The 71,115-nt window shown below is 35.7% G+C and overlaps 10 protein-coding genes, 3 long non-coding RNA genes, 1 other non-coding gene and 1 pseudogene across 15 annotated transcripts in view; 7 read left to right on the plus strand and 8 right to left on the minus strand.

The window, feature by feature from the left end:
• The first annotated feature begins 12,818 nt into the window (after nt 1-12,818).
• Nucleotides 12,819-14,551, plus strand: LOC116029854 (auxin-induced protein 15A-like). The gene is made up of 2 exons (XM_031271893.1): nt 12,819-12,919; nt 14,245-14,551. Exons 1-2 carry the CDS (start codon nt 12,819-12,821, stop codon nt 14,549-14,551), a joined length of 408 nt encoding a protein of 135 aa, XP_031127753.1.
• Nucleotides 14,552-15,275: 724 nt separating this feature from the next.
• LOC116029276 (auxin-responsive protein SAUR68-like) lies at nt 15,276-15,916 on the minus strand. The gene has a single exon (XM_031271198.1). It carries the CDS (start codon nt 15,810-15,812, stop codon nt 15,378-15,380), a length of 435 nt encoding a protein of 144 aa, XP_031127058.1. The 5' UTR covers nt 15,813-15,916; the 3' UTR covers nt 15,276-15,377.
• Nucleotides 15,917-17,639: 1,723 nt separating this feature from the next.
• On the minus strand, nt 17,640-18,684 carry LOC116029274 (auxin-responsive protein SAUR68-like). The gene has a single exon (XM_031271196.1). The coding sequence runs from the start codon at nt 18,221-18,223 to the stop codon at nt 17,789-17,791; it is 435 nt and encodes a 144-aa protein (XP_031127056.1). The 5' UTR covers nt 18,224-18,684; the 3' UTR covers nt 17,640-17,788.
• Nucleotides 18,685-18,877: 193 nt separating this feature from the next.
• Nucleotides 18,878-22,059, plus strand: LOC116029279. The gene is made up of 2 exons (XR_004100298.1): nt 18,878-18,951; nt 19,257-22,059. It is a non-coding gene; the product is annotated as an uncharacterized LOC116029279 (long non-coding RNA).
• Nucleotides 22,060-22,654: 595 nt separating this feature from the next.
• LOC116029275 (auxin-responsive protein SAUR68-like) lies at nt 22,655-23,310 on the minus strand. The gene has a single exon (XM_031271197.1). It carries the CDS (start codon nt 23,230-23,232, stop codon nt 22,798-22,800), a length of 435 nt encoding a protein of 144 aa, XP_031127057.1. The 5' UTR covers nt 23,233-23,310; the 3' UTR covers nt 22,655-22,797.
• Nucleotides 23,311-25,113: 1,803 nt separating this feature from the next.
• LOC116030705 (auxin-responsive protein SAUR68-like) lies at nt 25,114-25,764 on the minus strand. The gene has a single exon (XM_031273021.1). The coding sequence runs from the start codon at nt 25,693-25,695 to the stop codon at nt 25,261-25,263; it is 435 nt and encodes a 144-aa protein (XP_031128881.1). The 5' UTR covers nt 25,696-25,764; the 3' UTR covers nt 25,114-25,260.
• Nucleotides 25,765-27,425: 1,661 nt separating this feature from the next.
• LOC116029337 (auxin-responsive protein SAUR68-like) lies at nt 27,426-28,132 on the minus strand. Its single transcript, XM_031271290.1, has one exon. The coding sequence runs from the start codon at nt 27,995-27,997 to the stop codon at nt 27,563-27,565; it is 435 nt and encodes a 144-aa protein (XP_031127150.1). The 5' UTR covers nt 27,998-28,132; the 3' UTR covers nt 27,426-27,562.
• A 3,425-nt stretch (nt 28,133-31,557) lies between these two features.
• Nucleotides 31,558-33,256, minus strand: LOC116029336. Its single transcript, XM_031271289.1, has 2 exons — nt 32,260-33,256; nt 31,558-31,975 (listed from the first exon to the last, which is right to left on the minus strand). Exons 1-2 carry the CDS (start codon nt 33,206-33,208, stop codon nt 31,938-31,940), a joined length of 987 nt encoding a protein of 328 aa, XP_031127149.1. The 5' UTR covers nt 33,209-33,256; the 3' UTR covers nt 31,558-31,937.
• Nucleotides 33,257-35,269: 2,013 nt separating this feature from the next.
• On the minus strand, nt 35,270-35,703 carry LOC116030931 (annotated as a pseudogene).
• A 3,968-nt stretch (nt 35,704-39,671) lies between these two features.
• Nucleotides 39,672-40,753, plus strand: LOC116028409. Its single transcript, XR_004100141.1, has 2 exons — nt 39,672-39,880; nt 39,973-40,753. It is a non-coding gene; the product is annotated as an uncharacterized LOC116028409 (long non-coding RNA).
• A 4,088-nt stretch (nt 40,754-44,841) lies between these two features.
• On the plus strand, nt 44,842-45,856 carry LOC116028404 (auxin-responsive protein SAUR68-like). Its single transcript, XM_031270121.1, has one exon. The coding sequence runs from the start codon at nt 45,263-45,265 to the stop codon at nt 45,695-45,697; it is 435 nt and encodes a 144-aa protein (XP_031125981.1). The 5' UTR covers nt 44,842-45,262; the 3' UTR covers nt 45,698-45,856.
• Nucleotides 45,857-47,487: 1,631 nt separating this feature from the next.
• On the plus strand, nt 47,488-48,313 carry LOC116028408 (auxin-responsive protein SAUR68-like). Its single transcript, XM_031270124.1, has one exon. The coding sequence runs from the start codon at nt 47,784-47,786 to the stop codon at nt 48,216-48,218; it is 435 nt and encodes a 144-aa protein (XP_031125984.1). The 5' UTR covers nt 47,488-47,783; the 3' UTR covers nt 48,219-48,313.
• A 1,029-nt stretch (nt 48,314-49,342) lies between these two features.
• LOC116028402 (inosine-5'-monophosphate dehydrogenase-like) lies at nt 49,343-52,066 on the minus strand. The gene is made up of 4 exons (XM_031270119.1): nt 51,003-52,066; nt 50,421-50,603; nt 49,789-50,046; nt 49,343-49,670 (listed from the first exon to the last, which is right to left on the minus strand). Exons 1-4 carry the CDS (start codon nt 52,002-52,004, stop codon nt 49,581-49,583), a joined length of 1,533 nt encoding a protein of 510 aa, XP_031125979.1. The 5' UTR covers nt 52,005-52,066; the 3' UTR covers nt 49,343-49,580.
• Nucleotides 52,067-63,697: 11,631 nt separating this feature from the next.
• On the plus strand, nt 63,698-63,770 carry TRNAK-CUU. Its single transcript has one exon. It is a non-coding gene; the product is annotated as a tRNA-Lys (tRNA).
• Nucleotides 63,771-70,944: 7,174 nt separating this feature from the next.
• LOC116028410 overlaps nt 70,945-71,115 on the plus strand; it is a 2,455-nt gene continuing 2,284 nt past the window's right edge. For both annotated transcript variants that reach the window (XR_004100142.1, XR_004100143.1), the window contains exon 1: nt 70,945-71,115. This exon is cut by the window's right edge. This is a non-coding gene — a long non-coding RNA (uncharacterized LOC116028410).

The raw sequence follows: 71,115 nt of genomic DNA on the forward strand, positions 1-71,115 counted from the left end.
AGCATGCATGGAGAGTAGATCTATGCATCATAGCTAAGGTGCAGTCACTCCCATCAGTAAAGGGATTGGCAGTATTTTCTCTCAATCCAATTTGGGAAGACAATTATTGGCAGGTAAGTGAAAGTAATTCAATCAATTTCTCAACTAATCCATATATATGCACACACTTATGTCACATAGAAACATTTAACTATGAAAGTTATAAACACACAAATATAGGTATGCTTACGCTATGACAATTGATTTGCAAATGCAAGCACAGAGCATCCAATATTCAAACTGCAATTAAGAACAGTAATTAAGATAACACTTAGCAAGTGGAATTTGTAGAGAGGGAATTCCAATGCAAAGAGCTCAAACAATTTATCAGTTCCTCAAGATGCAACGATTAAAAAAAATACATTTTCATTCCCAAAGTTGTATCTGTAGCAGAATCTCAAACATTTGTCCATAGACATTTCATAAACTCCCCAAAATTCTCTAATTTGTATTCTGAAAAGGCCAAACATAACTCTTCAATTTCAAAATTCATCATAGCTTGGCATAGATTAATTTGAAAATGCTACATAGAGACCACCAAATATCTGATTTGAAACCATAAGGAGTTCTGAGGTTCAGGGCACATATGTAATTGGGGGTTTCAATAACATGGGGATGTAAACAACAAACATGTTGGTTCCTAAATAAGACTTTACTGTGCAAGTATTTGAAAGTTTCCTACATTTCATTTCTATTTCCTACTTTTCCTCAAGTATGGTATATGACCTAGTTTCATATTTTAGGTTTTAGTTGTAGATGTGAACTCAAAAAGAATGAAGCACACAGAGCCTATAGATCCAAACGAAACTGAGTTAAACCTCTCCGTTAATACAAACTGCAAGTGATTGAAACACAACCAATCCAACATAGAAAGAGTTATACAGCTTTTAATTTATGCATGTGATCCATTTTTCTTTTTGAAATTATTCCCATGTTGTATATGGATGGTCACGAGGTACAGAATATGTAGAGGGCATAATCTTTGTTCCTGTTAGAGATATAAGGGTTAGTTGAGATATTTACTCTTAGCCCTAGGTTTTAGAGTTAGTAACATGTGTCTAGGGTTAGTTCTACACTAGTATATATAGCTCTACTCTCCTGTATATTTACACACAGAACATATATACGAATACTTAGTTTTGTTATTCTATTGTTTAACATGGTATCAAAGCTCCGGCGACGGTTAGGGGTTAGGTAGCACTCGGAAGAAGACGGCAACCCTTCGCCGAGGTGTCGCGACGCCACCAGAGCCGCCACGCGCCACCGCCGCATCCTGCTCCCCGACTCACGCGCCGGCGCGTTAGTGTGTTTCCGGCGACCATTTGCGACGGCGAATCCACCGGCGATCTCGCCGTGAAGAAGGGATTCTACCTGGGTAGAGAGTGAGAGGTTTTGTTCAAGAGTTCTCCGGTGATCTCCCAGGTCTGTCGCTATCTGCGTAGTTCTGTCGATGGATCTGCTTAGGAGGTGTTTGGTTTTCCAGCGTAGCAGAATGGTTCTGGCAGCGGCAGTAGTGGTAGCTAGCGAAGGTTTCCAGCGGTGTAGAATTGGACATGGCTGGCGGTGTGGAATTGGTCGTAGCCGGCAGTTTATGATGAAGGCAATGGAAGGGATGGTGCAGGCGGTCTGATGGTGTCTGATGGAGCTAATAAATAATGAGACAGTAGGTTGCAGTAGGTTGTTTGTTTTGAGTGGTTTGGTTTATCGTGTCAATAAGTCTTGAAAGTTTATGTTTGGTTTATCGTATTTTTTCTGGATTATTTGAGTTAATTGAATATGAGGTTAGTATCATATTTGGAGTGGTGCCAAGGTGTGAGAGTTGGGGGCAGTCCAGGGGTGTTGCAGTGATGGGCAGCACAGGTGCCTGGGGTGGTGTGGACCTGGCATATGTCGCGGCTATTATGGAAGGTCGGCGGCTGAAGGATGGTTCAGGAGGAACCGGTTTGTGTGCACGCAACAAGAAAACGGGAAAACACTGGTGGTAGGCAGCGGTTATAAGGGTTTGTGGAGTGAGAGGCTGGTGTGCTGCGGTGTTAAGCAGCGGTGATAAGGGTGTGGGGTGTGAGAGGCAGGTGCGCTGCGGTGGTTTGTAGCTTTGTGGAAGCTTTGTTGGTGCGGACAAGGTGCATTGTGGACTGACTTGGCACAGCATGGTTCGAAGGTTCAAGACTTATAGTTCTAGGTTTTGAGTCTTATGGTTCATGTGACACATATGTAACAAGTTGGGCATGTTGAAATCTATGCTGCAACTTGAGGGGGGTGTTAGAGATATAAGGGTTAGTTGAGATATTTACTCTTAGCCCTAGGTTTTAGTGTTAGTAACATGTGGCTAGGGTTAGTTCTACACTAGTATATATAGCTATACTCTCTTGTACATTTACACACAGAACATATATACGAATACTTAGTTTTGTTATTCTATTGTTTAACAGTTCCCATCTCTGTTCCCCGATCCCCATCCCCATTCTCTTTCCCATGGGGATGGGGAATGAGGTTCCTCATTGGGATGGATAATGGCCATCCCTACACCACTGTACCAAAATGGCTGGAACTACATGTTCAACATATCAGTCTAAGAATCCATATAAACCAACTAATAATAAATAACAGCATAACAAAACTGACCAATATTATATTAGACCTTAAAAAAAAGAAAGTTATAATTTTAATCATTGATTATTGTGGCATTGCCACATTTAGTCCTACTCTTTTAATTTTGCATAATTACATTCTTGACTTTTATTTGCTTACCACAATTAGTTCTCCATTGATTTTTTTTTTCACTCAATCGTTAAATAAAAAGGGCTAATGTGTAATTTCATCATTCAAGCATTTTGCTCAACATTTGATTTTTCTCCATTTCTTGTAAACTCTTATATAATTGAATGATGAAATTACATATTACTCCACTTTATTAATGGTGGAATTTAAATAGAGGATTAATCGTTGCCAAACAAATGAAAGTTATTGATGTAATAAGACAAAATTAAAAGAGTATGACTAAATATGATAATGTCACAATAGTCGTGACTATAAATAAAAATTTTGTCACCCAAAAACATATAAGCTAATAACATTAGTAGTACTTTTTATCTTCCCAATAGCAGAAGACTTACCAAATTATAGCATTTATGGTTCTGCATATTGATTTCTATATATAGGTGACATAAATGCTAATGGAGCACAAGATGAGAAAATCTAATCATTTTCAAGATAATGAAGAGTTTTGCGGCTTGGCAGCTCATGAAGACCAAATTTTAATATTTCTCAATATCTAGAATACCTTTTAACTTCCCGTTGTAAATCTTGTAATGCATTAAATATTTTCGTTTTCCAAATCCTCTCAAACTCCTATTTAAGTTAGATCATTTTCCTTTGGTGGGTAAGTAATTTTGTATTCTGAATCATATTTGAAGTTGTCAACTTCGTTCCAAACTATTTTTCCGGCTCCTCTCGTTTATTGTTCTACGCCAAATGCATTCTGGAATTTGTAAGCATTAGAACCCACAAAGAAGGAAGTTGAAATAAACTCAACCTATTCAGGCAATATGCAGTGATCTAAACAACCTATCAAGCTGAAAGTTTAAATAATCATAACAAATCTTCCAATATCAATTATTCTCAATTAAAATTCCAGTTGAAGAATAAACTTTCTCATATGGTGGAACAGTATTGTGCTATCTCACTGTTCGTTGCATTGATGATTTCTTTTTTTTTTTTCCATTAATTGTTTCTTGTGAAAATTAAAAGGTTACCTTTGAAAATTATCACCGTAAGGAGCCTGAGGTGATATAATACTCATGATTTCACATATACATGCCAGACCATCTTGTTTTCCTGCAGTTGAGGGAGAACAAAATTTAAACAAAAGCAAGTGAGCATAAGAATTATCTAAAATCATCAATATTTAGAGTGACAGGAAACTAAGAATCTCATACACTTTGAAACCTTAGACTATAGTAGTAAAGAGCAGTTAGCTTTTTATAGTATTTCCATTAGTTCAACAACTTTTTATTGCATAAAGATATATTTTTACTTTCTTGATAAAATTTTAATAAGCCTCCAAATTGTCTCCCTAATTTGAACTTTAAACTAATGAATTTTTATTATAAACCTCATATTAAACTTAATCTAGAGGGTGTGGTTGAGTCGTAGGGACTCATCCATCCTTAACCAAACGTCAATAGATCGATCTTTGGCTTTGGGTATGGAGCAACCTTAAATCTCTAAGCCAGTCGTCCCATCCTTAGACGTGCCTACATTCAGTGGCTTTGGGTATGGAGTAGCCTTAAATCTCAAATCCTAAGTTACACCCAAAAATCATATTAACATAACTTCATTAACAAGTATTGAAGATTTGAAGCTCAACTGTTGACAGTATATACCAGAAGAACAAAAAAACTTATTCAGAGCATTCAACTTCCATCACAAGAATGGAGTACTTGACGAAATAGAAATGAATTAAACTCTAAAATTCTTCAATTTTATTTACTGGCATATGGCATCACAACTGGCTGAAGGGATTGGCACTAAAGCATGCATGGAGAGTAGATCTATGCATCATAGCTAAGGTGCAGTCACTCCCATCATTGGCAGTATTTTCCCTAAATGCAATTTGGGAAGACAATTAATTGGCAGGTAAGTGAAAATAATTCAATCAATTTCTCAACTAATCCATACGTATGCACACACTTATGCCACATACATTTAACTATGAAAGTTATAAACACACAAAATTGATGTGTGAATGTAGGCACAGAGCATCCAACATTGAAATTGCAATTAAGAACAATAATTCAAGATAACAAACACTTAGCAAGTGGAATTTGTAGAGAGGGAATCTCAATGCGAAGAGCTCAAACAATTTATCATTCCTCAAGATGCAAGGATCAAAAGAAAAATACATTTTTATTCACAAAATTGTATTTTGTAGCAGAACCTCAAACATTTGTCCATAAGCTCCCCAAAAGTTTCTAATCTGTATTTTGAAAGAATCAAATATAACTCTTCAGTTTCACATATCATCATGGCTTGACATAGATTAGTTTGAAAATGCAACCCAGACACCAAATATCTTATTTTAAACCATAAGGAGTACGTTTTGAAGATAAACTATAAAGTTACTAGGTAGGTATGTCACTAAATTTGAAGTAAAAGGCTAAAGATATTTCTAGGTAAAACTATAAGCCTTTTTCTTCAGCGGTAAAGAAAATCCCAAATTCAGTGTAATTCTTCTTTTAGATAATCATGAGGATTTGGCATCTGCGGAGTAAAACATTTATACATTTAATAATGACAGTAATCCATTATAAATCCCAAACTGATCTAAAGCATTCTTGTAAATCCTTAATATTTTCTGATTGAAAAAAGACAATAAAAAATAAAAATCGAACTTAATATTATAAATAAATAAATAAAACTAACAAAAACAAGAATGGGAACCCCTGTTCATTCAAGATACATTAAGATGATCGCATTTAGTGATTAATAAATTATTGTAATAATTATATCACTGTTATATAATCTTGCAAATACAGGGGAAAAAATACTAAAATCTGTTTTGGGATTGTGAAAACGAATGAAAACCAAGGAAAATTTCGACTTTCATCTACAAAAGAGATGGATTACAAAATTCAAACTCAACTCCATTGAAACTACAACATATTTATTTATTTATAATCAAACTATCGTAATTTCCTAAGAAGAAAAACTTGGATTCGAGTTTGCAAAACAAAAACACATTAAAGATTTAAAGCATTAAGCGATATTTTTTTCCTCGTAGCTCTGACCACAAACGATCTTGATAATCCTGGAGAAGAAGAGAGCCTGGTCTCTAGGCAATTTTATCTCGAAAGCTCTGAAATGATCAAAACCCAAAGGGAGTCGGATGGTGAACAATAAGCAGCCACCACATTCTTCAGGTTAGCCGAAACAATGGTTTCCTGAGAGAGGGCGAGAGAGAGAGCAGAGCAGAGAGACTGGAAGAGGTTGGAATTGCATATTTGAATGGGGGTTTGTTTTAAATACATTCAGAAAAATGAGCCGTTAGTCTTAGGGCTATGATAATTTGAAAAAAAAATCAAATTTTAAAAATTAAAAGGTTTTTTCCATGACTAAAAATTAGAAAAATGATTAGCAAATACGGAGTATCTAAAAGAATTGATGCTATATCACAATATCAGATTTAAAATGAAAACAATACAATTATGATCTATTAAGTCTATGTGATGGTTCTCTTTTCTTTCTCTTGGAACCCCTTTTGCTTTCTTTTTTAAAAAATATTTCTTTTTATTGTTTTTTGGTTTCTCCTTTTTTTCATTTCTGTTCTTTTTTTTCTAAAATTTTCTAAGAATAACTATTATTATGGATGTGCAATCCTGAATCTACTATACTTTTTGTTTATTTCAAGTATAATATAATTTTAGATTTAATTAAAAATATTTAATTTTGTGTGCAGAATGAAAGGTGTCATTGTTACCTTTTCAACTTGGGTTAGAGATATTCGTTGTTTCCCTTATAATTTGTGATAGCTTCTATTTACAAATATATGGTTGAGGTCACACGATTCATGTACTTGTTTTCTTATCACATGTATTAAGAATAATATTCAAAACATTTTTCTAAATTTAAGGGTGACATTTGATAATAATGTAGACAATTTGTGAAAGTAAATAACCAAATTTGTAAAAATAAAAAATTATAAACTAAATTTAAAGTTACTATTACAATTGAAGGATCAATAGTAAAATTAATTATATGGGATAAGGGTCAAATATGTCATATTATCGGCGAAAGTGCAATTAGCCCCTAAACTAAGAAAAGCTTCAATTAGACACTTCATTTCTTCACTTTTATGCAATTTAAACCAATAACTTCTTAAATTTGTGCAATTAGGTCATTTTTTTTTTAGGTAAACTCAAGGTAATATGAGGTATAATTGCAACTTTTTTGAAAAATAATTAAAAAAATAAATTTAACATTAAAAAAAAAACAAAAAAAAATAGATATTGCCAGAGCCATGGCTTGCTTTTCATACTTCTTACTATTGGTTGTGAAGCCATTGGCACAACCACAAGGTACAAAGTCAACCAGAGAAACATCACAACTTCTTCCTGTACCGCTTTTGCATATCATCCTAGTAGCGGATGCTATGTTGTTGCCTGGGAGGATCCTCCTCCTGTATATTCTAGTTCTACATTGTTGGAGTTGGAGCATTGCTTGGTTGACCCTCGAGATAGTGAGTCTAGGGTTTGAATCATTCAAGTCCTCCGCTTATTACGTGGTGATGATTCCAAGTGGTTGCTGGAATTGCAGACTGTTAAGGTGTTCCGTGAGCAATTGTATGACCCATTGTATAATGGGGACTAGTTGGGTGGTTACTCCCTTAGACTCCACATTTGCATCTACTCCGCCTTTAGACGCTTCCTAGGTCATGGGAAGGCCCCATAGCCACTGCCACCTTCCTTAATTCTCCTCATCCTCTTCCTAAGGTCAATCTCAATCAACCACAACAAATGATATAATTTTCTCTATTACACTGCAACATTACAATTTACATTACAGTATATACCTCTGGATAATAAATCCCTTTTACATATTATTCCATAATGTTATTCAAGAAGTCGTCCACGATAACCTCCAACCATGGTTGCAGTAGGCGCTAGGCGCTAGTCGAGCGGTAGACTAGCGTCTAGCGCCTAAGCGGTCTAGAACTTGTTCTTGACAATTGCCTGATAAATGTATTTTTGACGTGTAGGCTAGCAGTCAATTGTTCACTTTCCCAATAGGATTGTGCATAACATTATATATTTTAATTTAACTTGTATATGTATATGCGTCATGTCCTTATATCTCCTAATTCGTTTTATAAATTAATCATTTTGCTAATTATATTTACATCTTAACCCGACCTTGGTCCTGGCTAGAACATTGAAGTAATGGGTTTATTTAGTTGAACCACTATAAATAGATGAATGGTGAAAGATTTGCATAAAACTTTTATTCCATATAGCATTACCTCAATCTGGTTCATGATATAACTAGTGAAATCCAAGTCCAAATCACACACAAAGATCATCCCCAAGGTAACCTATTAAGGATCTACATTTCTACAATGCTTTCAATTTTTAAATTTCTTCTTCCTATTCTTGTTTGTATGAACTTACATTGCCAAATATGTTTCTTTTAAGGTTTATGTCGATTGTGAATAGCATATATGTTGTGAGTAGGCTTTCATTGATGCTACATTGCATGATGTTGGAATTATTTGAGCTTATTTTGCTAGAATGAATAACCCTAGGTTAGAATTTAGGGTTTTCTTCTATGAATATGCTTAGATGTGAAATTTGGTACATTTGAAGATGAAATTGAGGTCTTAATGCTCTATTTGGTGTACATTGTTGTTTACCCATGGATATTGTTTGTTGTAGTAACTCACATGATCACTTCTTTCTTCAACCTCAAGTGGGTCTTGAGTAAGAAGATGAAGTTGACTTTTTCTGTTGACTTTTTAGCTTAAAGTGTTTAATTGTGTGATTGAATTGCTTTGCATTTGATGAGTGCTGAATATGGGAATTCAATGAGAAATATGTTGAAAAGATGTGAAAATGAAAAGAAATGAGATTGTGAGGAGCTTGAACATTTGTTTGTGGTGAAATCATGATAATGAGCCTTTTTGACATAAATTGTGAAACGCTCCCTTGTGTTATGCTGCAAATTTTGTTGTTTTATAGGAGATGGCTTCACAAGAATCATCCTCGCAACAAAGCGAAAGGACGGCTAGGAAAGGAAAAGCTCCAATGGAGGGGCCTAGTGCTTGCATAGCTAAAGAGGAGGATGAGGAGGTCAAGGTTTCACACCGGAAGATAATCATGAGCAAGGAAATAAAGGACCGTTTTCACTACGTGTCACAACGACCTGTCACCCGGTGGAATTTCATAGATTTGTCCACCTTGAACTCCTTCAAGTGCAGACAAGGGGACCGTATTGGAGCACTATTTTTGGATGGCGTCAGGCCCCGTACGCTCCAGTGGTCCACGAGTTCGTTGCAAGTCTTGAAGTAAATATACACAAATATATAAGCAAACGTCTCAGAAATGAAGGAAGAAGAAGGAGGAATAACCATATGTTCTTATGCTATTAAGGATGATGAAGGAATCCCTTTAATTGGTACTCAGATCTTAAGCGATTACCAAATGCCAGCCACAATTCTTAATTGGCATTAATGATAAACAATTAATAATTAACAGAATATGCTTGGGCGTTTAACAGAAACAGAATATGCTGAGACAATTTTGTCATAAAAATAAATATGTACAATATTGAGAACATAATGTACAAACAACTCAACAATAACAATACAGACATAAATCCAAGGACATAACCTGTATTAATACTTATATTATGTTTTTAGATATATATATGTGTGTATATATATATATATATATATATATATATATATATATATATAGTTACATACATATATCATGGTTGCAAAAATCGCGCCTAGGCGCTAGGCGGCGCCCGGCCGCGTCGAGGAATGCCGAAATCGGCCTCCTCCACAGCCGGGCGCCTAGGTCTCCGGCCGACTAGGCGGCGCCTAGGCCGCCTAGCCTGCCTGGGCAGGCGCTTGGGCCGCCTAGGCGCCCGGCAGGCTGGCATTTTTTTTTTAATTGCAAATCTTAAACATTTAAACTATTAATGTTATAATGTATTAACTAATACTCTAATAGTCTAATAAGTAATAATTAATAATTAATAACTTAATAAAATAAAAAGTACTACGTAATAACTAAATTAAACTAATAAGTAATGCACTAATAATTAATAAATAATAACTAATAACTTAATGAGTGTTAACTATTTAACTATTAAAGTGTAAAGACTTACAATATTAAACACTTTACAATTATTAACACTTAAAATATTTTTTTTTAAAAAATTCAAAATGTAAAAAAAAAAAAAAAAAAAACAGGCGAGCTAGGCGCTAAGCGCCCCCCAGGCGCCTAGCGATTTTTTCAACCTTGATATATATATATATATATATATATATATATATATATATATGGTCATAATCAGGTGCGGCCGCCCCTTAACGTGCGGTCAGTGCGGCCGCACCACTATGTATACAAATATATACAACTCAATGTTAGAAAGTGCATCACACAAATATGCATCATTAAGTACGCATCACCAAAAAATACATCACTAGGTATGTAAATATACACCACACAGTATTAGCAAATGCACCATTAGGGGCAGGAGAGTTATGGTGCATGATTTTGGGGGTGTGATGTGTTTTTTGGTGTTTTTGTGTATTTTCATTGTGGTGCGTTTTCTAACATTGAGTGGTGCATTTTCTAATATTGAGTGGTGCGAACCGCACCGACCACACTAGAAGGCGCGGCCACATTTGAACAGATTTCTATATATTTATAAATAAATAAATAAATATAAATATATATATATATATATATATATATATATAACTTTAATAATATAAAAACAATTTTGTCTGATAAAAAAAATAATAGTACAATATTTGTAAAGTGGTGTACTATACAATTGTACTATTATAGAAATACAGACAACAAATATTAATATCATAATGACCTAAATCATTCCCAATAATGCAAAAACATAATTAAAATATTGAGGAGTTAATTCCATTTTTGGTCCTAGATTTATATGTGGCAGTCCAGTTTTAGTCCATTTTTATTAGAACGTCCACATTTGGTCCTAGTATTATTGTGATATAACCATCTTTGGTCATCTGTCAACAAAATATTTCTAATGCCATTAAATAAAAACTCATTTCAGTCTTCAATTACAAATTTTTTCAAAAAAATAAACATAAAAATATAGCGGGGTCAACTCATTTTGTATAAAAATGATTGAAATGTCATTGTATTTAACGATATTTCAACGATTTTGTTGACAAAGGACCAAAAATAATCATGCCATAATAATACTAGGACTAGATGTGGATGTTCTGATAAAAAAAAAAGACTAAAAGTGGACTGACACCTATAAATCTAGGACCAAAAATGGAATTAACTCAAATATTGAGTCATGTACTAAATAATCAAAAGAAGATTAATTAAGCCAAATATTGAATGTTATGTATATAGTCTGTCTAATTAATTGACTAGTTCATTTTAAATTTCATATTGTATTTTTTAATACACTTTAACATATCCATAGTATATCTTCAACAATTATATCAACTCTGATTGGATGGGGTTCAAACCGAAGAAATGCTTATGAAAACAATTTGCTATCTTTTCACATGCATATTAATGTGCTTCTTGAAGCTGATCATGGCATGAACTTAGAAAATAGAGAGAACTTTAACAGAAGAGAACAAGATCAGTAAAATCCTAGATCTTGGTTGGAATGAATTGTGGTGCTTGAATTGATGATCAAAATCCATATTGGAGTGTCCTAATTAAAGTTCTGAGGAGACTAAGACAAGAGGAAATCAGGGAAGGCAAAACCTTGTGCCATATATATATATAATTGAAAGGGGCCATTTAGTTCCAGTTAGAAATATATATCCCCAATTGTGGCGACACGCAGTTGAGGAATCACATGTTTATGTTTCTCAATCAAAGAACTGATTCAAACAATTAAGAAGGTTAAGATAACCCATAGGCGAACGGCATCAATTTATTGCACTTTATCCTTATCTAACATTTCTTGGAATAGCAGTAGTTAGGCCATCCTATCTATTCAATTTCATTGAAGCATGTGGGGAATGATGTTCAAAGAAGTTCTTTATCTGCAAAGTTGATAGTAGAAATTGATGATGATTATTGGAAGACAAAACCATGTGCTAATGTGTCTCAACAAGCTAGGTGGCTGGCATCCCATCAAATTTTGTGTTAGACACTAAATCAACCTCCTAAGGGATGTGTATATATAAACACATTTGATTTGGAATTAACCCTCTAAAATACATCCTTAGTTTCTGTAGCCTAAATTTCTTATCCATTCAACAGTTTGCCAACCAGGAGGATGAAGAAGCTGAAAACTCCTGCATGCCATGTCAACTTGGAAACACCCTTTTTCCTCTTCAAAGAAGAAAACAGGCTATAATGAAGAACCTGCCATGGAAGATCGAGGTGGATGCAGATCATAGAGAACGCAAAAACTTGCACACAACACCTTAAAGCTGGATCAGTCAGGTAGTGCACCAAGCCAGTGAACCTTTTAAAGATATTTCTCACTTGTAGTAAGTACATTTGCAATTATCTGGGCTTTTCAAAGGAAGCTTCTTTTTCAAGAAGCAAAATATGGGATTTTCAGAATGCTGAGTTGGTTGGTCAAGTCACTAGAGACTCTGAAAGATGATGAGTTCATTCAAATTGCAGATAGTATTGATACTAATACTCCTTGGGAGATTGGGAAGTATTGTTAATTTCTTAGTACTCATTTATCGTTCGGAGTGAATCCCATTTGTTACATGACTTCTTCTTCCTCATATAGATAGATATATGATCTATGAGGCAGGCAGTTATAAGTACATTTTGTGGATTATTGTACAGAAAAGTTTGGAAGACCGCCATATATATAGCATGCGTGCAGAAGAACTTGGCTTTCCTGCAGTGTGTCAATGCTTGTGGATATTCCTTTCTAATTCCATTTGGAAAAGGCTTGACAGAATGGTTGTTAACTTGTGTTAGATCAAAGGGGAATTCCCCTAAATCATTTCAATGTATAAATGCTTGGGCTGAAAGATTCAAGGAAACACTATGCTTGTCTTCTTGTTCAAACTGAATATGTTATTGGATGAGTTTAGTGAATGGAATAAAACAGTTTCTGGGAACATTTTCCTCAATCTGGAGGAGCTGGAATATACGGTCCAAGCACTTGAGATCAAGTAAGAGAAGTTCCCTTAACTCAAAACAACTCCAGATTGAAGAGGATAAGGCAACAGGCATCATACAATAAGTGGATTTTTGAGGGGGACAGAAATATAAAGTTCTTCCATTCCAATGTGAAGGAGGTGAAATGCCTATTCATGAAATCAAGGATTTTGGGGATCAATGGAATACAAGTAGACAAGATATTGCTGCTAATCATATTTGTTTGCAGATGATCACAATCTGAGGCTCTCAATGAAATTCCATCAGCATATGAAATCAAAGGCAGTGTATTATCTATGGACTCTACTGTTCCACCTAATATTTTGCCAAGAACTATAACTCCATTTCATAGTGGTTTTGTGGCCCAAAGATGAATGCTGGAGAATGTTTTGGTATTCAGTCATGATTTGTGGTTCCAGAGAAGATTATTTCCATGCTTTGAGGGGTTTAAGGCAAGGGAATCCCCCTGACTTCTTTTGGGGAGAAAAATCATTGGTGTTCTTCGACAAACATGTGGTTCCCCACTAATGAAGTAGGAATTTCATTCACCTTTTTGTATGACATAGCCTAAGCATACAGGGCAGGTCTAAATTTGAAAGCAAAACATTGCCAAAGAGTTGACCTTACCTGTAGCAACAGCATTGCAATATATATTGAGCTAAGAAACTCATCTACAGCAACAGTGGTTATTGAAGAATTCCCTCGATGAATTCATATCTATTTTTTGTGGGAGGTTAAATTTCAGTATGCTGCAGTACATTTAACCTCAAAGCTTGATATCCAAAATCAAAGGGGACTTTTTGCTATTAGGCTTACAATTTGTGTGAAACCATGTGCACTTGAACTGTATGGGACCACTCAGTTTCGATCAGAAATAAATGGGATGTTGAGTGTGCCCTTATATAGAGACATCAAATTAAGGAACTCACCTGTTTGTGTTTCTCATTCATAGCATTGATTCAAACAAAAAGATTGAGCTATTCTGTAGGTGAACATCATTAATTTACTGCATTATATCCCCATCTCTCATTTGGTAGGCTTTCTTGGAGCCTGTGGGGACTGTGTTGTTATACAAGTCTTTATAAATGAAGTTACTATTAGAACTTGTTGATGATTTCTGGAAGGCAAAACCATGTGATAATGCTGTCTGCTAGCTGGCGCCTGGAGGCCCTCTCATCCAAATATCTCTTAGCCACTCAGTCTGCCTCTCAATGGATCTATATAAACACATTTGAGTTAGTATTCACCCCACTCAAACATTTCATTCACTCATACCTTAGTTTTTGCATTCTAAAATTGCTTCCATATCATCTTTTGAGTAACACTGTGTCTGCATTAGAAAGAAACATCCCAGAATGGCAATTAGTATGACACGCATTCTCCGTGCTAAGCAGGGCCTCAGAAGGTCTTCTTCAAGAACAAACAGAGAAAATGAGGTTCCTAAGGGGCACTTTGCAGTTTATGTGGGCGAAAGCAAAAAGAAGCGCTTTGTTATCCCGATATCATACTTGAAGGACCCTTCGTTCCAAGACTTGCTAAGTCAAGCAGAGGAAGAGTTTGGATTTGATTATCTAATGGGTGGAATCACCATACCTTGTCTGGAGGATACCTTCCTCGATATCATCTCGTGTTCAAGTAGATATTGAGAGGCTATTAATAGAGTAGCAGCTTAGTTTAGTGGAGAAAAATTTTGCAGAGAAGAATTTTCTTGTACAGTTACATTTTTTTAAAAGAAAATTTTCAGTTGTCTCATGATCAGAATGGGAAATACAGATGTTAAGAAACTATAAACAGCTTAGTTTAGTGAACAAATTTTTTCAAACTGAGTTCTATTGTACTCCGTATCATTTATTTTCTCCATCTTCAGTTGTGCCTCATATGGATGCCTAATTTGCTCTAGGTCTAAATATCAGTTGTGCCTCGTGATCAGGTTGTCCGATGTATCATATTAAGAGTCTTACATTGAAAAAATAAGAGAGAACATATGGGTTTATAAGGCCATGTGTTAGACTAGTTAACTGTTAGATTCGGTCTTTTTAGTGTGGTTTAGCCCATGTGAATTTTGGTCCAGTTGAGTGACCTAGTTCTTTATGTACTCAACACAGGTTGCAGTAAGCCCAATGATGAGTAAATCTCAGAGTTGTTGAATTGAAGTTGTATATCAGACTTTAAATACTCCAATATCTAAGTGAATTTTTTAAGCATTGAGCTTTGTATCTGTCTTAGCTTGAACCCTTTTCAAATGGTAAAAAGGGAGACTAAATATTGCAGATCATTGCTAATTTTAGCACTGAAAGGGCAAGAATACAGACAGAGCCAAGGACAATGAAGCAGAACCAAGTATCAGTTAGTTTACATCACTAAAGCCAGTTATGTGAAAACAAAATTGAATATATTATACATCAATTCTTGTATTTCTGTACATTTCACATGTCGTATTGAGCTACAGCTGATATTCTCATTTACATTATATCAGCAAACTAGCAATTCCTGATTTCTCCACCCTTCTGAGTGCAGCGGAGCTGATGAACACCGATGTGAAGTAACTGAGACAAGCAAAGCATTCTCAAGTTCTTGGGATAAACCTCGGCTAAGAAGTGAAATGATGTATTCCATGAAGACTGCATCACATGGTAGCGTAATAGGCCCATCACTTGGAAGTCCAAATTCTTCTTCAGACATACTTAAGAGTTGACTAATGATATCATTCTCGAGATAAGATACAGGGACAACAAACCGCTTCTGATCAGCTGTGTAGATAGCGAAATGGCCCTTGTTAACTGCAGAGGAAGTACTGCAGCTATCTGTATCCTCGTTTAGTCTTGGAAATGAAATCCTCTTTCTGCGGATGGCAGCAAATTTCTGCCATCTTTTGGCCAGCTTGATGAGTTTCTTGGAGCTGATCATGGTATTAACTTAGAAAATAGAGAATGGAAGAGAGTAAGATCTATAGAAACTCTGGATATTGGCTAGACAAAGTTGTAGTGTTTGATGACCAAAGTTCGAATGGAAGCGACCTATTTAAAGTACTTGAGTGGCTTTAATTTCTTGAGGAAACCAGAGAAGGCAAAACCATGTTCCACCCAGCTGCTGTATGGGGCCTTTTAGCTTCAATCAGAAATATATGGGATATGAAGTGTAGCCATATATATAGACATACAAGTAAGGAATCACATGGTTATGATTCCCAATCTTCACATTGATTCAAACAAATTGATTAAGATATTTTCTAAGCGAATACCATTAGCTTACAGCTCTGTGTACAGATCTCTCATTTGGTAGGCTTTCTTGGAATGACAGAAGTAGTTGAGTCTTCCCTATCTGTTCAATTTCATAGAAGCATGTGGTGGGTGATGTTCAAAGTTAGCCTTTAACTACAAAGTTCTTGATGAGTTTTTGAAGACAAAACCATGTGGTAATGTTGTCTTATCATGCTAGCTGGCTGCCCTCCCATCCAAATTTCTCATAGCCACTCAATCCACCATTTAAAGGATCTATATAAATGCATTCGAGTTGATATTCACCCCACTCAAGTTCTTCCTTCACAAATCGTGTCTATAGTGAAAAAAATTTCAGAAATCCTACTTTCCAATAAAAACATTTGAAGATGGCAATTGGTATGGGGCACATTCTCCGTGCTAAGCAAGGCCTTTGAAGATCTTCTTCAAGAACAAACAGAGAAATTGAAGTTCCTAAGGGGCATTTTGCAGTTTATGTTGGGGAGATTGAAAAGAAGCGCTTTGTCATTCCAGTTTCATACTTGAAGGACCCTTCATTCCAAGATTTGCTGTGTCAAGCTGAAGAAGAATTTGGATTTGATCATCCAATGGGCAGACTTACAATACCTTGTATGGAGGATACCTTCCTTGACATCATCTCTAATCTGAGATCTTGAGAAACTACAGACAACTTAGTTTAGGGAAGAAAATTTGTGCATAGCAGAGTTTTCTTGTACAGTTCATTTTTGTAGATTTTTGTCTGCATTTCTGCAGTAACTTTGATACTTTGAGTAAAACTAGCAGTAAATATATCTTCAACCAAAGGAAATTCAAGACAAAAGAAAATTTTGCAAGTTCAGAATAATCTCGAAAATAGTCTCTATTTTAGGTATGATGTCCTGATCTATATGTAATCTATATTATTAAAAAAAACTAAAAGAAAATAGCTACAAGAGAAATCCAAGTGTCCCTTGCTAACTGCAGAGAATTTACCACAACTATCCACACAATCCTGTCCTTGTGGGCTTAAAAATGAAATCCTCTTCCTTCAGACAGTAGCAAATTTCTGCCATTTCATTTCCAGTTTTTTTGAGTTTCAGAAGAGCGTTGATGTCCACAACCTTAAAGCGCATAGCGGTGTCCAACTTCACTGACCTTTATGTAAAATTAGTGTGGTCAGAATGAAAGTTCCATGCTAGCCACTGCACAAAGGTGCCAGAAAGTATATAGGACATTCAAATGAAAAATAAGAGAGAAACATAAGGATTTATAAGGTCATGGCCTCATGGGTTAGATTAGCTAATTGATTGGATTCAATCTTTTAGTGTGGTTTGACCCATTTGGTAGTTGCTAAGCCAGAAATGGAAGTGGAAAAATTTTATTGTTACAAATTCAACAAGGAAAAACTATATAGTTTGATGCTTTTTGCTAAAATTTCGATAAAATTAATGCAAATAAGCACTAGTAACAGAAAATATGTCAACTATTTGTGTTGCAAAAAACTGAAGATTAAGGAGAATTTGAAAGCAATGGATATATTTGAATTTCATAAGACTACTGAGCATATTGATTATCAAGTAATGCTGTATTGGATTTATGTACATTTCACATCATGTATTGAGCTACAACTAATATCCTCATTCACAAAACTTATTGAGATTAATATCAGCAAACTAGCAATTCCTGATTTCTCAACCCTTCTTGGTGTAGTGGAGCGGATGAGCATCGATATGAAGTAACTGAGTTGAGTAATGCAATCTCAAGTTCTCTGGATAAACCTCGGCTAAGAAGCGAAATGATGTAGTCCATGAAGACTGCATCACATGGTAGCCTAATAGGCCCATCGTTTGTAAGTCCAAATTCTTCTTCAGACATGCTTAGGAGTTGCCTAATGATCTCATTCTCGAGATAAGATAGAGGGACAACAAACCGCTTCTGATCAGCTGTGTAGACAACAAAATGACCCTTGTTTACTGCAGTGGAAGTGCTGCAACTATTTGCGTCATCATTTAGTCTTGGAAATGATATCCTCTTTCTTCGGATGGCAGCAAATTTTTGCCATCTTTTGACGAGCTTGATGAGCTTCTTGGAGCTGATCATGGTATTAACTTAGAAAATAGAGAGAGAGAGAGGAATTGAATGGAAGAGAACAAGATGTGTAGAAACCTTGGAAATTGGTTAGACTGAATTGCAGTGTTTGATGATCGAAATGCATATGGAAGTGATCTATTTAAAGTTGTAGAGGAAATAGGCATAACCATGTGCTGCCTTGTTGCAAGGGGCCTATTAGCTTCAATCAGAAATATATGGAATCTGGTGTGTGGCCATATACAGAGACATAATCATCTCATTCATTCAAACAAATTGATTAAGCTATTCTCGTGCTGAATTCCATTAACTTACTCTTCTCTGCCCTCATCTCCCATTTGGAAGGCTTTCCTGTATTGACAGGAGTATTTAAGCTATCCCCATTTGTTCAATTTCATTGAAGCATGTGGGGAGTGATTTCTTCATGATTTTTGAGAAACAAAACTGTGTGGTAGTGTCTCTTATCTTGCTTGCCAGCTGCCCTCCAATCCAAATTTCTCTTGGCCACTCAATCCACCTCCTTTAGGATCTATATAGTCCACAAAGACCATGTGCCATATAATTGTATGGGGCCAGTTGGTTTCAATCAGAAATATATGGGATATGAAGTGTAGAGACACACAGTTGAGGAATCACATGGTTATGTTTCTCAATCATACAACTGATTCAAACAAGAAGATGAAGATAACCCATAGGCGAACGGCATCAATTTATTGCACTTCATCCTTATCTAACATTTGGTAGGCTTTCTTGGAATAGCAGTAGTTAGGCCATCCTATCTATTCAATTTCATTGAAGCATGTGGGGAATGATGTTCATAGACAGGTCTTTATCTGCAATGTTTATAGTAGAAATTCATAATGGTTGTTGGAAGACAAAACCATGTGGTGATGTGTCTTGACAAGCTAGCTGGTTGGCCTCCCATCAAATTTTCTATTAGACACGAAATCAACCCTCTAAGGGATCTATATATACACACTTGATTTTGAATTCACCATCTAAAATACTTACTTCAATTCACACATATTTGTTATCCATTCAACAGTTTGCCTGCCAGGAGGATGAACAATGCAAGATGAAAACTCCGGCCTGCTGTGTCCACTTCAAACAAGATGTCTTCAGCTTCAGTAGCAAAATGGGTTCAGTCAAGCCATTGGCCTAGTTGAATCTTATCCTCCAGGACAGCACGTCATTGTGTACGTTTTCCAAACACAGTAAAGATTACATTCAAACAAGTCTGGAAAGCCATCAGGGAAGTACTCCATCCCCCCCTTGCTACCCCCTCTTAAATGATTAGTGGCCATAATTTGGAATGCTAGAGAGATTTCTACTAAAGGATCCCTCAGTGACAAATGCTTCATTAAGAAGTATTACCCTCTAATTATAGGCTGGTATCCTTGAACCTTTTAAAGATATTTCTGACTTGCAGTACAAAAAAGAATCCCATATGTTACATGATCTCTTCTTCATATAGATAGATATAGGATCTATGGGGCTATAGGATAGATCTATATATGTTTTGTGGATTATTATACAGAAAAAGTTTGGAGGACTGCCAGACAACATGCAGAAGAGGTCGGCTATCCTGCAGTGTGTCAATGCTTGTGGATTATTTCATATTCGTTTCTATGGTAATTCTATGATCAGGTTGAATAGCGGGTATGGTTCTTATGCCATTTGGAAAAGGCTTGACGGAATGCTTGTTAACCATGCTTGTGCAATTTTTCATATTGATGTTCATAATTAGGCTACAAAGTACTACTTCTGGCCATTCTTTGATGCACATAACTTGTGCTAGATCAACTGGGAGTTCTGCTAATCCATTTCAGTTACGTTTATAATTGCTTGGAATGACTACAAAGGCTTTCTGGATTCGGTCGAGAAGGTATGAAGCAAAAAGGTTCAAGGAAATAAAATGTTTTGTCTTCTTATACAAACAGAAAATTTTGTGGAATGTATTGAGTGAATGGAATAGAACAGTTATGGGGAAACAGGAGGAGCTGGAAATTGGAATGTAGGGTCCAAGCACTTGAGATCAAGTTAGAGGAAGATCCAAAAAGGAAGTCATGCTGAACTAAGGTAAATGCCCTTTACCAAAGGCAACCCCAGATTGAAGAGGATTATTCGAGGCAAATGGTACAGCCTAAATAGAAACACAAAGTTCTTCCATTCCATTGTGAAGGACAAAAGAATGCGAATGTGTATTCATAAAATAATCAAGTTTTCGGGGGATGAAGATGTTACTTTGAAGCATATCATTGAGTTTCTTGGTCATTTCTTACTAATGTTCTAAGGAGAATGGATTTTAAAGAAGCTTGGATTTATCAAGATTTTGGAATATAGAGCTGTTGGTATTCAGTCATCATTAGTGGTTTCAGAGAAGGTTTGTTTCCATGCTTCAAGGGGTTTATGGCAAGGGAATATGTATCCCCTTAATTGTCTCTTTTATTCTCTCAGAAGAAGAATTCCTGTCAAGACAAATGAAGAGAATAGAAGTACATGCTTTACACATCCCAAAGGCAGGTATACAAGTTTTTTTCTTGATGTACCCACAGACTGAAAGAAGACTCATTATGAGAATTACCAATAACTATCAAAAAACATTTCCTTTTTAATATCTTGGATATCCTGGTCCATATACAGAGATAGAAACAACATCTCTTTTTCTCTGTCATCACCATTCATCTAGATGACTATGGCTAAATGCCACGGGTGGCATGGCAAGTTATTATCCGTAACTATTGAACAGAAGATAAAAATATCAGTAAAAACCTTAGCTCTTGGTTGGACTGACTTCTGGTGCTTGATGATCAAAATACATATGGGAGTGACTTATTTAAAGCGCAAACGAGGCTAAGACAAGCTATAAGTTACTGAGAAAATTATGGAAGGCAAAACCATGTGCACTGGAGTTGTATGGGGCCGATTAGTTTCAATCAGAAATATATGGAGACATAAGAATGAGGAATCACTTGTGTATGTTTCTCATTCATAGGATTGATTCAAACAAAAAAGGCTGAGATATTGTGCAGGTGAATGTGACCTCTCATTTGGAAGGCTAGTTAAGCCATCTTATCTATTCAATATCATTGTAGCTTGTGGGGACTGTGTTATTAGAAAAGCCTTTATCTACAGACTTTTTTAAAGAAATTCTTGATGATTTCTCAAAGACAAAACCATGTGATAATGTTGTCTTATCGCTAGCTGGCTACCCTCCCTTAGCCACTCAATCCACTTCACAAAGGATCTATATAAACACAATTGAGTTAGTATTCACCCCACTCAAATATTTCCTTCACAGCTACCTTAGTTTCTGCATTCTAAAATTGTTTCTATAGCATCTTTGATTAACACTCCCTCTGCTTTAAGAAGAAACATCCCAGAATGGCAATCAGTATGACTCGCATCCTCCGTGCTAAGCAGGGCCTCAGAAGGTCTTCTTCAAGAACAAACAGAGAAAGTGAGGTTCCTAAGGGGCACTTTGCAGTTTATGTGGGCGAAAGAGAAAAGAAGCGCTTTGTTATTCCGATATCATGCTTGAAGTGCCCTTCATTTCAAGGCTTGCTAAGTCAAGCTGAGGAAGAATTCGGATTTGATCATCTAATGGGTGGAATCACTGTACTTTTCTAATGGGTGGAATCACTGTACTTTTCTCGACATCATTTCTTGTTCAAGTAGATATTGAGTGACTACTAACAGAGTAACAGATTAGTTTAATAGAGAAAAATTTTGGACAAATGAGCATTCTTGTACAGTTACTTTTTTCCTTTTTCAGTACAGTTGTGTTCGGGATCAGATTGGAAAAATATAAATCTTGAGAAAATACAAACAGATTATGTTTTACACAAGAGATTTCTTGTATCCCTTTTTTTTCGCTATTCCATCTTTAGTTGTCTCATGATCAGATGGGAAAAATATAAAATCACTAGTTATATGGAGGCCAAATTTTCTCAATTTCAGTTATGTAGACATTAACATGAAGACAAGGTTTGGTTCGTATTGCAGTAGGCCTAATGATGGCTAGATTTCAGAGAGTTCTTGACTTGTTTTGTACCAAAGGATCTGTAATTGTTTGCAGACTATCAATACTCCAATATTTGAGCACGTTTTCTAACCGTGCAACTTTGTAATCTATCTTGAACCACTTGAAACGATATTGCAGATCATTTCATATTTTAGAATTGAAGGAATTAAATACAGACACAGCTAGGGACGATTATTTTAGGACAAGAATCAGTTAATCACCCTTAATGTGGACAAGAATTTACTGCTAGAAAAAATATGGACATTCTAGGAATAACTAGAGCAGTCCAGTTTCATAAGTAGCAGTGAAACCATTTTTCTTTTGTAAATATTTGGCCATTTGTCATAGATCTAGGAAGAAGGCGGAGAAGCTAGGACAAGTATTATTTTAAGGAACATATATAAAGGAGTATTGTTCAGCTTACCAATTATCATCACAAAAGTCATATAAGTGAAAGTAAAATCGAATATGTTTGACATCACATCTTGGATTTCTGTACATTTCACATGATGTATTGAGCTACAGCTGATATCCTCATTTACAAAACTTATTGACATTAATATCAGTAAACTAGCAATTCCTGATTTCTCAACCCATCTTGGTGCTGTGAAGCTGATGAACAGCAATACGCTGTAACTGAGAAGAGCAAGGCATTCTCGAGTTCTCTACTTAAACTATGGCTAAGAAGTGAAACGATGTAGTCCATGAAGATGGCATCACAAGGCAGGGTAATAGGCCCATCGCTTGGAAGTCCAAATTCTTCTTCAGACATATTTAATAGTTGCCGAATAATCTCATTCTCGAGATATGATAGAGGGACAACAAACCGCTTCTGATCAGCAGTGTAGATAGTGAAATGACCCTTGTAAACTGCAGAAGAAGTAGTGCAGCTATCTGCATCCTCATTTATTGTTGGAAATGAAATCCTCTTTCTTTGGATGGCAGCAAATTTCTGCCATCTTTTGGCCAGCTTAATGAGCCTCTTTGAACTGATCATGATATTAATTTAACTTAGAAAATAGAGAGAAAGGTTGAATGGAAGAGAATAAGATTTGTAGAAACCTTGGAAATTGGCTAGAATGAATTGCAGTTTGATGAATGAAATGAATATGGAAGTGATGTATTTAAAGTGATGAGGAGGCTAAGACAGTCTTTAAGCTGTTGAGGAGGCAAAACCACATGATTGACACTAAGGAACCACATGGTTATGCTGCCTAGTTGTATGGGGCCTTTTAGCTTCAACCAGAAATATATCAATTCACTTAGTGCTGTATATATTGATCTCTCACTTGGTATGTTTTCTCGGAATGACAAAGGTAGTTGAGCTTTCCCCATCTGTTCAAATTTATTGAAGCATATGGTGAGTGATATGGTAGAAATTCTTGATGATTTTTAGAAGACAAAACCATGCGGAGATGTTGTCTAATCGTTCTAGCGTGCTGGCTGGCTGGCCTCTGATCCAAATTTCTCATAGCCACTCAACCCACCTCCTAAAGGATCTATATCTATAATTGCATTTGTGTTGATTCTCACCCCACTCAACTTCTTCCTTCACAGTTCACACAAATCCTAGTTTCTGCCTTCACAAATTGTCTCTATACTGAAAAAAATTTCAGAAATCCTACTTTCCAAAAAGCATATTTCAACATGGCAATTGGTATGGGGAATATTCTCCGTGTTAAGCAAGGCCTTAGAAGATCTTCTTCAAGAACAAACAGAGAAAGTGAAGTGCCTAAGGGGCATTTTGCAGTTTATGTTGGGGAGAGTGAAAAGAGGCGTTTTGTCATTCCAGTTTCTTACTTGAAAGACACTTCATTCCAAGACTTGCTTTGTCAAGCTGAGGAAGAATTCGGATTTGATCATCCAATGGGTGGACTCAGAATACCTTGTATGGAGGATACCTTCCTTGAAGTCATCTCTAGTCTGAGATTTTGAGAGACTACAGACAACTTAGTTTAGTGAAGAACAATTTTGCATAGCAGATTTTCCTGTACAGTTCATTTGTTTAGATTTTTGTCTGCATTTTTGCAGCAACTTTGAAAATATCAGAAAGCCTCCAATTTTCACCAAATACTATTCCAAATTGTTGCTTTTAATATACTTTGAGTAAAACTAGCAGCACAATATCTCTTCAAGGCATATTTTACATAAAAGATAAGCAATAAAATTTTGGAAGTTCAGAATAATGTTGAGAACAGTCTATATTTTGGGTATGAAGTGTGGATCTATATTGAAAAATAAAATATAATGAAGATACCAGTAAAATTTAGTGCAGAGAATTTACCACAACTATTCACATGCACAGTCCCTGTGTCTTAAAAATGAAATCTTCTTCCTTTAGACAGCAACAAATATCTTCCCTTATATTTCATTGGCAAATTGATGAGTTTCTTGGAACTAATCATGGTTTTTGGAAAGAGCATTGACCTCTATGGCCAAGATGTGAAAGTTCCATGTTAACCATTCTTCTTTGCAGGTTTATGCGAATATTGCGGTCAGGGTGAAAGTTCCATGTTAACCATCACACAAAGGTGCCTGATTAGTATAATATATAGGACATAAGAAATGAAAGAAAATGAGATAACAAGATTAGTATATAGGTCAATAATTCTCTAATGGCACTATTGCAGCTAATGGTCAGAACTGTTCAAAATTGAGATAACAACATTAGTATATAGTTACATCTGCCTTCTGCTTATTCTTGGTAGTTGGAAGAGGAATGCTAGGCCAGAAATGGAAGTGGCAGAATCTTATTGTTACAAATTCAATTAGGCAATTATATAGTTTAATGCTTTTGAATAAAATTAATGCAAATAAGCACTTGTCACAGGTATAACAGTATAAGTGTATTGCAACAAACTGAAGATTAAGGAGAATATGAAAGCAATGAATATATTTGAATTTTCTATGAAGAATACTGAACATATTGGATATCAAGTAATGCTGTATTGGATTTATGTACATTTCACATCATGTATTGAGCTACAACTAATATCCTCATTTACAAAATTTATTGAGATTAATATCAGCAAACTACCAATTCCTGATTTCTCCACCCTTCTTGATGTAGTGGAGCTGATGAACACCGATGTGAAGTAACTGAGACGAGCAATGCATTCTCGAGTTCTCTGGATAAACCTCGGCTAAGAAGTGAAATGATGTAGTCCATGAAGACTGCATCACATGGTAGTGTAATAGGCCCATCGCTTGGAAGTCCAAACTCTTCTTCGGACATACTTAAGAGTTGCCTAATGATCCCATTCTTGAGATATGATAGAGGGACAACAAACCGCTTCTGATCAACAGTGCAGATAGTGAAATGACCCTTGTTAACTACAGAGGAAGTACTGCAGCTATCTGCATCCTCATTTAGTCTTGGAAATGAAATCCTCTTTCTTCGGATGGCAGCAAATTTCTGCCATCTTTTGGCCAGCTTGATGAGCTTCTTGGAGCTGATCATGGTACTAGCTTAGGAAATAGAGAATGGAAGAGAGTAAGATCTGTAGAAACCTTGGATATTGGGTGGACAAAGTTGTAGTGTTTGATGATCAAATTCACTTGGAAGCGACCTATTTAAAGTGCTTTAGTTTCTTGAGGAAATCGTCAGAGAAGGCAAAACCATGTTCCACCCAGCTGTATGCATGGGGCCTTTTAGCTTCAATCAGAAATATATGGGATATGGACTGTAGTCATATATAGAGACATAAAAATAAGAAATCGCATGGTTATGTTTCCCAATCTTCAAACTGATTCGGACAAATGGATTAAGATATTTTGTAGGTGAATACCATTAACTTACAGCTGATGAGATCTTCATTTAAAAAATAATTGAAATTAGCATCAGAAAACTAGCTGGCTACCCTCCCATCTAAAGTTCTCTTAGCCACTCAATCCACTTCCCAAAGGATCTATATAAACACAATTGAGTTAGTATTCACCCCACTCAAATATTTCCTTCACAGCTATCTTAGTTTCTGCATTCTAAATTTGCTCCTATAGCATCTTTGATTTACACAGCCACTGCCTTAAAAGCAAACATCATAGCATGGCAATTAGTGTGACTCGCATTCTCCGTGCTAAGCAGGGCCTCAGAAGGTCTTCTTCAAGAACAAACAGAGAAAGTGAGGTCCCTAAGGGGCACTTTGTTTTGTAGTTTATGTGGGCGAAAGCGAAATGAAGCGATTTGTTATTCCGATATCATACTTGAAGTGCCCTTCATTCCAAGACTTGCTAAGTCAAGCTGAGGAAGAATTCGGATTTGATCATCGAATGGGTGGAATCACTATACCTTGTCCAGAGGATACTTTTCTCCACATCATCTCTTGTTCAAGTAGATATTGAGTGACTACCAACAGAGTAACAGATTAGTTTAATAGAGAAAAATTTTGCACAAATGAGCTTTCTTGTACAGTTACTTTTTTCCTTTTTCAGTTGTGTTCAGGATAAAATTGGAAAAATATATATCTTGAGAAAATAGAAACAGATTATGTTTTACACAAGAGATTTCTTGTATCCCTTTTTTTTCTCTCTTCCATCTTTAGCTGTCTCATGATCAGATGGGGAAATATAAAATCACTAGTTATATGGAGGCCAAATTTTCTCAAGATGTCTGTCTAAATTTCAGTTGTGTCTCAGTGTACAGATTTAAGAGTGCAGAAAATCTTATGTAGACACTAACATAAAGACAAGGTAAGGTTCATTTTGCAGTAGGCCTAATGATGGCTAGATTTCAGAGAGTTCTTGGCTTGTTTTGTATCAAAGGATCTGTAATAATCTCACTTCACCTCTTAATTACTTGCAGACTATCAAAACTAAAATATCTAAGTACGTTTTCTAATCATGCAACTTTGTAATCTATCTTGAACCACTTGAAACGATATTGCAGATCATTTCAAATTTTAGAATTGAAGTACAGACACAGCTAGGGACGATTATTTTAGGACAAGAATCAGTGAATCACCCTTAATGTGGACAAGAGTTTACTGCTAGAAAAAATATGGACATTCTTGGAATAAGTAGAGCAGTCCAGTTTCATAAGTAGCAGTGAAAGCATTTTGTTTTTGTAAATAGTAGGCCATTTGTCATAGATCTAGCAAGAAAGCCAAGAAGCTAGGACAAGTATTACTTTAAGGAACATATATAAAGGAGTATTGTTCAGCTTACAGGGTGTAGTGATGCAGACAAGGAGTATTATCATCATATGCAAAAGCCATTTAAGTGAAAGTAAAATTGAGTATGTTTAACATCATCTTGGATTTCTGTACATTTCACATGATGTATTGAGCTACAGCTAATATCCAAATTTACAAAACTTATTGACATTAATTTCAGTAAACTAGCAAATCCTGACTTCTCCACCCTTCTTGGTGTAGTGGAGCTGATGAACACCGATGTGAAGTAACTGAGACGAGCAAGGCATTCTCAAGTTCTCTAGTTAGACCTCGGCTAAGAAGTGAAATGATGTAGTCCATGAAGACTGCATCGCATGGCAGTGTAATAGGCCCATCGCTTGGAAGTCCAAATTCTTCTTCAGACATGCTTAAGAGTTGCCTAATAATCTCATTCTCGAGATAAGATAGAGGGACAACAAACCGCTTCTGATCAGCTGAGTAGACAACAAAATGACCCTTGTTTACTGCAGAAGAAGTGCTGCAGCAATCTGTGTCATCATTTTGTCTTGAAAATGAAATCCTTTTTCTTCGGATGGCTGCAAATTTCTGCCATCTTTTCGCCAGCTTGATGAGCTTCTTTGAACTGATCATGATAATAACTTAGGAAATAGAGAGAGGTTGAATGGAAGAGAACAAGAGAGATCTGTAGAAAGCTTGGAAATTGGCTAGTCTGAATTGCAGTGTTTTATGATCGAAATGCATATGGAAGTGATCTATTTAAAGTGGTGAGGCTAAGACAACCATAAGCTCTATGGGATATAAAGTGTCCCCAAATGTAGAGACACACATTTGAGGAATCACATGTTTATGTTTCTCAATCATAGAACTGATTCAAACAAGAAGATTAAGATATCCCGTTGGCGAATGGCATCAATTTATTGCACTTCATCCTTATCTAACATTTGGTAGGCTTTCTTGGAATACCAGCAGTTAGGCCATCCTATCTATTCAATTTCATTGAAGCATGTGGGGAATGATGTTCAAAGAAGTTCTTTATCTACAAAGTTGATAGCAGAAACTCATGATTATTATTGGAAGACAAAACCATGTGCTTCCTAGTTGTATTGAGCCGTTTAGTTTCAATCAGAAATATATGGAATAACAGTAGTTAAGCCATCCTATCTATTACAAATTCTTGATGATTTCTGGATGACAGAACCATGTGATGATGTTGTCTTATCAATTATCATGCTAGCTGGCTGCCCTTCCATCCAAATATCTCTTAGCCACTCAATCCACCTCCCAAATGATCTATATATACACATTTGAGTTAGTATTCACCCCACTCAAATATTTCCTTCACAACTACAATAGTTTCTGCATTCTAAAATTGTTTCTGCTCTATAAAAGAAACATCCCAGCATGGCGATTAGTATTGACAAAATAGAGGTTTAACACAGAAAATTAGAGGCTAGTATTTACTGACCAGAACTGAAAAATGATGGAAAACAGATGTTTCTGAGTTCTGAAATAACAAATCTGTGTTATATCTTCATTAGCTAGCTGATACATCTATATATACATGAGAAAATAGACAAGTTTCCTGAAATTCTGCACTATTTACTGCTGCCTAACATTTCTGCTACCTAACATTTCTGCTGCCTAACTTTGCTGCTGTTAACTTTACTGCCTAACTTTGCTACTGTTTATTTTACTGCTGCCTAACACATAATAATTATAATAATCTCAACAATCAGAAATATACTACACATTTTGCTGCTGCATTGACATCCCCCCTCAAATTGATGAAGGTAAGTCTATCAACATCAATTTGCTATTGAGAAACTTGTGTCTTTGGCGTGTTAGAGCCTTTGTAAAAACATCAGCTACTTGAAGATCAGTAGTAAGATGAGGTAGAGTGATAACACCTCGAGTAAACGCCTCCCGGATGTAATGACAGTCGACTTCAATGTGCTTTGTGCGTTCATGATACACTGGATTTGCAGCAATTTGAATAGCACTGGTATTATCACCATGAAGTGGAGTAGGATCACTTGAAGGAAATCCAAGTTCAGAAAGAAGACCACGTAACCACACAATCTCTGAACACGCAGCAGACATAGCTCTATACTCGGCTTCTGTAGAGGATTTAGAGACACTCTCTTGCTTCTTACACTTCCAAGAAATCAAGGCATCCCCAAGAAAAACGCACCATCCTGTGATAGATTTCCTAGTATCTGGACAGCCAGCCCAATCTGCATCACTATAAGCTGTCAAATGAAGAGCTGATTGTTTGGGAAAAAACAACCCACGAGTAGGTGACCCAATTAGATATCGAACTATGCGACGAACTGCCGCAAGATGGAGATGTCGAGGTGAGTGCATGAATTTACTGACGATATGAACAGCATAGGAGATATCGGGCCTTGTAATTGTTAGGTAGATAAGACTACCAACAAGTTGCCTATACAAAAAAGGATCGGGCAAAGGTTCGCCCTCATCTTTCCGGTATTTCACATTGACCTCCATTGGTGTATCAACAGCAGTAGCATCCTGTAAACCAGCCATCCGAATGAGATCTTGAATGTATTTATGTTGGTTTAGGAGGAAACCATGATCTTCATAGTGAACTTCCAGCCCTAAAAAATATGTTAGATGCCCAAGATCTTTCATTTTAAATGTACCGGACAACATATTTTGAAGCTTAGTAATCAGCCCATTATCATTACCAGTGATGATAATATCATCAACATATACTAAGAGAAAGACCATACCAGTGGTTGTCTTGTGAAAAAAGAGTGAGGAATCATATTGACTCTGTGTGAAGGAAAAGGTGAGAAGAGTGTCGCGAAACTTCTCAAACCAAGCCCTAGGTGCCTGTTTTAAACCATACAAGGAACGTCTTAACTTGCAAACCTCATGTGGAGCTATCATTGGCATACCAGGTGGAAGCTTCATGTAGATCTCTTCCTTAAGATCCCCATTTAAGAAGGCATATTTTACATCCATCTGATGTAAAACCCAAGATTGAGAGGAAGCAATAGCAAGTATGGTTCTCACTGTGGTCATCTTAGCAACTGGTGCAAATGTTTCTTCGTAGTCGAGACCATATTCTTGTTTATTCCCAAGAGCAACCAATCGAGCTTTATATCTATCCAAGGAGCCATCAGACTTGAGTTTCACAGTATAAACCCACTTGCTACCAATGGGCTTAACATTTTGGGGACACGAAACAATGTCCCAAGTATGATTTTCTTCAAGTGCTTGAAGTTCTTCTTCCATTGCTTGTTGCCAACACTTATGTTCCATTGCCTTTTTATAACAAGTGGGGATAGAGATAGAAGATAACACAGTAGACATAGCCACAGGGGTTGAAAAACCATACCTTTCAACTGGTTTGTGAGGTCTAGAGCTTCTACGAAGAGGAGTGGGATTACTGGAACTTGGTGGAACAGAATCAGTTGTCGCAGGTTGATGCGAAGAAGCCATAGTGAGACCTGTAGGAGGATCAGAAGCAGGAGGGGTGCGTCTATGATAAACACAACCAGGTTTAAACCGATGTACAGGTGTTGGTGATGCAGAGAAATACGGTAAAGTAGATAGAGAAGGAAGTTCTGAAGTCTGTGTGGTGCTAAAAAAGGACTGGTGTTCAAAAAAAATGACATTCCTAGAGACACGAGTTCGACGGGCATGAGGATCATAGCAAAGAAATCCTTTTTGGGTTCCAGCATAACCTAAGAAAGCACACTTAACAGATTGAGCAGTAAGTTTATTCCTCTCATGTGCAGGAAGGTGCACAAAACAAACACATCCAAAAACATGCAGATTGGAATAATTTGGTGCATGCCCAAATAAATAAAAATAAGGGGAATTATTGTTCAAGTTGGGAGATGGTAATCTATTAATTAAATAAACTGCAGTAGCTAAAGCTTCACACCAAAATTTAGAAGGAACACAAGACTCAATTAGAAGAGTTCTAACAACATCAAGAAGATGACGGTTCTTTCTTTCAGCCACACCATTTTGTTGTGGAGTGAAAGGACAAGAACGCTGAGAAATGATCCCATGACTTTGAAGAAAGAATTGAAACTCATTTGACATATATTCCCCTCCCGAATCAGATCGCAAGATTCTGATTTTAGCAGAAAACTGTGTTTCAATTAAAGCAAGAAAGACTTTGAACACAGAGAAAACCTCACTGTTAGTCCTAAGAAAATATACCCAAGTAAAACGAGTGAAATCATCAATAAATGTAACAAAGTATTTGTAATGTTCATGAGAGATTACAGGTGCAATACCCCATACATCAGTATGCACGAGTTCAAAAGGTTTGGTGGTATGGGTTTGATGCAATGGAAAAGGAAGAGTTTTGCTTTTGCCAAGTTTACAGGATGCACAATCAACAACATCATTATTAGAAGAAAAATTTTTATTCCCAAGTAAACCAGATTTAAGCAAGATTCGAAGTACATGAGAATTAGGATGTCCTAAACGTCTATGCCACACCTGATTATTACTTTGGACAGCATTACAAGCAACATAATTTGACACTGGAGGAGGAGACAAAAACAAGGGAAAAAGACGTCCCACTTTAGGCCCCTTCGCGATCATTTTCCCGGACACTTGATCCTGCACAAAACAACCAGATTTTGAAAATTGAACGGTGCAGTTACTGTCAACTAATTGTCCGACAGATATAAGATTAGTAGACAACTTAGGAGACACAAAAACATTATTTAAAGAAGCTGAAATATCACCAACGGCTGTGATAGGTAAGGAATTTCCATCTGCTGTATGAATCTGAAGATCTCCACTATACTTTTGAACATTTTTTAAAGGCAAGGCAGTGTTGGTCATGTGATGGGAAGCACCAGAATCAAAATACCAAGGCTTAGAATCAGAAGTATTGTTACCTGAAAAACCAAAGGCTGATAGGGCAGAAACTATCATTTGTTGGACCATTTCAGGGGTAATCGTAGACTGACCAGCATTGGAGACACTAGAGGGACCAACCGAGACATTGTAGGCAGTTTCATGTTTCTTCGGAGGCCGAATGGAACACTCTTTGATGATATGCCCTGCTTTCTTACAATAATTGCAGAATTTTTTAGTACAATTATTGGCAAAGTGACCAAAATTCTTGCAACTATAACACTGGACATTAGTCATATCTCTGCCTCCGTTAGATCTCCTTTGGGCAACGTAGGCAACAGGAATTGGAGCAGAATTTTGAGCTTTCTGCTCCAAGACAGCCAGTGTAGTGAGCCGTTGTTCTTCCCTGAGAAGCTCTCCTACACAAATATTCATTGAAGGAACTAACTGTCTATTCATCAGGTTAGACCTGATTGTTTCAAACTCCCCCCTTAACTTCATTAAAAACTGATCACGCTTGCTGGTTTCATGGATATTTTGTACAGCAACTAGTCCTTCAGAAGGAACATTTGCATACACAATATCAGTGTATTCAGTCCAAAGAGTTTCAAATGAAGAATAAAACTCTTGGATTGACATACTCCCTTGACTGAGTTGGCTCAACTCAAGCTCCAATTGAAACCTTCGTGCTGAGTTGCTTTGGTTGTAGACGTTCTTCAAGTAATCCCACATTCCTCTAGAGGTCTTATAAGGCTTGAGACTGAGAAGTATGGAGGGTTCCACACTTCCAAGAATCCAGGACATAATCTGAGCATCCTTTACCTCCCATTTTGCATATTTCTCCTTCTCCTTTTCTTTGTCAGGTGCAGAATCACTGATATGACTCCATAGTTCCTTTCCCTTGACAAAGAGCTCAAATGGGAATGCCCAGGCAGAATAATTTTTGCCATTAAATCGAACAAAAAAATTTTCTGATCTTTCCAAAGACATGATTCAATCAGAAAACAAGAATAGATCCAAGAAAACAGAACCAAGAACTAAGAGAATAGATCCAAGAAACTATGATAGCAAGATACAAGTGATACAAGAACAAGAATACTATGATCTTGGAGCAAGACAAGGAACAAGACACAAAGATTATCTCAGGATTTTGGCTCTGATACCATGACAAAATAGAGGTTTAACACAGAAAATTAGAGGCTAGTATTTACTGACCAGAACTGAAAAATGATGGAAAACAGATGTTTCTGAGTTCTGAAATAACAAATCTGTGTTATATCTTCATTAGCTAGCTGATACATCTATATATACATGAGAAAATAGACAAGTTTCCTGAAATTCTGCACTATTTACTGCTGCCTAACATTTCTGCTACCTAACATTTCTGCTGCCTAACTTTGCTGCTGTTAACTTTACTGCCTAACTTTGCTACTGTTTATTTTACTGCTGCCTAACACATAATAATTATAATAATCTCAACAATCAGAAATATACTACACATTTTGCTGCTGCATTGACAAGTATGACTCGCATTCTCCGTGCTAAGCAGGGCCTCAGAAGGTCTTCTTCAAGAACAAACAGAGAAAGTGAGGTCCCTAAGGGGCACTTTGCAGTTTATGTGGGCGAAAGCGAAAAGAAGCGCTTTGTTCTTCCAATATCATTCTTGAACAACCCTTCATTCCAAGGCATGCTAAATCAGGCCGAGGAAGAGTTCGGATTTGATCATCCAATGGGTGGACTCACAATACCTTGTCTAGAAGATACCTTCCTTGACATCATCTCTAGTTTGAGTAGATATTGAGATACAACAAAGAGCTTAGTTTAGTAGAGAAAAATTTTGCAGAGAGATTATTCTTGTATAGTTTTTTTTTTTACTTGTCTCATGGTCGGCTTGGAAACTGTAAATTTCACTGGTTATATGAAGGCCTATTGTGCACTAAATGTCTATATATCTGGAGACTTGGGTTTACACAACTACTATTATGCTTTTATGAGTAAAACTAGGATTATGGATGAACTTCCAAAGAGCAGATGTATCATAAAGATCCATAAGACCAGAATTTTCTTCATTGGCTGCAATGTTTTTTTCTTTTTGTCCAATTTACAGAACTACTAAAGCAGTTGAAGCTAGTGTGATTTACATCTGGTATGTTAAGTTCTCAGGTCCATTAGACATTTAAGAATGAATAATTCCACTTTGTATCACAAAAAATGTCAAGTTATTCCATTTTTGGAATGACTAGAGAAATCCAGTTTCATAAGTTTTAAGTATACAAGTGTAGCCCTTTGAGAATGTGCTGAGCCCATATTTATATTCTCATTCATATTCTGCCATATTTACTTGTACTAAGTATTTTAAGTACATATACAGATATACTAGACCAAACTGTAGATTAAGGAGAAAAGATTATTGATTTCAGATCAATTGATTCTTAGAACTACTGTTCACTAATCTAGACAGGCCTTAGTGATGCAGAACCATGTATGTGTTTTGATCATCAAGTCAGTTATGTGAAAAGAAAAAAATTGAGGATGGGGTGGGGAGGTAGGCAATATGATATAAAATCAAAATCTCTTGAAATTTGAAAGCTATGAGTTGATTTACATTGAGTTAATTCCATTTTTGGTCCTAGATTTATATGTGACATTCCACTTTTAGTCCTTTTTTTTCAAAACATCTACTTTTGGTCCTAGTATTATTGTGGCATGACTATTTTTGGTCCTTCGTCAAGAAAATCATTGAAATATCGTTAAATATAATGACATTTTGATCTTTTTTATACAAAGTAGGTTGACCCGCTATATTTTTTATGTTTATTTTTTGAAACAAAATCAAAATTGAATACTGAAATGCTCTTGTATTTGACAAAATTTAAACTGTTTTGTTGATGGAGGACCAAAAATGGTAATGCCACAATAATACTAGGATCAAAAGTGGATGTTTTGAAAAAAAAGGACTAAAAGTGGAATGTCACCTATAAATCTAAGACCAAAAATGGAATTAACTCATTTACATTTGAATTCTTAGTCTACAACAAATAACCAGTACTGTCAGCAAACTAGCAATTCTTGATTTTTCAAGCCTTCCTGGTGCAGTGAAGCTGATGAACACTGATATGATGCAACAGAAATGAGCAATGCATTCTCGAGTTCTCTGGATAAACCTCGGGCAAGAAGTGAAATGATGTAGTCCATGAAGACTGCATCACATGGAAGTGTAATAGGCCCATCGCTTGGAAGTCCAAATTCTTCTTCAGACAAGTTCAAGAGTTGCCTAATAATCTCATTCTCGAGATAAGATAGAGGGACAATGAACCGCTTCTGATCAGCCGTGTAGATAGCAAATGACCCTTGTTAGCTGCAGAGAAAGTACTACAGCTATTTGTGTCATCGTTTACTCTTGGCAATGAAATCCTCTTCCTTCGGATGGCTGCAAATTTCTGCCATCTTCTCACGAGCTTGATGAGCTTCTTGGAACTGATCATGGTGTTAACTTAGGGAATATAGAGATTGAATGGAAGAGAATAAGATCAGTAAAAACCTTATGTCTTTGGCTGGTGTGAATTGCAGTGTTTGATGATCAAAATGTATATGCCAAGTGATCATTTAAGGTGTTAAGAAGGCTAAGACAGGCTGTAAGGTCTTGAGGATATCAAGGAAGGCAAAAACATGTGCTGCCTAGTTGTATGGGCCTTTTAGCTTCAACCAGAAATATATGGGATCTTGAGGGTGGCCATATATAGAGATATATAAATGAGGAACCACATGGTTATATCTATCCTGAGAATAAGATCAGTAAAAACCTTTAGACATAGACAACTAGAGCAAATTAGGCCTCCATATAGTCAGTAATATTTATATTATCTTAAGATTAAAAATTTTCCCAATCTGATCCTCAGACAGACAAAAAGGGAAACAAGTAACTGTACAAGAAAACTCTTTTCTACAAAATTTGTCTCCACTAATCTATGCTGTTTGTAGTCTCTCAAGATCTACTCAAGCTAGAAATGATGTCGAGGAAGATATCCTCTGGACATGGTATTGTGAGTCCACCCATTAGATGATCAAATCCGAATTCTTCCTCAGCTTGACTTAGCAAGTCTTGGAATGAAGGGTCCTTCAAGTACGAAACTGAGATGACAAAACGCTTCTTTTCACTCTCCCCAACATAAACTGCAAAATGCCCCTTAGGAACCTCACTTTCTCTATTTGTTCTTGAAGAAGACCTTCTGAAAACCTGCTTAGCATGGAGAAAGCGAGTCATACCAATTGCCATGTTAGGATGTTTCTTGTTAAAGCAGAGGCAGTGTAAATCAAAGATGGTATAGAAACAATTTTAGAATGCAGAAACTAATGTATTTGTGGAGGAAATGTTTGAGTAGGGTGCATACCAACTCAAAAGTGTTTATATAGATCCATTGGGAAGTGGATTGAGTGGCAGCCAGCTAGCAAGATAAGAGACATTACCACAGTTTTGTCTTCAAAATTCATCATTCTGTGAACAACATTCCCCACATGCTTGAGTGAAACTGAGAGAGCAGCAAGTCTTGAATCAAATAAAGAGATGATTTGGAAACAAAACCATGTGATTCCTTCTTTTTTTTTTTTGAAGTTATTCCTTTTTTTTATGTCTCCATATTTCATATATTTCTGGTTGAAGCTAAAAGGCCTCATACAACAAGGTGGCACATGGTTTTGCCTCTTCATCCTCAAATGCTTCTTCATCTTCTTCATCCACTACTCTATGCTCCGCAACTTTTTCTTTTCCCTTAGACCTTGAACTCCCTACCTTTTCTTTTCCTTTAAAAGCATGCCTAAGGGAATACGGAGTCTCATTCGCACCCGAAAACTTTGCAATATCTCCCCAAGTCAAATCATCTCCATCACTAAACACCAACTCTTCATTACCCTCATCCGGGATACCTGTCAACCATTCATTAGAAAAATCAATTTGATCCAAACTAATTGGATCAATGGTATCCCGCATTTCCCATCTCCGTCTTAATGCTCTGTTATACTTAATGAAAACCAAATCATTAAGGTGCATTTGCTCAAGGAGATTTCTCCTTTCCAAATGCAACTGAAAATTTTAAAATTAATTAGTACTTAAGTATGTAATAATTGTTAATTACTGACTTAAAAATGATAATTTGACTAACTCACATGCTCAAACACACTCCAATTTCTTTCACATCCTAATGCACTAGTGGTGAGACTGAGGATCTTAATTGCAAACTCTTTCAAATGTGGAGTTGAGCTCCCAAAAGAAACCCACCAATAATCTGTAGCATTTAAAAATTAATCAAAGTTTGCAATATTTTGATTAGAAATAAAAATCGTAAATTATATTGTTTAAGAACCTGGACGTTTAACACCACGTTGTTTCTTTGCAACTGTCAAGTCAAATAAACCCCGACCAGCTTCCCAAGTAGACACTTCTTCAGTAATTTTCTCATACAAATCTTGATCTGGAACCAATCTCTTCAAACACTCATAAAAACCAGAAACAACCTCTGCCGAACGAACAGTAGGAGAAATCGGTGTCTCACCAGTATAACGGAAGTAATCTGGATTCAAGTAGTATGCGGCTGCATGCAATGGTTGACGAAACTGGGAACGTCACCTTTTATCTATGATTTCAAACACCTTATTGTACTTGCTTGAATTATTGTTGAAAGCTTTTGCAATTGCTTCCTTTGTAATCTCCATAGCAGGATAAATATAGCCCATAGATGGCTTAACTTCTCCATCAACTAACCGAAGGGTGCTAATCAATGGATCACCTATTTTAAGTGCCTCTAGAATTGTATTCCAAAAGTTTGGCATTTTTACAATTTTAGAACACTCCTTTCCTGCTTCTTCCTTGAAATAAGAGCTAGTGAGGAATTCTTCTGAATTGAACAATCTTCTCAAATTGTTCTTCTACTCATGAAGCCTCTTGAATGTCAAGAATACTGTAGCAAACCGAGTCTTAGCAAACTTAACCAAATCCCACTTTTTGGTATAGGTCCTCAACAAATTCAAAAGTTTTGTCTTTGAATGGATGTACACCGACAACTTCAATGCCTGCTTGTACACCAATGCAAAATGACGAATTTCAAAAATATCTTTAAACATCAAATTGATGCAATGAGCAGCACATGGCGTCCAATACAAAGTCGGGTACAACTCCATTAAATCCTTGCCTAAATGAAAATGAAAATGAAAATAATAAATAGTTTAAAGAATTAAAATTTTAAAAAATGAAAAACACATATTTTAGACATACCAGCTCTCACGTTTTCAGAAGCATTGTATGACTTGTACAACATTTTCCTTCCCCACTTGATCCACAAAAGCTCCAAAAAGCTCTAACATTTTATTAGCATCCATCATGTCCTTACTAACACCAACTGACTCGAGGAAATATGATCCAAGTGAACAATTAACTAAGACATTAATAAATGTATGGCCTCTCCTATTTGTCCACTTGTCCATCATTAGAGAACAACCATCCATATTCTGCATCTCCTCATGCGGTTTGAACAACTCCTTAACATGCTCTACCTCCCTTTTAAGATATGACACTCTAACTTCATGATATGAAGGCGCCTTCATTCCTGGCTCATGTTGTGCAACACAATCGATAAATCCTTGCAAACTTTCATTATAAGAAACACAATTAAATGGTAGTCCGGCCTCGTACATCCACCGTGAAAATTGCACAAGAGCTCTATCCTTCAACTCTTGCTTGCATGTCTCCAAGGTTACATTTTCGTCGCCTTTTAATCTTTTCAAATTTTGGTGTTCTCTTGTATTAAAATACAAATCTATGGGACCTTTAATTATTTTGTTAGAAAATCCCATACTACATCCCATCTCCGCCGCCTCTGAAAAATCTATACTTTCATCACAATCTTCATCAAACATAGAAGGAACACCCGTTGAACTAAATTCATCCTTTCTTTTCTTCTTACTTTGCATAAATTTTTTCATTGCATCTCTAACAATTTGGGGACATTTTGTGCACCCCGTAACATTTCTATATCCTCCAATGAGATGCAATTTATGCCGATAAATACCTCCCTTTGTAATTTTATCACAATACTTGCATCGCACATGCGTATTGCCCTTATCCAAAACCGGTATACCATTGTCCCATCCCGGATCTTGATTTTTTGAATTAGACCTTTACAATAATACCGTAATATTGACCTAAAAATACAAATTATTCAATTTAACAATCAACAATTCAATAATAAAACTCAATTTAATTATAAAAGTTCAAAACTTAATTTAATACAAAAAAAAAATTAGGAAAAAAAAAACATGTACAGTGCTTGTAACTGCCAAGTGCCAAACTCTCAAGTCAACAAAGATTCAACAAGTCATCAACTCTATTCTTATTTTTAACAACTACCTCAGTCACTGGCATGAGTAGCATCAACATAAGAAGAGAAGAAGAGGAAAAAAAAAAAAAAAAAAAAACAGAGCCGGAAGGTTAGAAGCAGTGAACTCAGCTATTTACCTCGGGACTGTGAGCGCGGCGTCGCGACGAGGTGGAGACGGCGAGGAAGAGGCGGCGGCGTCGCGGCGACGGTCGAGGCAGTATCGCAGCGAGGGACGGACGGAGGCTTTGGTCTGGATTTTGGAAGCAGAAGGGTTTTGCAAGTCGCAACTGAGGTTAGATCTGATGTCGTTTTGTTTTGTATTTTTTGGTTTTGTTTTGCGTTTTTTTTTTTTTTTTGGCTGACCGTTGCCTTGCGCTTCGTGAGATAAAGCGTCGCTTTTCGTCGCTTCGTCGCCTCGCCCGAAAGCGAGCGCTTTGCCATGGAGCTCGTCGCTCGCTTGGCTTTTGCGCGAGTGCTTTTCACAAGTTTCACTTCCATTGATATGCATTGTGATCATCAACCACTGCAATTCACAGTCCACCAAAGATCTAAGGTTTCTACATATCTTCTTCTCCCATTCAATCTTTCTATTTGCTAAGTAACTACCATGATCACCTCCAAGAAGCTCATTAAGCTGCCCAAAAGAGGACTAAATGAGGATGCAGATAGCTGCAGTTAACAATGGTCATTTTGCTATCTACACAGCTTATCAGAAGCGGTTTGTTTTCCCTCTATCTTATCTCGAGATCATTAGGCAACTCTTAAATGTATGAAGAAGAATTTTATCGAGATCATTAGGCAAACTCTTAAATGTCTGAAGAAGAATTTTATCGAGATCATTAGGCAACTCTTAAATATGTCTGAAAAAGAATTTGGACTTCCAAGCGCAGGCCTATTACACGACCATGTGATGCAGTCTTATGGACTACATCTTCTTAGCTGAGGTTTATCCCAAGAACTTGAGATCGAATGCCCCAGTTACTTCACATCGGTGTTCATCAGCTCCACTACGGTACTACTACACCATGAAGGGTGGAGAAATCAGGAGTTGTTAGTTTGTTGATATAATGTAAATGAGGATTTCAGCTGTAGCTCAATACATCATGTGAAATGTACAGAAATACAAGAGTTGATATATAATATATTCAATTTTGTTGTCACATAACTGGCTTTGGTGATGTAAACTAACTCATACTTGGTTTTGCTTCATTGTCCTTAACTCTGTCTGTATTCTTGCCCTTTCAGTGCTAAAATTAGCAATGATCTGCAATATTTAGTCTCCCTTTTCACCATTTGAAAAGGGTTCAAGACAGATACAAAGCTGCATTCTTAGATATTGGAGTATTTAAAGTCTTATATACAACTTCAGTTCAACAACTCTGAGATTTACTCATCATTAGGCTTACTGCAATCTGTGTTGAGTACATAAAAGAAAGAAATTAGCTCATTGGCAGTGAGAACCAAAATCTGTATTTTAAATCTCTACATTGGAAGTTTTAGTCTAAAGTATTCTTAGAATACTAAGGTCACATAACTGGGCTATAATGTATATCGACGAAATCAAACTAAAAAACTGAATCTAATCAATTAACTAGTCTCATTCATGAGCTTATATAAAGTATAAACTCATATGTTCTCTTTTATATTTTCAATGTGACACTCTTAACAAGATATATCAGGCCAATCTAATCACGAGGCACAACTGATATTTTGACCTAGACATTTAGAGCAAATTAGGCCTCCATATTGAGGCACAACTGAAGATGGAGAAAATAAATGATACGGAGTCCAAGAGAACTCATTTTGAAAAAAAATTCTTCATTAAACTAAGCTGTTTGTAGTTTCTTAACATCTGTATTTCCCAATCTGATCATGAACCAACTGAAATTTTTCTTTTAAAAAAATGTAACTGTACAATAAAATTCTTCTCTGCAAAATTTTTTCTCCACTAAACTAAGCACTACTCTGTTAATAGCCTCTCAATATCTACTCGAACACGAGATGATATTGAGGAAGGTATCCTCCGGACAAGGTATGGTGATTCCACCCATTAGATAATCAAATCCAAACTCTTCTTCTGCTTGACTTAGTAAGTCTTGGAATGAAGGGTCCTTCAAGTATGATATCGGAATAACAAAGCGCTTCTTTTTGCTTTCGCCCACATAAACTGCAAAGTGTCCCTTGGGTACCTCATCTTCTCTGTTTGTTCTCGAAGAAGACCTTCTGAGGCCCTGCTTAGCACGGAGAATGCGTGTCATACTAATTGCCATTCTGGGATGTTTCTTTCTAAAGCAGACAATGTGTTACTCAAAGATGATATGGAAGCAGTTTTAGAATGCAAAAACTAAGGTATGAGTGAATGAAATGTTTGAGTGGGGTGAATACTAACTCAAATGTGTTTATATAGATCCATTGAGAGGCAGACTGAGTGGCTAAGAGATATTTGGATGGGAGGGTCGCCAGGCGCCAGCTAGCAGACAGCATTATCACATGGTTTTGCCTTCCAGAAATCATCAACAAGTTCTACTAGTAACTTCATTTATAACAATACAGTCCCCACAGGCTCCAATCATATTGAATAGATGGGATGGCTTAACTACTGTTATTCCAAGAAAGCCTACCAAATGTGAGATGAGGATATAATGCAGTAAATTTTTGTTTGAATCAATGCTATGAATGAGAAACACAAACAAGTGAGTTCCTTAATTTGATGTCTCTATATAAGGGCACACTCAACAGCCCATATATTTCTGATTGAAACTGAGTGGTCCCATAGAACTCCAGTGCACATGGTTTCACACAAATTGTTAGCCTAATAGCAAAAAATCCCTTTTGATTTTGGATATCAAGCTTTGAGGCCGCAGCATACTGAAATTTAACCTCCGATAAAAAATAAATATGAATTCACGGAGGGAATTCTTCAATAACCAGTGTTGCTGTAGATGAGTTTCTTAGCTCAATATAACCTCTGATTTCTACCATTCTTCTCCGGGTGCAAGAATCTGTATATTGCAATGCTGTTGGTACAGGTAAGGTCAACTCTTTGGCAATGTTTTGCTTTCAAATTTAGACCCACCCTGTATGCTTTGGCTACATCATATAAAAAGGTGAATGAAATTCCTACTTCATTAGTGGGGAACCACATGTTTGTCGAAGAACACCAATGATTTTTCTTCCATCTACTCCCCAAAAGAAGTCAGGGGGGTTCCCTTGCCTTAAACCCCTCAAAGCATGGAAAAAACCTTCTCTGGAACCACAAATGATGACTGAATACCAAAACATTCTCCAGCATTCATCTTTGGGCCACAAAACCACAAAGTTATAATTGTTGGCAAAATATTAGGTGGACCAGTAGAGTCCATAGATAATACACTGCCTTTGATTTCATATGCTGATGGAATTTCATTGAGCCTCAGATTGTGATCATCTGCAAACATATATGATTAGCAGCAATATCTTGCCTACTCATATTCCATTGATCCCCAAAATCCTTGATTTCATGAATGCATTCACCTGCTTCTGTCCTTCACATTGGAATTGAAGAACTTTGTATTTCTATCCCCCCTCAAGAATCCACTTATTGTATGCTGCCTTTTGCCTCATCCTCTTCAATCTGGAGTTGTTTTGAGTTAAGTGAACTTACCTTCTTATAATTCAGCAGGACTTCTTCTTACTTGATCTCAAGTGCTTGGACCATATAACATTTTCAGTTTGGACAAGAAGACAAACATAGTGTTTCCTTGAATATTTCAGCCCAGGCATTTATAAATTGAAATGATTTAGCAGAATTCCCCTTTGGTCTAACACAAGTTAACAAGCATTCTTTCAAGCCTTTTCCAAATGGCATTAGAAAGGAATATCCAATAACCCACAAGCATGACACACTGCTGGAAAGCCAAGTTCTTCTGCACGCATGCTATATATATGGCTGTCTTCCAAACTTTTCTGTACAATAATCCACAAAATGTACTTCTAACTGCCTGCCTCATAGATCATATATCTATCTATCTATATGAAGAAGAAGTCATGTAACAAATGGAATTCACTTCAAGCGGTAAATTAGTACTAAGAAATTAACAATACTTTCCAATCTCCCATGGAGTATTAGTATCAATACTATCTGCAATTTGAATGAACTCATCATCCCAGAAAGCTTCTCTAAGCACCTTTTGCATTTTGCATTGATAATAGAAAACTTTATAGGCCTTTGTAAAATTCTAGGAGACAAAGAAACTCCGAGGGATTTTTCTGAGTCTCTAGTGACTTGACCAACCAACTTAGCATTCTGAAAATCCCATATTTTGCTCCTTGAATAAGAAGCTGCCTTTGAAAAGCCCAAATAATTGCAAATGTACTACAAGTGAGAAATATCTTTAAAAGTTTCAATGACTTGGTGCACTACCTGACTGATCTCATTATGCTACTGAAGCTTCCAGCTTTAAGGTGTTGTGTGCAAGTTTTTGCGTTCTCTATGATCTGCATCCACCTCGATCTTGCATGGCAGCTTCTTCATTATAACCCATTTTCTTCTTTGAAGAGGAAAAAGAGTGTTTCCAAGTTAACATGGCAAACTGTTGAATGGATAAGAAATTTAGGCTACAGAAACCAAGGTATGTGTGAAGGATGTAATTTTAGAGGGTGAATTCCAAATGAAATGTGTTTATATATACAGATCCCTTAGGAGGTTGATTTAGTGTCTAACAGAAAATTTGATGGGAGGCCAGCCAGTTAGCTTGTTAAGACACATTAGCACATGGTTTTGTCTTCCAATAATCATCATCAATTTCTACTATCAACTTGCAGATAAAGAACTTCTTTGAACATCATTCCCCACATGCATCAATGAAACTGAATAGATAGGATGGCCTAACTACTGCTATTCCAAGAAAGCGTACCAAATGTTAGATAAGGATGAAGTGCAATAAATTGATGCCGTTCGCCTATGGGTTATCTTCATCTTCTTGTTTGAATCAGTTGTATGATTGAGAAACATAAACATGTGATTCCTCAACTGTGTGTGTCTACACTTCATATACCATATATTTCTGATTGAAACCAACTGGCCCCATACAATTATATGGCATATGGCACATGGTCTTTGTGGACTATATAGATCCTTAAGGTGGTGGATTGAGTGGCCAAGAGAAATTTGGATTGGAGGGCAGCTGGCAAGCAAGATAAGAGACATTACCACACAGTTTTGTTTCTCAAAAATCATCAAGAATGAAGAAATCATTCCCCACATGCTTCAATGAAATTGAACAGATGGGGATAGCTTAACCACTTCTGTCAATACAGGAAAGCCTTTCAAATGGGAGATGAGGGCAGAGAAGATAAGTTAATGGAATTCAGCACGAGAATAGCTTAATCAATTTGTTTGAATGAATGAGATGATTGGGAAACAAAACCATGTGATTCCTCATTTATATGTCTCTGTATATGGCCACACACCAGATTCCATATATTTCTGATTGAAGCTAATAGGCCCCTTGCAACAAGGCAGCACATGGTTATGCCTATTTCCTCTACAGCTTAAGGTTGTTTAAATAGATCACTTCCATATGCATTTCGATCATCAAACACTGAAATTCAGTCTAACCAATTTCCAAGGTTTATACACATCTTGTTCTCTTCCATTCAATCCCTCTCTCTCTCTATTTTCTAAGTTAATACCATGATCAGCTCCAAGAAGCTCATCAAGCTGGCCAAAAGATGGCAAAAATTTGCTGCCATCCGAAGAAAGAGGATATCATTTCCAAGACTAAATGATGACGCAAATAGTTGCAGCACTTCCACTGCAGTAAACAAGGGTCATTTTGTTGTCTACACAGCTGATCAGAAGCGGTTTGTTGTCCCACTATCTTATCTCGAGAATGAGATCATTAGGCAACTCCTAAGCATGTCTGAAGAAGAATTTGGACTTCCAAGCGATGGGCCTATTACGCTACCATGTGATGCAGTCTTCATGGAATACATCGTTTCACTTCTTAGCCGAGGTTTATCCAGAGAACTAGAGATTGCATTACTCAACTCAGTTACTTCATATCGATATTCATCAGCTCCACTGCACCAAGAAGGGTTGAGAAATCAGGAATTGCTAGTTTGCTGATAATAATCTCAATAAGTTTTGTAAATGAGGATATTAGTTGTAGCTCAATACATCTTGTGAACTGTACATAAATCCAATACACCAATACTTGATAATCAATATGTTCAGTAGTCTTCTTAGAAAATTCAAGTCTATTCATTACTTTCAAATTCTCCTTAATCTTCAGTTTGTTGCAACAGACATAGTTGACATATTTTCTGTTACAAGTGCTTATTTTCATTAATTTTATTCAATTTTTTGCAAAAAGCATCAAACTATATAGTTTTGCCTTATTGAATTTGTAAGAATAAAATTTTTCTACTTCCATTTCTAGCTTAGCACCACTATGCAACTACCAATAATAACCAGAAGGCAGATGCAATTTGAACCATATGATGAGATAGCAATATGGTCTTATTATCTCAATTTTGAATAGTTCTGACCATCTGCTGTGGTCAGTTTTTTTTTTTTTTTTTTTTTTTGAAAGAAAATATATAAAGCTTCATTAAATGGCATCCAAAACCAAAGCGTTACAAATGAAACTAGGAGGGTTATAAAGCCACTCCATGCAACCAACCATTGACACAAATTCCCTAGCTAACAGGTGGGCAACTGGATCACGGATCGCTTAACAAACGAAACAAACACTTCAGAAAAGTGATTGCACAAGTCTTTTATATCTAAAAGCACCAAATCAAAAGCAGAATCGAAATTAGAGGAATTGAGACCATGACTCAATTGGCAAATTATACCATGGACGAGGATCCACCTTGTATGATGGACCCTGCTTCAAAATGACATTCAAATTATATGTCTATAGTTAACCTATTATGTGCCTGTAGATAAGCACATCTAGACAATTTTAAAGATTATACCTTTATTCTGAACTGGCAAAATTTTCTTAGTCTTGATTTTTAGTGTGTAGAACATGTCTTGAATTTCCTTAGCTTGAAGAGATATTTACTGCTAGTATTACTCAAAGTCTATTCAGCGCAATAAGATAAAATATGAATATTTTCAAAGTTACTGCAGAAATGCAGACAAAAATCTATATAAATGAACTGTACAGGAGAACTGTTCTATGCAAAATTTTTCTTCCCTAAACTAAGTTGTCTGTAGTTTCTCAAGATCTCAGATTAGAGATGATGTCAAGGAAGGTATCCTCCATACAAGGTATTGTGAGTCCGCCCATTGGATGATCAAATCCAAATTCTTCTTCAGCTTGACACAGCAAGTCTTGGAATGAAGGGTCCTTCAAGTATGAAACTGGAATGACAAAGCGTTTCTTCTCATTTTCCCCAACATAAACTGCAAAATGCCCCTTAGGAACTTCACTTTCTCTGTTTGTTCTTGAAGAAGATCTTCTAAGCCCTTGCTTAGCACGGAGAATGTGCCCCATACCATTTGCCATCTTCAAATGTTTTTATTGGAAAGTAGGATTTATGTGATGGGAGAAAGTAGGATTTCTGAAATGTTTTCACTATAGACACAATTTGTGAAGGAAGAACTTGAGTGGGGTGAATATCAACTCGAATGCATTTATATAGATCCTTTAAGTGGTGGATTGAGTGGCTATGAGAAATTTGGATGGGAGGGCAGCCAGCTATCATGATAAGACAACATTACCACATGGTTTTGTCTTCAAAGACTAACTTTGAACATTACCCACCACATGCTTCTATGAAATTGAACAGATAGGGAAGACTAACTACTTCTGTCATTCCAAGAAAGCCTACCAAATGAGAGATCTATACACAGAGCTGTAAGTTAATGGTATTCGTTTAGAAAATATCTTAATCGATTTGTTTGAATCAATGTGAAGATTGGGAATCATAACCATGTGATTCCTTACTTGTATGTCTATATATATGGCTACAATTCATATCCCATATATTTCTGATTGAAGCTAAAAGGCCCCATCATACAGCTGGGTGGAACATGGTTTTGCCTTCACATGTTTCCTCAAGAAATTAAAGCCTCTCAAGTACTTTAAATAGGTCGCTTCCAAGCGAACTTTGATCATCAAACACTACAACTTTGTCTAGCCAATATCCAGGGTTTCTATAGATCTTACTCTCTTCCATTCTCTATTTTCTAAGTTAATACCATGATCAGCTCCAAGAAGCTCATCAAGCTGGCCAAAAGATGGCAGAAATTTGCTTCCATCCGACGAAAGAGGATTTCATTTCCAAGTCTATATGATGATGCAGATAGCTGCAGTACTTCTTCTGCGGTTAACAAGGGCCATTTCACTATCTACACTGCTGATCAGAAGCGGTTTGTTGTCCCTCTATCTTATCTCGAGAATGAAATCATTAGGCAACTCTTAAGTATGTCCGAAGAAGAATTTGGACTTCCAAGCGATGGGCCTATTACGCTACCATGTGATGCAGTCTTCATGGAATACATCATTTCACTTCTTACCCGAGGTTTATCCCAAGAACTCGAGAATGCATTGCTAGTCTCAGTTACTTCACACCGGTGTTCATCAGCTCCACTACACCATGAAGGGTGGAGAAATCAGGAATTGCTAGTTTGCTGACATTAATGTCAATAAGTTTTGTAAATGAGGATATCAGTTTTGTAAATGTGGATAAATGGTCATACTTTTACAAAAGAACTTTGTTTTTGCATCTACATACTTTTAAAATGAACTTCTCTACTTATTCCAAGAATAGCCATACTTCTAAAAAAAGAAAACGAATTCCGAATTTAGTCCATAGACAGACTTCTCTAGTTATTCATGCTCTAGTGCTGAAATTCAAAATTCTCTGCAATATTTTATCTTCCTTTCTGCTGTGTGAACTTTGAAAGGCCGGTTCAAGAATAATTCAAGAATACAAAGGTTGCATGCTTAGATATGGGAGTATTGAAATATAGAGCAAATTAGGCCTCCATATAATCAGAGACATTTTGCATTTCCCCATCTGATCATGAGGCTCAACTGAAAATGAAAATGGAGAAAATAATTGGTACAAGAAAACTCAGTTTGCGAAAATTTCTCCACTGAACTAAGTTGTTTGTGGTTTCTCAACATTTATAATTCCCAATCTGATCAAGAGACGGCTGAAAAAAAGGTTTTTTTAAAAAAAATAATGTAAATGTACAAGAAACTCTTTTGTGTAAAATTTTTCTCCACTAAACTAATTTGTTACTCTGTTAGTAGTCTCTCAATATGTACTTGAACAAGAGATGAGGTCGAGGAAGGTATCCTACGAACAAGTTATGGTGATTCCACCCATTAGATGATCAAATCCAAACTCTTCCCCAGCTTGGCTAAGCTACAGTGACATTGAATGGATTGGATGGCTTAACTAGTGTTATTCCAAGAATGCCTACCAAATGAGAGAAAAGGATAAGAGTGCAGTAAATTAGTCACATTCACCTATAGAATATCTCAACCTTTTTGTTTGAATCAATGCTATGAATGAGAAACATACACAAGTGATTCCTCAAATTTTATGTCTTTATATCTGGGCACACTCTCAGAAAACAAGGGTCATTTTGCTGTCTATACAGCAGATAAGTCCTAACAAGCAGTTTGTTGTCCCTCTATTTTATTTTGAGAATGTGATTATTAGACGACTCTTGCGTTTAGTAAGAAATCAGCTCTTGGTAATAATCACATGTTAACCTTTTGTGAAGAGATGGTCAAATATGGCTGTATGCTGCAAATTTTGATTTCATTTCAAGTAAATAAAAAATACTGGAAGAGTTCAAGAACATAGTCTGCTTAATTCTCACTGTTTAAACCAAATAATTTAACCACTACATTGTTCAAATAACACTAAATAACTTATTAGTGAAATGTTTGAACACTAAATAACTTATTAGTGAAATGTGAAGGACTACACCATTGTTAAATCTATCAAACACAAGCAGTTCATAGACTACACGAGCAGTTTCAGAAGTATCTCCCCTTTTCATAAGAAACCAGTCCATGAGCTCCGCCCTCTTGAATTCCACCTTCAGTTTGTGCTGCTCCAGTCCGGACCTATATAAACAGAGCAAAAAATCTTCATTGAGTTACAGTAATTCTGGAAATACAAGCTCTTACAAAACAACACCTGTTCGCAACCTAACATAGCAATATCAAAGATACACAAACCAACCTCTAGTCTTGTTGCGCCTGATCTCAAATGCTGATGGGCTGATTGGATGGACGAAACACCGATGTCCTGGAATCCTTGTTTTAGGGCTTGCATAGTATATGGTATAAACTTCAGAACAGAACCCTTGTCTTTAACTGTTCCAGCAACCCCCTGAGCAATTTTTAACTTTGCCTTATCACCCAAATATCTTGCATCACTTCCTTTAGTCATTGCATCTAATGATCCCATTCCTCGATATCGTTTCACTCGTAGACCATCCTACATGTGGAAAAGATTTTATTTAAAGAAAGGAAAAGCCAAACATGACTTATATTTTAAAAGCATGCACTGGCAAGGTATTAAGAACAACATGTAAGCATTATGAAAATAAATATGTGATTTGAAAACATCATGACTCTCAAAATAAACAAGACTGAATCCAATCAATTAGCTAGTCTATCCCATCAAGTAGACCCCGGTCACCCAACTGGGCTATAATTCACATGGCCCAAACCAAAAGACTGAATCCAATCAATTAGTTAGTCTTAACCCATGACCTTAAAAACCCATATGCTCTCTCTCTTTTTTTTTTTTAATGTGGGACTCTTAACAGTATGAAACTATAGAAGAAATTTCACAGGATATTGTTGTACCTTAGTGTATTCATAAGTACCAGGAGCTTCACTGCTTCCAGCTAAGAAGCTTCCCATCATCACAGTCGATGCCCCTAGGGCTAAAGCTTTAGCAAAGTGGCCAGAATTCTTAATTCCACCATCAGCAATGACGGGAATACCACTTCCCTCAGCAACAGATGACACCTTGTATACAGCTGTAGCCTGAAAAATATTGACAGACATTGCTATTATTTGAGACCACAAGTGATGTACTTTCTTGTCTAACAGCTTAAAACATAAATGGTGAAAGGGAGATGCATGACATTCGAAGTTCGAACCAACTAAAATATTACAGAAATTTGTGATGCAAGTCATGAGAAGCAGCTAAAGTGAAGAAATGCAAGTGAACCTTTTCTTCCCAGAACCATCAAAATTGTTGGGATCAGGCTGATAGGGAAAATCATTGAGTTTAAATGATTCACAATCCAAGCAATCAAACACACACAGTTATTCTAGCACTGCATTTTGACATGTAAATTGATAGCTAGCTAACACAATATACATACTGAATCATAAGAAATTAATGTTAAAATTATGGAAAGGATACAAACAGAAGATTACCTGACCCCGTCCAACAGCACAAACTTCTTGAGTGGTACAGATGGAGCCAGATCCCATCCCAACTCTTAACCCATCAACACCAGCCTGAATCAAACTCCTGGCTTGATATGTTGTTACCACATTCCCTCCAATGACATCCAACTCCGGATATGTGTTCTTCACAAACTTGATCATATTGATTTGGTATTCAGAGAATCCTTGAGAGCTATCTATAACCACAGCATTAATCCCTGCTTTCACCAAATGCTCTAGCCTCTCTTTATCTGATTCCCTCGTCCCTATTGCTGCTCCAACCAAGAACTTCCCATCAGGCCCCAGTGAAGGCAAACCTAATTTAGGGAATCCCCTGATAGTATCCACATTAGCACTGGTCACCAAATTAACCACTTCGCCATCCACTTCGCTCACCAATGGCACAAATTGAAGCTTTTGTGCCTCCAAATACCCAGCTACATCCTCAAAACTGTAGCTCGAGGGCAACGACGTCGGCGACTTCGTCATGTAATCTGAAACTCTAGCTTCCTTGTTACTCAAAGACTCCCAGGAAGACCTCGACACCACACCCAGCAGTTTCGACCTCTGAGTTCCCGATTCGGTAACAAAAACGCAGGGAGCCGAGCCGAACTCATCAGCGGAATGGATCGAATCGCCAGGGGATACAAACACCAAGTCGGCAGTAAACGGGATTTTGTGAGACTTGGCGGAGCGGACAATGGAGGCTTGTTGCGAAGGCGTGGTGTTGGAATGGACGATACCAATCCCACCGAGAGCTGCCATGGCGGCCGCCATGGAAGACTCCGTAACTGTATCCATCGGCGAAGCCACGCACGGTATGGACAGGGAAACATTGCGGCTGAGCTTCGTGGTTAGGTCGACGGCGTCGGCCGGAAAATCTATGTATCCTGGAAGAAATATAACATCGTCATAGGTATAAGAATAACCTTGATTAAATAATTTAACCGCCGGAAATCCATCGTCAAACTGAGCTGCTCCGTCCGCCATTGGAGCCGGGATTTCTTAGTAGGAAAGTGCGAACGAGGATATCTATGAATACAGAAAAGCAAGGTTTTTACGGTGAAAGGTGCAGTATACAGAAACCAGGGTTTTGGGGCAAATTATTGCGTGGAGTGGCCCACAAAGTTGTAATCAACTGATTCAAAATGACGTCGTTTTAATGAAAAAAATTGATTCCCGCAGGTTAGAATAATAAATATATGAAATTTTTAGGGTAAGATAATGCATTTTATGAATTAAAATAATATGCTTTATATGTTAGAATAATATATTTTATGAGCTAGAATAATGTATAATGTATTTTATTTGTAAGAAATAAGAATAATGAAATTTATGGGATAAGATAATGTATTTTATGAATTAGAATAATGTATTTTATGTGTTAGAACAATGTATTTTATGAGTTAAAATAACGTACTTCATGTGTTTTTGGATCATAACCCACGCAGTCGGTAGACCACGGTTCACGCAATAATATTAAGAAATAAGGTTCAAATTGGCCACTGAACATAACCTAAAAGTGCAATTAGGCCATTGAACGAAAAAAATGTGCAATTAAGCCACTGAACACTCTAAATGCATGCAATTTCACCAGATAGCAGGTTACCTTCCATTTCATCAGGTTGCCTGCTTACATGGATGGTGATGTAAAATTTTAAAATAATTTGTTAATAATAAATATAAAAAATAAAAATTAAAAATTAAAAAAATTAATTTTTATATATTATTTTTAATATTTTTAATATTAATTTTTTAATATTTTTAATTAATTTTTATTTTTAAAGTTTATTACTTAATAAATATTAAAATTAAAAATTAAAAATTAAAAAATATTAATTTTTTAATATCAATTTTTTAATATTTGTTAATATTAATTTTTTTAATATTTTACTTAATTTTTTATTATTTTTAATTTTTAATTTTAAAGTTTAATATTAAAAAATATTTTAAAATGTCAACTCACCATCCATGTAAGCAGACAACCTGATGAAATGGAAGGTAACTTGCTATCAGGTGAGATTGCATGCATTTGGAGTGTTCAGTGTCCTAATTGCACATTTTTTTCGTTATGTTCAGTGGCCAATTTGAACCTTTTTTTTTTTTAAATATGCCCAATTTGAACCTTTTTTTTTTTTTTTGAAATATGGCCAATTTGAACCTTATTCCTAATATTAATAATAATTGGGGTTTTGATGAAAAGCAAAACCAAGTAGCAATTATTTATAATATATCATATTTATACACCGGTTAGGTTCGAACTAGAATCTATATTTACTGGTTCTTGTAAAAAAAAAAAACAAAAACAAAAACAAAAAAACAAAAAAAAAAAACAAATAAACCTTAAACTAAAATCACTCAATTTTACCCTTAAAAAAACCTCATATTAATCCTTAACTTTTGTTTAAGTGTAATTAATTTTTTAGTTAATTTCCAAAATGGTCATTAACTATGGTCATTTTTAGAGTTGCGTTTTGATCTCGTTTTTTTGCGCAACTTAGTTTGGTCCTTTCAGTATAAAATTTCTACTCAAATCTGCCCTTCGTTAGGGTTTCGATTAAGTTAGGGTTAAAATCAATGGCAAGTCCGTCTTCTCATTTGTTTCCTCCTATTCTCCCCCAATTTCTTCCAAATTTGCTCCTCTAACTTCAAGATTAATATAGCTCATTGAATCTCATTCTAATGTTGAATTACATTTTTATCTCCTAGTAAATAGTTCTAGTTTTGCTCGGTAATTATACCATGGATCATGGTTTATCTTACATTGTAAACCTTGATCCAAGACAATAATATCCAAATTATGTGCATGCAATTAACATATTAATGTATTATGTGACTTCAGTTAATAAATTGTGCGCCTATAAATAAATTACACACATAATTTATTATTGTATTGCTATAATGAATCTATTATGTGTATTGATGATTTTATTGAGACCAGGTCCACCATAAATCGGGTATCGTGATACCGAACGAGGAAGAAGAAGAATAATATTATTATTTCGGGCATGAGGCCCAATAAAATGCATACAAGACCCAAAAATACCAGCCCAAGAGCCTGAGATGGTGGTCTAAAAATAAAGAAGCTAATAAACAATATACATAAAATCAATGGGGCCAAATAGACAATATATAAAGAATGGGAGGCTAATGAATAATAACTAATGAAGGGGACTAGTAAATAATAATCTATCTATACTATATATAAAAGCATTATTCTCCTCCAAAATTTCCCGCCCAAACGTAGGGGAATTTTAGTAATATGGTAATTATTATTCTAATTATAATTAATTAATATTATTCTATCATAATATTAGTAATTATGGTAATCATAATATATTATATGTAGTATAGATTGGTAATTAGTTATTAGTAATTATGGTAATTCCTTATTAGTAATTATGGTAATTATTATGATAGTATATTTGTATTGGGAAAAGGATAAAATAAGCCCTCAAACTTTACCCAGAAGTGCAATTAAGCCCTCGAACATTAGAAAAGTTCAATTAAACACACGAACTTGTCATTTTGGGTCATTTAAACCCATATGACCGGTTGTTCAAGGTGAACAACCGGTCATAATTTTTCCGACCAAGATTCCGGCGGCCGGAATATCATCCCTAACACTGTTTGTCTTCTCCAAACATGTTCGTTCTCCGGTGGAGAAGACGAAGTAACTTCGTCTTCTCCAACGGGGAAGGCTGTTGGAGAAGACAAACGAACCATCCACCGCGTCAAACATTCCTTCACCGCCGCGACGTCGCTGCTCTCTACAATTCCTCGCCGGAGCTCAACGCGTCGTGGAGAAGATGAACCAGTTTGTCGAAGTGAAGGATACTCTTATGCAGCAATTGCAAAATAAGAAGGCGGGGGAAGAAGTTTCCAAACACTCTGACACTCAGCACAGCTCCCAATAATCAAGGACGGTAGCTTGCAAGGGAACAATAATCACCTACGGAAGACAATTGCTTCAACTGAGGCTTCAAAAGCTGCAGAAATAAAGGTTTCAAATGCCGAGAAACCCAAACTGCTGTTCAAAAATGAGGATGCCGAGAAACCCAAACTGCTGTGAACTAGCTCGGATATGAAATTTCTAACTCAAGAACACATTTTTTGGTTTCACCAGCTGGAGGTAACTAAATTCACTGCTACTGGCTTAAGTGCTAGAGTTTTTATTGAAGAGATCGGAAGATCTTTGAAGTTTAACTTTTGATTTATTGATTTTGTTACGTGTAAAACCATGGATTTAACCTTCTGGGTCTAGGACTATTCAATCTAAGGCTAATTAAAGATTTAAGAACCCTTGATAAAAGATACAAATTTTTACTGCCATTGATTTTTGCCTCGTCGCCAAAGCATCTGTAACAACAGCCTTGTCTTCTCCAATGGACTGTAGAGTGGACTGTTCGTCGGCCAATCCCGTCGTCTTCTCCTGCGGAGAAGACGACCGGACTGGTGGCTTTTAGGCGGCATCAATGGCAGATAGTGGAAGCTGCAATCTTCATTGTTCAACACCCCGCTGAAGTCACTGCATGATGAACTGTCTTTGAAGTTCATCAAATAAAGAGCAGTTTGTTGGAGCTAATGCATCTTGGTTTTCGTTGGCAGAGTGATTGCATTCTTTATTTTCGTTGGAGAAGAACGACCGGTGAAGGTGGCGGTTGTTTTCCGGCAAAGTTGGTCGTAAGCTGAACTTATTGGGTGGTGAATAACCGGTAACCTATTGGTTACCGGTAAACATGGTTTATTTGATCTATTTTGATAAGTCTAAGTGTTTAATTGAATTTTTTTGATGTTGGAGGGCTTAATTGTACTTTTGGACAAAGTTGAAGGACTTATTTGACCATTTTCCCATTTGTATTTTATAGATTAATACATATACGTGCATTAATGTAATAGCGTAATACCACTGAAAAATGTTTATGGTAATTAATTATTATGATAGTATATTTATATTTTATAGAGTAATACATATACGTGCATTAATGTAATACCACTGAAAATTGTTTATGGTAATTAATTATTATGATAGTATATTTATATTTTATAGATTAATACATATACGTGCATTAATGTAATACCACTGAAAATTGTTTATGGTAATTAATTATTATGATAGTATATTTGCATTTTATAAATTAATACATATACATGCATTAATGTAATACCACTGACAAATGTTTATGGTATAGATTTATTTATTATGGTAGAAAATAATAATCTATATCTATATAATAATATATAAAAATATATTAGTTATAATGGTATGGAATTCTATTAATTATAATTGAATTCCATATATATTATATTCCAATACCTATTTGCTTACAATTCCATTTATTTATTACCCATTACCAATTATTACCAAAAGATATGTTATTATTACGTTAATGGTGAAAACATATGAATGGCAATCAAATGAATTGCCAATTACCAATTATTATCAATTACCAATAATAGCTCTGTCTCTCTCTCTTTATGGCTATAAATAGAAGAAGAAACTTAGTCAACCACCACCACCAATTTTAATCTCTCTTAGTTCTGTTGTTTTTCGTTTGTGAAAGCATCAATGTACATAGGAAGAACCACCATTCTCCAAAAAAGTGTGACATGTTTTCTGTTTTTTTTTACTGTTCTTATCTTATCTTTTTTTTTTTTTGGTTAAATTCATTGCAGGTTCTTATATTTTGCAATCACAAGCGCGGGAGTTAATTGTTGGTAGCTTCAATTGTCGAAAGGTAAGCTAATTTGTCAAATAACTACAACTTTTATTCGAAGTATTAACTATTCTTTTTTAATTGATTTTTTTAACTATTCGTTCATATTTAAAATCTTATATTTCCAGCTCTCTTGATTCTTTAATTACAAATGTAGATATTTGGAGCCTAATAAGCAATGTGATGCAAAGGATAATGGGTCTGCTAAGAGATGTGAAAGTTGAGAAGCAATTAATAGAATATTTTCCTATTGAAATCATAGTCATTTTATGTTTTTTTGGCATTAAAGATTTCAAATTTTAAATTTGTGTAATTTGTTTAAATATTAACATTTCATGGTTTTACATTACTTTGAATATGTTGTTGTTTTATTCGTTTATTCATACCATGTTCAGAGGTGAAATTATAGTTCAAAAAAAGAATATTAAAAAATAATTAACTGAAAATTAAACGGCACGGAATTTAGGCCATTTGAAAAAGTAAATTAATATTAATATTTGATTGAAAATTGAACAAAAAAAGGAATTGAATTTATTTTGACAATTAAATTATTAAAATTAGATTAATAATATTCATATTTATGAAGGAAAAAGAAAATGAATATATTAATATTTCATTGGAAATATAATTGGCAATTATATTTTTATAATTATATTACTTATTAATTATATGGAAATGATTATTAAAATATTTTTATGAATGAAAAAGAAAATAAATATTACACACGGGAATCTGTTATTAATATTATGTTACTAATGTTACTAATTGGCACAGGAATCAGGCCAAATGAAAAAGAAGATTAATAATAAAAATTCACTATAAATATAACATAGCTTTCCCTATGCAAAAATTAGTAACCACCAAATGAAATATTAGCAAAAAATTATGAAGGAAAAAGAAATGGAAATGAATATATGAAGGAAAAATGAAATGAATATATTCATATTTCACCGGAAATATAATCGAAAATTATATTATAATTATAATTATATTAATTATTTAGAATGAGAAAAAAATAAATTTATTAATATTTCACTAAAAATATATTCAACAATTATATTTTTTATAATTATATTACTTTTTAATCATATGGAAATTAAAAATAAATTTTTATGAACGAAAAGAAAATAAATATTACTAATTGGCAAGGAATCTGTTATTAATATTTTCTTACTAATTGGCAAGGAATCAGACCAATGAAAAAGGAATAGATGGAAAGCAATATTAATTCTTTTGATGAAGGAAAAAGGTACTAAAACGAAAATGGAATATTATGAAAAATGAAATGAATATATTAATATTTCACTGGAAATATAACACAACTTTTCCCTACGAAAAAATTAGTAACCACCAAATGAATGATTAGGAAAAAATTATAAGGGAAAAATGAATGTAAAATAATATTAATTCTTTTTATGAAGGAAAAAGGAAATAAATATATTCAAAAGGAAATGAAATATTAGGAAAAATGAAATCAACATATTAATATTTCACTAGAAATATAACACAGCTTTCTCTACAAACAAATTAATAACCACCAAATAAAATATTAGGAAAAAATTATGAAGGAAAAAAGAATGGAAATGAATATTAATTTTTGTATGAAGGAAAATGGAAATGAATATATTTATAAGGAAATGAAATATTAGGAAAAACGAAAAGAATATATTAATATTTCACTGGAAATATAACCTAACTTTCCATATGAAAAAATTAGTAACCAACAAATGAAATAATAGGAAAAAATTATGAAGGAAAAAAGGAATGAAGATCAATATTAATTCTTTTTATGAAGGAAAAATGAAATAAATATATTTAAAAGGAAATGAAATATTAGGAAAAACGAAATGAATATATTGATATTTCACTGGAAATGTAGCATAGCTTTCCCTACAAAAGAATTAATAACCAACAAATGAAATATTAGGATATTGGCAAAAACTTGTGTGAGACGGGTCGGGTCAAGATGAATTGTAATACTTATACGCACAAATGTCATACTTATATGCTCAAATGTAATACTAATCGGGAATAAAAATTTTGCTACTTATAAGGGTAAATGTAATACTTTTAAGATACAATACTTTTACATTTGGATTAAAAAGTGTTACATTTTCCCTCAAAAGTATCATATTTTCCTTTATAAGTAAGGGACACATGTCAACATTACTTATTATGAAAAATGTAATACTTTTTCTCTTATAAGTAACAAATTTTGTATTCTTGATTAGTATTATATTTGAGCATATAAGTATGACATTTGCATGGTGCTTCGACCCGACCCGACCCGTCTCACGAATAAGGATCCGTGAGACGGTCTCACACAAGTGTGACCCTAGGAAAAAATTATGAAGGAAAAATGAATGACAATCAATAATTCTTTTTATAAAGGAAAAATGAAATGAATATATTCAAGCGGCATGAATTGATTCTCCCTAGTGGGAGGTCATGGGTTCGAGCCTCAGTGGGGGCAATGTTGACTTTGTTGGGCTTCAGTAGGTTGAGAAAGTATATGGACAGATACTACATGTAACAGGGTCAATAGTATTAAAAAAAAAAGGAAATTAAACTATTAGGAAAAATAAAATGAATATATTAATATTTCATTAGAAATATAATATGCAATTATATTATTATAATTATATAAATTAAATATTAATTATATTAATTATTAATTATATTAATATATTGTACTCCATAATAATTAATAGAGTTAATTCCATTTTTGGTCCTACATTTATATGTGACCATCTACTTTTAGTCCTTTTTTATCAAACCATCCCTTTTTGGTCCTAGTATTATTGTGGCATGACCATTTTTGGTCCTTCATCAACAAAATCGTTGAAATTCCGTTAAATACAAGGAAATTTCGATCGTTTTAATACAAAGTACGTTGACTTGTTATATTTTTTATGTTTATCTTTTTTAAAAAATTCATAATTGAAGACTGATATGTATTTGTATTTAACAATATTTAAGCTATTTTGTTGATAGAGGACCAGAAATGGTCATGCCACAATAATACTAGGACCAAAAGGGGATGTTTTGATAAAAAGAGACTAAAAGTGGATGGTCACATATAAATCTAGGACCAAAAATGGAATTAACTCTAATTAATATTTATTAACTAGAAGGTTGAGCAATCCCCTCACTAATTAATATTTATTAACTAGAAGGTTGAGCAATCCCCTCACCAACTTTAGATGTCGTTGATCAAATTAAAGCAATCCCCTCACCAACTTTAGATGTCGTTGATCAAATTAATTAGTACACGTGTGACATGAACACTGCAGAAGGTCGAACATATTTAATATATAATCTATATATATATAAAAACAAAATCCTCCAAAACGAAATCCTATTTCCCTCCCAAAATATTGTACATTAAAACAATTAAAACAATAAAATAATATTAAAAGTACAATAATATTAAAACACGAAATCCTATAACATCAAAACATTGTTATGCATTAAGATTAGTACATTGTTATAATATATATATATATAAACAAAATCCTCCAAAGCGAAATCCTATTCCCGCCCAAAATGTTGTACATTAAAACAATTAAAACAATAAAATAATATTAAAAGTACAATAATATTAAAACACGAAATCCTAAAAAAAGAAGAAAATGAAGCAATTGTAGGGTGACATTAATTTGATAACTGCTTACTATTTACAACCACCATATGTAACCAAACTTACTCAGTAGTACAATGTCTCATTTCTGTTATGAAGTAGGTTTAAGATCCTCCATAGGACGATTGTTCTATGTTCTACCAGGGTGTGGAGAGTTATACTATCTTAGATGTCTTTTAAATTTGGTACGTGGACCTTTTAGCCATGAAGATATTCGCACTGTTGCAGGAGTCATTCATAATTCGTTTAGGGATACGTGTTATGAATACGGATTATTAGATGATGACAAGGAGTACATTAATGACATTATTGATTCGAGTTACTGGGCATCCGTGTATGCTTTGTGAAGGTTATTTGTTACGCTTCTCACTTCAAGTTCACTCAGTAGAAGGTTATTTGTTACGCTTCTCACTTCAAGTTCACTCAGTAAGCCAGAAGTAGTTACGCTTCTCACTTCAAGTTCACTCAGTAAGCCAGAAGTAGTTTGGAATGTCGTTTGGGAATTTCTTGCCGAGGATGCACAGGTTCAACGTCGACGTGTCTTGTAAAATCCAGGTATATCGAGCTCCAATCTATTTATTCGACTTTGTTATTTGCTTTTCATTATTTATAAATAAACTAATTTGTTATTTGTTTTTGTTTCTTTTATTTTTTTTGCCTTTTAAGAGTTGATGTTATCGGATTCAGATAAAAAACAGTTTGCTCTGATGGAGTTGGAGAATTTGCTATCTTCGTGGGGAAAAAGCTTGAAAGACTTTCCGAAAATGCCAATTCCAGACGAAAGTAGCATGGGTTTGAGTGAAAACATGTTGATAGCCGAAGAGTTGGCGTATGACAAGGAATCTTTGAAGACAGAGCATGAGACATTGGTAACACAATGTTTACGACTCCGTGATGAATGATATTGATTCAAATGGAGGTGGATTATTCTTTGTGTATGGTTACGGAGGAACAGGCAAGACGTTCGTGTGGAGAACGTTATCATCAAAGATAAGGAGCCGTGGTGATATTGTTCTAAATGTTGCTTCCAGTGGAATAACATCTTTGTTGTTGCCGGGAGGCAGAACGGCGCATTCCAGATTTGCTATACCACTTTCTTTGAACGAAGATTCCACGTGAAATATATCGCAAGGTAGTGTCCTTGTTGAGCTTATAATAAGGAGCAAATTGATAATATGGGATGAAGCACCGATGACGCACAAATACTGTTTGGAGGCTTTGGACAAAACCATGAGAGACATATTGAGGTTCGTCATACCGGGTAGTGCTGAAAAGACTTTTGGTGCAAAGACAGTAGTTTTGGGCGGCGATTTTAGACAGATCCTACCTGTTATTCAGAAATCCGCCATACCAGGTAGTGCTGAAAAGACTTTTGGTTGAAAGACAGTAGTTTTGGGCGACGATTTTAGACAGATCCTACCTGTTATTCCGAAAGCAACAAGACCAGAAGTTGTCGAAGCAACTATTAATTCTTCATACCTGTGGACAAATTGCAAGGTATTAAGGCTGACCAAGAACTTGAGGCTACGGACCTTAGCTTCATAGGAAGATAGACATACAGTTGATTGGTTTTCAAAATGGATTGCAGACATCGGAGATGGGATTGCAGGGGTTGTAAATAATGGTTCATCTGATATCGATATTCCGGCAAGGTTTTTGTTGAAGTGTGGACACGATTCCATAGCAACTATAGTTGAGAGCACATTCCCAAGCTCGAGATATGGCATGTTTGATGAGTCGCAGCTAGAAGGCCGAGTGATCCTCTCGCCGACTTTAGATGTCGAAGCAAGAATAGTTCATGGGACACATGAAGGAACCAAAGTTCTTATCCCCCGAATGTCTCTTAGTCCTTCTGATACGAGATTGCCCTTCAAGTTCCAACGTAAACAATTCCCGTTGATGCTTGTCACGATCAATTGTATGTGGCTTTCTCCCGAGTCAGTTATCCTAATGGCCTGAAGGTGTTAGCGGTAGATGAGGATGGACAAGATTGTGTTGCGACTTCCAATGTCGTCTACAAAGAGGTTTTCAATAATGTGTAAATATAATCAATGATATTATGTTTTTTTTTTCAAAATGATAAAGTTGCTATATATCTAGACAAAAAATATATCATCTATACAAATGAATTAGGATAGCAATTCATTACTATAACTAAGTTGCTAGAGAACGAGCACATTGGGCCAATTTCTAAAAATTCCTAACAATGATATATAAAATCTCTAAAGTTACAACACCGCATGCCAACATCTACCCATTAACTATTAATTTGAGCAATTATTTACTCGAATTCAAGCAATGGTAACATCAACAAACATAAATGACCCAACTCATATCTTCACTTGCACTATATAATATTTGATGTTATAATTTAAATAATTGTATATCCATTCAAATATTCTTAATATATTATAACAAACCGATTCCGTGCATCACTAAAAATGCATTTACCAACACCTTTTTTCTTAGGTTCCTAAAAAACTAAAAATTTCTTATTTTTGTCCAAATGTTTTTAAATCGTTCCTATTTCAGTTAATAATCTCCATTTTTCAAGGTATAACCACAACTCTACCTTATATATTTTGGTAATGGCAAAGAAACCTAAATATTTTCCAAATTAAAATTAGGAGCCAAAATGTTTCTAACCACTTTCAATCAGTAATTCTAAATTCCAACCATCTTTTTCATCACTTCCAACTTTAGTCGATCTGAAAATTTAAAAAGTTTTTTTTTTAACTTTGCCTCTTATTTTCTGATCAATGAAAATTGCTAGTTTTCGTACCATAGGCATTTATATTATAACTAGTTTTTTTGTGCGCGATGCGCAAAAACGTATGCCCAATATATATATTTTTAAAAATAACTTACAAATTCTTACTAATTAAAATCTAAATAAAAAAATTATTTATTATATTAATCCAATATATAATGTCTACAAATGTTATTATCATTAAATAATATAAGAAAAGTTATGGTAGATGCATGTGCATTGTAAAGTTAATGGAACAGATAACGGAAGTTATAACGGTAAGGGTATTTTTGTCCAAAAAATTATATAGTACAACTCTAAAAACACAATGTACAAAATGATTAGCACTAAAGATATGGATATAAATGAGGGATATAACTTTGATTGAGACTTATTATGTTTTTAGATATGAAGAAAACATATTGCCATTACATATTATAAATTTAAAAATTATTGAACATATTTAATATTTTTTATAATAACGAAAAATAAAGACCGATTTTCTTTTAGAAAAGTATTGATTAAAAAAAACTTTTTATTATTTAAGATTAATAATTAGATGTATTAGAAGCAACTAGCCCGTCTAGCTCAGTTGGTAGAGCGCAAGGCTCTTAACCTTGTGGTCGTGGGTTCGAGCCCCACGGTGGGCGATTTTTCTACATTTTGGTCCCGTCTAGCTCTGGCAGACCTTGTGGAGTTGTGGTCAAAAGAATTTATGAAGTTTGAAATTTTTATTTTTATGTTTTAAAAATGCATGTCTAAAATTTTAAAATTTTTATTTTTATAATTAAAAAATAATTTTAACCTTGTGGTCAAAAGAATTTATGAAGTTTGAAATTTTTATTTTTATTTTTATTTTTTTAAAATGGGAGTCTAAAATTTTAAAAATTTTATTTTTATAATTAAAAAATAATTTTAACATATCACATAATGTCTATGTCAGCGCCAACTTTTTTAAATGTCACATTATATGCCAACTTAGCAAGTAAACTTGGTTTTACCAAGAATAAAAATCTTTAAATAAGGTCTATTACACACATTTTCTATGTTAAGTGGTTTAATTGCATAACTTTTTTATTTGATGGTCTAATTGCGCGAACGGTAAAAATACGATGGTCTATTGAATACTTTTTCTTAAACTAATTTGTTAGTTGTTTGTATTATTTGTAGGGGATAACATATACCAAAGAATATTAATGCTCATATAATAAAATAATTAAAAAAAAAATTAAAATCAATAATTTTCTTTTAGGGATATCAAGTAAACTCAAAATGAAACCAAAATAATTCCATATTTGAATTAATATTCAATTTGGATATCGGGGTTTCAAAGTCTCACTTAAAATTCTTAAATATTCAAAATAAAATTCGAGTATCACTTGAATTGAATCACATGAAATGAATCACTCACCTCTAACTTTTCTTATCATCATACATGCATGCACGAACAGTAGCTCAGTTAGTTCCTAATTGGTAAATTGTGGGTAATAACACAAGATTGAACAGTAACAGCTGCATTCCGGGAGTTTTCCCCCCTTTTTTTTGTGGGGGTGACTCCTTGTAGGTAACAGGCAATGGTACTTCCAAGTACACCTAATGAGCGACTGAAGCATCATAATTTACCCTTCCACAATCCTATTGAGCAGAGGTGTGAGGCCTTTGGGCGAGAAATTTAACTTTTTGTGAACAAGTTATTATTATACATTTTATATTCAAGTGTGGCTAAACTATTGATAAATGCACGGCCAACATTTTTTCAATTTAATACTACATTAAAAAATAAAAAGTAGAACATTAAAGAAATTCAAATGTGGCTAAACTATCGATAAGTTTTTTCTACACGGTAATATGTTATTACGTTAATACGTAAATATAAAAACAATATTATCAATTAATAGATATTAGTTAATTTCCATTTTATATTTTCTTACCAAATAAGTTTTATTAATTATTTGACCAATAAAATATTTAATTAATTGACTACAAAAGTTTGAGCGGAAAAATAAAATATGAGATTTTACTTTTATATATAGCATAGATTAATATGTCTTTTCTACACGGTATTATGTTACGGAGTATTACGTTAATACATAAATATAAAAACAATATTACCAATTAATAGATATTAGTTAATTTTAATTTTACATTTTGTTATCAAATAAGTTTTATTAATTATTTGACCAATAAAATATTTAATTAATTAACTACAAAAGTTTAGGCGGGAAAATGAAATATGAGGATTTTACTTGTATATATAGTATAGATATAGATTAGTTATGAATAACTAATAGATGATGAACTAGACACAGCAGGTAGGGCGTGGTACGTTCAGAGGAAGAGGTGGCAGAGGAGGAGCCCTAAGACGGGCGGCAGTTGAGTCCGAACATACAGTCGTCAGGGGGCATAACTACGGAAAACAGATTTCAAGTACGGTCATGTATTAGGTAAATGAGGAGATCCCGGAATCCTCACACAGGGAAGAATTTGATTTTTCTATGAAAGAAAACCCCCCAGACATAGCAAGAATCTTACAAAGTAGAAAAGAGGACAAAGAAGTCGAGATGCTGGAGAATGTTGGTCGATTGGACCAAGTTGATCTGATGTTGGGCGATCGCCTATGCTCCTGAGCACAGAAACTTCTCCATATGTTAAAATGAATTTCTTTGTTTGGAATTGCCAAGGTGTAGCCTCGAAGGCCTTTAGACGCACCCTAAAACAGTTTTGTAGAGATTATGCACCGGATATGGTCTGCCTACTCGAACCAAAGGTGTCAGGGGAACATGCCAATCGCATATGCATTAGTTTTGGTTTTGAGGAATGGGTGAGAGTGGAAGCTGTTGGGTTCTCAGGAGGTATTTGGATCTTTTGGAACCATCCGCTGAAGATACAAATTCTGGGTACACACCCACAATTCGTAAACTTACAGATAGATGAGAACAATTCAACACCATAGGTATTGTCAGTAATCTATGGAAGTCCTAATCAAACCTTGCGAAAGAAGCTGTTCTCAGACCTTTTAGCTAATGATTTTAGTCCACATATCTGTTGGGTGGCCTGTGGTGATTTTAACTCAGTAACTAGGATGGAGGAGGTGAGCAATTCAGAATGTTTCAACACATCAAGATGCTCCGAGTTTAGGGAATGGATTTTTCGAGAAGGGTTGATTGACCTAGGATTCGTAGGATCGAAGTTCACATGGATGAGAGGTTCAAGTTACCCATCATTTAAAGGGGCTAGACTGGATCGGGCATTAGGCAATATCAATTGGAGAACCAGATATCCAGACGCAACGGTTGAACACCTTCCGATGGTAAGTTCTGACCATTCACCACTGTTGGTCAAATGCACGCCCCGCCAAGGATTGGAAGCTAAGAAAACCTTTAGATTCAACATGGCATGGACATTACATGAGGACTTCATTAACTGTATAAAAAACTCATGGGACATAGGGAAAGAGCTAGAGGAGAATAAAACCAAGATGGCAGAAGCTTTATTAGAATGGAACAAGCTCATGTTTGGGAATATTTACCATAGGAAAAAAAGACTCTTGTCCAGGATCGAAGGAATTAAGAGAAGCCTAGCAGTTCGAGTTAGGAACGACCTATTAAAACTTGAAAGGAAGCTAAGGGAAGAATTACAAACTACACTGCAACAAGAAGAACTAATATGGTATCAAAGATGGAGAGAAGAGTGGATCACTTCCGGGGAATCCAACACCAAATTTTACCACACGACTACTACAGTAAAGAAAAGCAGAACCAAAATTAGAATGTTACGTTCTGAAGGGGGAGATTGGATCTCAGACAGGGACCTCTTGATAGATCATGTGCACTCATACTTCAAACATTTATTTTCAGACACCCACCAAGATAACATTCAACACCAATTACTAGGTTACTTCCCAATATTAAGTGAACACGAGTGGCTCGAGGTAAATCGTCCCTTTCAACCAGAAGAGATCAAGAAAGCTCTGTTCGAAATGAATCCATGCAAAGCTCCCGGACCGGATGGTTTTACCGTAGGGTTTTACCAAAAAACATGGGAGGTCACCGGTGGCAGCATCATCAATTTTGCCTTAAGATTTTTTTCAGAAGGACAGCTTCTTAGAGGCTGTAATGATACAATGATCACTCTATTACCAAAGGTTCCAGTTCCTGAAAGTGTAAAACAGCTAAGACCGATAGGCCTGTGCAATGTCACATACAAAATTCTGACAAAAACGATGGCATCCCGGTTCAAGGATATCTCAAAGAAGCTGGTAGGACCTCATTAGACGAGTTTCGTACCTGGGAGACAGATTACAGATAACATCATCAACTTTCAAGAAGTCCTAAATTCCATGAAGACAAGGAAAACAGCGGTTGGTTGGCTAATCATGAAAATAGATTTAGAGAAAGCTTATGACAAGCTAGCATGGAGCTTCGTTGAAGATACATTGGTGAAGATCGGCTTCAATGACACATGGAGGCGGAATATTATGACTTGCATTACAACCTCAAGATTGGCAGTGAACTGGGAAGGATCAACCTCAAATTGGTTTCACCCCTAGAGGGGAATTCGACAGGGAGACCCCATATCACCCTTACTCTTTGTTCTATGCATAGAAAGGCTTAGCCATATCATTAATAACTCTATCAACTCTGGAAAATGGAAAGGGGTGAAATTGAGTAGACAAGGTCCTTATTTGTCTCACTTATTTTTTGCAGACGACATGATTCTGTTTGGAGAGGCAACTACGGAACAAGCGGAAGAGATGATGCGTTGCCTGAGACTATTCTGCGATCATTCTGGACAGACCGTAAATGTGCAGAAATCCTCGCTATTCTTCTCCAAGAACACGCAACTGGAGGTGCAAGAAAGAATCATAGAGCTAACAGGAATAGCAAGGGTCGAAGATTTGGGAAAATATTTAGGAATTCCCGCAATCCATGGAAGATTGAAAAAAGAAACTTATGCAGGCCTCATCGAGTGTATCCATCACAAGTTAGCAGGCTGGAAGACGAAGACTTTGCCGCTTGCAGGAAGACAAATCCTTGCCCAAGCTGTCCTAACCGCCATTTCATACTACACTATGCAATCAACGCTGCTACCTAAATGAGTGATTAGTTCGATCCAACGTTCAGTATGAAGCTTTCTGTGGGGCAGCACACCCGATGTGAGAAAGAGTCATCTAGTAAGTTGGGAAACAATCACAAAAACCAAAGACAGAGGTGGCCTGGGATTAAGAAACCTCGAAGCTATGAATGAAGCATTCCTAATGAAGTTAGGGTGGCGCCTACTACAAAATGATGACAGCTTTTGGGTTCAAGTACTCAAGTCAAAGTACATAGGTTCCTCGACAAATTGCTCATCCTGGCAACCAAAAGCCAACATGTCAAACATATGGAGGGGAATCCTTAGGTGCATTCCAAATTTGCAGAAAGGGACAACGAAGCTAGTTAGAAATGGGTTGAACACGCAATTCTGGTGTGACAAATGGCTCGATGAATACCCTTTAAGCAACTATGCAATAACACAGATTCCTCAGTCCGAAGTGTCAAATACAGCGGCAAGCTACTGGGATAGAAGAAATGGTTGGGATTGGAGCAGATTGAGTCATATCCTCCCGTTAGCTCAGCTGGAAAAATTGGCTGCAGACATTATTGATGAGGATCTGGATGCGGAAGACACTGTTGGATGGGAGAATGAGGCGTCAGGAAGGTTCTCAGTTAAATCAGACTACAACATTGTTGTTAAGCACTCAGAGTCAGATGGTCGAATCGACTTAACAGAGGCCACCAAGTGGAACGCTATCTGGAAATTAAAGACGCCGAGCCAGATTAAGACATTCTTATGGCTGGTTCGCCATGAAAGGATCGAGACGAATAGTACGAAGATGAAGAGGTGCCTGACCACAAGCGATAAATGCTGGTTTTGCGAGGATAAGGTGGAGGATATTGATCATGCATTACGCAGGTGTCCAGTAGCAGAAGATGTGTGGAGGAAAGTACTCCCAGCTTATTACATGGAGGTGAGGAATGTACCATTCAGGGCTTGGCTAGATCGAGGCATTGCGACCAAAGGGAATGCAAATAGGCTCCAGCAGGATAACATTCTATTTGCAGTCACCATATGGTGGATTTGGGAGTGGAGGAACGAGGGAGTCTTTAACAACTCAACCCAACCCTTCCAATCGACGATACAGTGGATCAATAATCAAGTAAAGGAGGTAAATGCAGCATTCTGTAGATTGAAAAACCAACAGGGTACCTTACAGCTGGGCAACTAGGAAAAACATAATTGGGCCAAACCAAAAGATGACATAGTAAAAATAAATTACGATGTGGTCGTAGACTATACTACAACAATAGCAGGATGCGGAGGTATCGCTAGGGATTCAATGGGAACATGGCTGGGAGGATATGTCAATAAAATAGGATCATGTACACCGGAATATGGGATTTAGAAGAGTCGTATTCGAAGGAGATTCAACCAAAATAGCCACCGGAATGATGAGGAATCAAGTATCTAATCACGTAATTCAGAATATTCTCAAAGCATGTAAATAGGAGGCGAGTTACTTGGAAGCTTGGGGACTAAGTACAGTTCCCCGTGAAGTGAAAAAAGCCGCGAACTATCTAGCGAAGTCATCCTTGAAGTTTCCGAAAGGAATGCACGTCAAGACTAATCCTCCAGAACACTTACTCCATGTAATTGACGATGACAAAATGGCCTACACCTCATGGCATTATATGTATAATCAAAGTAGATAGAGCTATGTACTGGGTTTCCTCTTTCCAAATTTAATAGAAACTAATAGACTCTGATACATAAAAATAATAACTGAATATATTTAGTTATAACATTTTAAATTTTAAGAGTTTAATTACGGATTTCGTATAAATTGAATTAATTATTTAACCCATTTTCAAAATATATTTCAATGAATCATAAATTAGAAATCTTTGGCCCACAAAAAAAAAACTTTTAACAATCCTTGTAGAATTAGAATTTTAATTTAAACATTAAATAATAGTAGGTAGGTATTGGGGTTTGTGTTGGTAGTATTGAACTCTCAACCCTACTTTGACTTTACTCACTTTTTTTTCTTTATTATTGTGTTTTCCTCTCGTTAGTTTCACGAGCATGTTTTCTCTCGTTACTTTCACGAGCTTTTCATTTTCATTAGCATAAATCGTTTAGTTTGGTTTCGACAAGTGTTGATCTTATCTTGGGCGAGCAAAAAAGAATGATGACGAAGACCCAGATCTTTGAAGAAGCTTTAAGCTCCCTGAAGGAACATAGCTTCATAGTTATGAAACAGTCTGTGATTCAAGTTTTCTATAGCATAGTTAAAAAAGTTGTTTCTATGTCTGACTGTAAGGAATGATTTACCATTTCATTGATAATTAATGTAAACGTTTTATGTTATGAATTAATGGAATAGCTACATTATTCTTAAAAAAAAAAAGAATTTTAATTTAAACATTGAATAGGATTGGGACTATTGGTTATCTCTATATTATGTACCTGTCTTTGACTCGTTCCAATACATTTCGGAGACGACAATACGATTTCAAGGGGAGGTAACACGCAAATTCACAGTTGGCGCGAAGATGATCGAGGTGGTGCTGAACGACCGTCTAGGGAAGAAGGTAAGGGTGAAGTGCAACGACGACGACACCATCGGAGACCTGAAGAAGCTGGTGGCGGCGCAGACCGGAACTCGGGCCGATAAGATTCGAATTCAGAAGTGGTACACCATCTACAAGGACCATATCACCCTCAAGGACTACGAAATTCATGACGGCATGGGCCTTGAGCTCTACTACAATTAAGTCTCTTTACTATCATCTATCACTGTGTAATTGAACCCTTGTCAATAAAGCTCGCTTTATCCTAGTTCACGGCATGTCTGTCTTTAATGTTTGCAGTTGGCTTGATACATACCTTGGACCTCTAGTTGTATTTTGAATTTCATAAAATAATGTGGAATTCTGTTGTTTGGTGATTTCT

The sequence above is a fragment of the Ipomoea triloba genome, chromosome 9 (genome assembly GCF_003576645.1).
Source record: "Ipomoea triloba cultivar NCNSP0323 chromosome 9, ASM357664v1".
Lineage (NCBI taxonomy): Eukaryota > Viridiplantae > Streptophyta > Magnoliopsida > Solanales > Convolvulaceae > Ipomoea > Ipomoea triloba.

Coding starts and splice junctions, on each gene's coding strand:
- LOC116029275 (XM_031271197.1), bottom strand. CDS start 23,232: ATGATCAGTTCAAAGAGGCTCATTAAGCTGGCCAAAAGATGGCAGAAA.
- LOC116029276 (XM_031271198.1), bottom strand. CDS start 15,812: ATGATCAGCTCCAAGAAACTCATCAAGCTGGCCAAAAGATGGCAGAAA.
- LOC116029854 (XM_031271893.1), top strand. CDS start 12,819: ATGTTATTGGATGAGTTTAGTGAATGGAATAAAACAGTTTCTGGGAAC. Junction 12,920..14,244: donor GTCCAAGCACTTGAGATCAA/GTAAGAGAAGTT, acceptor TGTCTGCATTAG/AAAGAAACATCCCAGAATGG.
- LOC116030705 (XM_031273021.1), bottom strand. CDS start 25,695: ATGATCAGCTCCAAGAAGCTCATCAAGCTGGCCAAAAGATGGCAGAAA.
- LOC116028404 (XM_031270121.1), top strand. CDS start 45,263: ATGATCAGCTCCAAGAAGCTCATCAAGCTGGCCAAAAGATGGCAAAAA.
- LOC116029336 (XM_031271289.1), bottom strand. CDS start 33,208: ATGTCTTTGGAAAGATCAGAAAATTTTTTTGTTCGATTTAATGGCAAA. Junction 31,976..32,259: donor ATCAGCCTTTGGTTTTTCAG/GTAACAATACTT, acceptor TGTTTTGTGCAG/GATCAAGTGTCCGGGAAAAT.
- LOC116028408 (XM_031270124.1), top strand. CDS start 47,784: ATGATCAGCTCCAAGAAGCTCATCAAGCTGGCCAAAAGATGGCAGAAA.
- LOC116029337 (XM_031271290.1), bottom strand. CDS start 27,997: ATGATCAGTTCAAAGAAGCTCATCAAGCTGGCGAAAAGATGGCAGAAA.
- LOC116028402 (XM_031270119.1), bottom strand. CDS start 52,004: ATGGCGGACGGAGCAGCTCAGTTTGACGATGGATTTCCGGCGGTTAAA. Junction 50,047..50,420: donor GTACTTATGAATACACTAAG/GTACAACAATAT, acceptor TTCCACATGTAG/GATGGTCTACGAGTGAAACG. Junction 49,671..49,788: donor CAGGCGCAACAAGACTAGAG/GTTGGTTTGTGT, acceptor CTGTTTATATAG/GTCCGGACTGGAGCAGCACA.
- LOC116029274 (XM_031271196.1), bottom strand. CDS start 18,223: ATGATCAGCTCCAAGAAGCTCATCAAGCTCGTCAAAAGATGGCAAAAA.